Raw genomic sequence first — 72,089 nt, forward strand, 5'->3', positions numbered from 1 at the left:
GCGTGGTACAGAGGAGGCAACAGGGAAGATGGTCGTGCACTAGGGTGGTCTTTATAGCCGCGGTGCGGGTGTGGGCACGGGGCGGCCGAGGGCACGTGGGGGTTCGTGTGCAGGCGTGCTCTGGGCGCGCCCCCGAGTGTCAGCCCACGTCGAACACGTGGTGATTTCCTTCTGCCAGGGTTCAACGGCCGATTTGGTCGCCTTAGCGTGCAGAGCTTAGCAAAACACCCATGTACGGTCTCTTTTCTGCATCAAATCCTACCTTTTCCATGTGAGTTCCAAGCAAAGATATGGTCGGAGTATAGAGATATGGGGGTGAGAAGTTGGCTCTGTCCGAGCTGTCCACACCGAGACAAAAGCCATGTCAAGTCGTGCCAAACGACTTAGGGTTGGGTTCAAACTTTTCCAGGGTGTTCTAGAGGTCTTTAGGCGCCATTTTGTCAATTGGGCCATAAGGTTTTGAGGTTGGGAAAAAGATGAACATGTGTGATCTTTGAAAGAGGGTTGGTTTTGAACTTAAGAAAAACCTGATTTTTCTTTTATGTTCTCCTCTTTGGTGACCTTTTTGGGGTTTTTCTGAAATCTTTTTGGGGTCACTCTCTTTCTATTTTTTGTAGGGTACTAAGTGTACTACAACTTTTATAATTAGCCCAAGTCATGACAATGTAATTTACATAGCCTTTTTGCTAAACTTCCCTCTAGGGCTCTATTTCCCTAAAGGGATTTGAATTAGGGTTTGAGCCCTTCTCTCCTCTTTAGGTGCATGATAAGGCCAAGGCATGACTTCTAAGATGGGTTACACCTACTTAGGATCTTTATCCCCAAGTTTGGTGTCTTTTGCTCAAACCAAACCACATGTGATGATGGGTTCAATAGTGTAGCCTTGAGTGAAAACCCTAAGTAACACCTAGGGTGTTACACGAACCTCGGTAAAACAAATCACCCGTGTCCCTTGTGTTTATTGCTTGTGATTTGTTTGTTCTCTCCCTCTCTAAGTTCTCTTGCGCTACTCTTTGCTAATATCTTTTTGTGTTGCTTCAAGTTAAAATCACATTTAGAGAAGCTATGCCTTGCAAGAAAGAACTTGTGTTATTGCCCTTCTTATCTAAGCCCTCTTGCTTTATTCTCCATTGACCTATTAGTTGTATTGATTTATCAATTCCGCATTATTTGAAAGCAATACTCTTTACAAGCAAAGGACTTAGTTTTTATACTCCGATAATTGTGTATCTTGTTCTAACCACTAATCAAGGGATCTAGTTGGGGTGTAAAGTTATAATTTTCAGGTTTCACATATCCACCCCCCTCTAGGCGACTTTCACAAGGTTTAAAAACTAGATTCGAATCGTCTGCTTCTCGTAGCTAATGAGACTGCTTGATCCATGCTGCTATATTGAGTAATAAGTGGAAATGAGTTGACTGGCAAAAAGGTTGATTGCTTAAAAATGTTTGATATCATGTATGAGTAGCTAGGTACTCATCTAGTTTAAAAGGATCATACTAAAACTTGAAAAGCTAAAACTTGATTTTAGACTTAGCTAGTGCTTTTGGCAAACCAAACCCCTTAGCCAAACAGTTGCATGTCTAGAGGTAGAGGAGTAGACTCCTCACACTGGGTAAGTCTAGCTGAGTATTAGTATACTCAGCCTTGCTTGTGGCTTAATTTTTGTAGGTACCTCCTTGCTTTGGTTGATGGTATGACTTGGCCTCCATCCCTGCCACTGGGATAGATGGTCGAGTGGGTTACTACTTCCGCAGGAGAGGACCAGGAGGAGTAGCATGGCCAGGCTTTGCCATGTTACTCGGTTCTTCTCCGTTAGTTATTTCTGCTGCATTAAAATTTATGGTTATTATTTCTGAAACTCCGATAATGTAATCACTAATGATACTTTCTTAATTTATGGTATTATGTTGTATTGTATTTCTCTGTGCCTCACCTTCGAGTGAGCTAGTGGTATTCGATCCTGGATAAGTGGCTTTATCGGACTAGATCCGAGGGACTTATGAGTTATTCCTGTTTAAGTGTGTTGCTGCCCTTAAGGGTGCGACTTGGGCACTTAAGCTAGAATAATTCGGGCGGTTCCACCACAGCTAGAATTTGCAGGAACAAAAGATGATACATATCAAAAGCTCAAAGAAGAAAATGAGAGGCTAAAAATGAGCTTGACACAACTAAAAGGGAAGTGCACTGCTCAACCTTCTCAAGATAACCGTGATCACATCGAGAACAACCGTGGCATGCACTAAATCCCTTGAAGAAAATGTCAAGGATTTGAGGATTGCCAAGAGGAAGGAACAAAATAAGAAAATCAATACCTCTGCCAAAAGCTTCAACCATGCCTCCATGCAAGGTAACATCCAATGTAATGATCAACCACACTTCACACTAAGAGAAGTAAAGAGTGTAGTGAATGCTTTAAAAAGGGACACTCGATTAGGTCATGTCCCTATATTAAAAATGGCTTGATTATTAACAAGGATGATAAACTTTGTCTCAAATGCTCAAAGAAGGGACACTTAATTAAGTCTTGTCCCTATTTAAAACAAAAAGGCATAGTGTTAGAAAAGAAAATATTGACTAACCATGAAGCAAGCAAGAAACAAGGAAAGAAGAAATCTTCAAAACTTGAAGATCGCCTTTGCTACATATGCCAAAAGAAGGGACATCAATGTAAGGATTGTCCCATTGGTAACTATCCCACTTCTAGCTTGTCAATTATTTCACATGTAACTAGGCAACCCAAAATTGCAACTTGTGCTAGAAAGGTAATGAGTTTACCAAGTGCTAACACAAAGGACTTTTGGGTTCCTAGATCTTTATTGACTAACCTTGATGGACCCATCAAGCGATGGGTACCAAAATGTGCTTGACAAGCTTTGCAGGAGAAGGAGATGATATGAAGCTTTGGGGTGCTTGAGAGAGTCAATTCAATTTTTATTAACTCAAGCTATCAATCTTCAATGATCTATATATCCAAGATTGACCTAAAGTTGTTTTGAATTATTATGTATAAACCTCATATCATCTCGGGGGAAGATATTGATGTTGTAGGAAATAAAGAATTATCCTATGCGGAAAAATCAAGATCTACAACATGGAGGAAAGCCAAAGGATGGTAACATTTATGCTTTCAAATACAAGTATCTTAAATTACCATTTTTTATGTGTCTTGTGAAGTCACATAGAAAAAGGAAGCACTTCAAATGTTTGTAAATTATGTCACCATTCTTTGAAGAAATTCCTCTCATATGGTAGATTGCATACTCATCATTTCTATTCTATGTCAATCTACATGCTTGAAACTATTGTAAAACCTCATGGCATGCTTTACACTATTCATCCTATTATTGCCATGTTCTAGATATAGAGAGATATTCCAAGTTCTTAAAAGAATAAGGTGTCATGTAAGGAATCCAAATCCTAGGACACTTATAAAGGAAATCTCTCTTTTTATCTAGAATCGTGAGAATAATATTTTGTCTAAATAACCTAAGTAGTCTCACATGTAGAGAATAAGTTTCTCTATGGAGATGCGTAATTTAACATGAAAAGAAAAGTCAATCCAATGATCTATGTTGTTGTGCCTCTTTCTTAAATTGGATATGATTCTTCTTCATTCATCGCTCTCCATGTTATGAATTAGATTTGTTCCCACAATCTTAAGGAATTAACTATGCTTGTTTTATAAGTTAAAACTGAGCATACATCATGGAATAATCTAGTTCATATTTGTCGGCGTCTCGAGACCGGGGGGTCCCTAAGCCGACGAGTGAGTGTGCCGCGTGCCCCAGCTTAGATGGGTCGAGCGTGTGGGCGAGCGCGAAGGGGGGAAGCGAGGTGGCCGGAGACGGGCGTGAGAGAGGTGGAAATCCCGCGGCCTTCGTGTTCGTCCCGCGCCCAGGTCGGGTGCGCTTGTAGTAGGGGGTTACAAGCGTCCACGCGGGTGAGGGAAGCGAGCGGCCCTAAGAGAGCGCATGTCCCGTCCTCGTCCCCGCGCGGCCAACCTTCTCTAAGAAGGCCCTGGTCCTTCCTTTTATAGGCGTAAGGAGAGGATCCAGGTGTACAATGGGGATGTAGCAGAGTGCTACGTGTCTAGCGGAGGGAGAGCTAGCGCCCTAAGTACATGCCAATGTGGCAGCCGGAGAGATCTTGGCACCCTGCTGGTGTGATGTCGTGGCTGTCGGAGGAGCAATGGAGCCTGGCAGAGGGACAGCTGTCGGAGCGGTCGAGTCCTTGCTGACGTCCCCCTGCTTCCGTAAGGGAGCTGAGAGCCGCCGTCGTCATAGGGCTTGCGGGGTGCCATCATTGCCTATCTGGCGGAGCTAGGCAGATGGGACACCGGTCTTGTCTTCTGCGGCCCGAGTCGGCTCGGGGTAGGGTGATGATGGCGCTTCCTGTTGACGTGGCTGGCCTGTGCCCTAGGTCGGGCGACGTGGAGGCTCCTCCGAAGCCGAGGTCGAGTCTGTCTTCCATGGCCGAGGCCGAGCCCGAGCCCCTGGGTCGGGCGAGGCGGAGGTTGTTCGGCAGAGGCCAGGGCGGAGTCCGAGCCCTGGGTTCGGGCGAAGCGGAGTTCGTCGTCTTCTGGGGCTGAGCCCGAGTCCGAGCCCTGGGTCGGGCGGAGCGGAGTTCGTCGTCTTATGGGGCTGAGCCCGAGTCCGAGCCCTAGGTCGGGCGGAGCGGAGTTCGTCGTCTTATGGGGCTGAGCCCGAGTCCGAGCCCTGGGTCGGGCGGAGCGGAGTTCGCCGTCTTCCGGGGCCTAGCCCAAGTCCGAGCCCTAGGTCGGGCGGAGTGGAGTTCGCCATCTTCCGGGGCCTAGCCCGAGTCCGAGCCCTGGGTCGGGCGGAGCAGAGTTCGCCGTCTTCCGGGGCCTAGCCCGAGTCCGAGCCCTGGGTCGGGCGGAGCGGAGTTCGCCGTCTTCCGGGGCTTAGCCCGAGTCCGAGCCCTGGGTCGGGCGGAGCGGAGTTCACTGTCTTCCGGGGCTTAGCCCGAGTCCGAGCCCTGGGTCGGGCGGAGCGGAGTTCGCCGTCTTCCGGGGCCTAGCCCGAGTCCGAGCCCTGGGTCGGGCAGAGCGGAGTTTCCTATGGCGCCTTTGGCAAGGCCTGACTGCCTGTCAGTCTCACTCTGTCAAGTGGCACTGCAGTCGGAGTGGCGCAGGCTGCACTGTCCTTCTGTCAGACCGGTCAGTGGAGCGGCGAAGTGACGGCGGTCACTTTGGCTCTGCCGGGGGGCGCGCGTCAGGATAAAGGTGTCAGGCTACCTTTGCGTTAAATGCTCCTGCGACTCGGTCGGTCGGCGCGGCGATTTAGTCAGGGTTGCTTCTTAGCGAAGGCAAGGCCTCGGGCGAGCCGGAGATGTGTCCGCCGTTAAGGGGGGCCTCGGGCGAGACGGAAATCCCTTGGGGTCGGCTGCCCTTGCCCGAGGCTAGGCTCGGGCGAGGCGTGATCGAGTCGCTCGTATGGACTGATCCCTGACTTAATCGCACCCATCAGGCCTCTGCAGCTTTATGCTGATGGGGGTTACCAGCTGAGAATTAGGCGTCTTGAGGGTACCCCTAATTATGGTCCCCGACAATATTATAAAGTTTCCGTGCTTTAGTAATCTACTTTCCATTCCTTGTCAAAAATGATTACAAAAAGGGAAACTAGTGCTTGTGTTACTAATGACATATCTCTTGATCTTACTTATGAAAATCTACGAAAAAGTAAGTGCAAGCCACAAGCCTCAAGGGTTACTCTTCACCCAAAGGAAGAAAGGTAAAAGCAAAGGAATGGGAACTCTTCTTCTTAAACAAATATAGTTCCCATCAATGGTTATTTACTCTAACTTATCATATTCTACCTATGTGAAGAATAGATTCTTTATTGGACTTAAAACAGCTAGATGTGCATTCAATCTAATTCTCATAAATGCACTTGTCCATTAGAATCTAATTCATGCCTTTGCTATATATGTTCTCATATTGATATGCTATGATAATAAATTCAATATGAAGAAGTAAATTTCCTATGATTGATCATAATGTTCAAAAGGTGCACATTCCTCTTTTCTAATGATGTGCACTAATGTTAAGGATTTTACTTCATGTCTGTGGATGATGAATTGTTTATATTTCTAAAAGAAATCATTCCTCATCATATACTCCCTTGTGCCTTTAACATCTCTCTTGAGTATTTTCAATAAGTTTGGAAGGAAAAGAAGACAACTACAAAGGCAGGACACTCAAATAAAAAAGGAAGACATCAAGAACAACAATACCTACTTGGAGAATAAGATCCTCAAAACAATCAATGGTGTGGTTGTAAGCATTCTAAATCTTTTTCATTAAGAGAATACTAGGCATAAGTTGTTCATTGCAAATTTTGCATGCCTTGATCAAGATGTTCATAGAGTTACCCTATTTTCGTTAAAAGAGAAGTGCATTCAAATTCTTGATGCATACCTTTAGGTGGAGCTTCATTTCTATATCTTGATCATATTGAGACTAACATTTTCTCTTAATCTCATAAAGTATGCTGCTACATTTCAATCCAACTTGGTAAAATAATGTCACCTTTATCAAGGATTGTAACTTTCACTGTTAAAGTAGCTTATTTACTGGATTCTCCTATTTTAAGCTTGTTTGATAATCTGCCCATGTTGTTCTTTTGATCGCATCTGTTGTTTGTTTGATCATTGAATAACTTCAATTAACACTTATGTTTCTTAGTGCCTCATATAATTTCAATCGATATCTCCCTTGATATGCACTAAGTTAAAAGGAGAATTCATGATATATTTATGCAATTTGTGATCTACTTGATATATAATAACAATGACTTAGAAAAGGATCACTAGTTGTAGAACCCTCTCTTGTGCAAAATATTTCCATACACTGTCTTGAATATAGGTCTTAAGTAACTAAGACTAAGGACAAAGCACAATGAAGAGAGCATCTCTATGTGAAGGTACAAAAGGGTAAAACTACTTCCTCTCATTTACACATGTACCTAAATCTTCCTCTTCTATACATTCCTTGCATATCTTGTATAAAAGGAAGAGAAAGCATGTCTATGCATATCCCTGCTTCATACCTAGTTTAACCTCCCAAAAATTTCATTCCTGCATTTATGCATTTTTGTTAAAAAATAGGTGAAGTGATTTTATTGTCAAAGAGCTTAAAAGCTTAACCTTGTAACGAGGATAAGCTACCTTTGTTTCAAAGGTGGAAGGTCCTTAAGTCTCTTTGAAATCCTTAAGGGTAATTGCTTAAAATGTTTCCAACATGCTTTCATAAGTGCATAGTCTGTCGTGAGCATCACACTTTTATTATGACACATTGCACTTCACAGTTTCTATGATATAGATGTGTTCTCATTAACATAATCATGTGCACTTGGCATTTAAGGCCAAAATCTGTATTTCTCTCAAGGCACATATTTAGGGGGAGCAATCTATATTATATAGAACTGTTTGCGCTTAATTGACATATCCTTTTAACCATGTCTCTTTCCCTTGGTACATTTGCATATTTCCTATCTTTCTTGTGTCAAGGCTAAGACTAATATGTTTCCATGAGTATCTCGTGTATTAAGTCTTAGATTGAAAGGGAAATAGAGTATTTGGCAAAGACATCGCTTCCACTCTACACCATCGGTACTATCTATCCTTTGTCGGTATTCCGCCATCTCTCAAAATTGGTATAATCTTCACTCATATTCACTTGTACCAATGGGGGAGAAAGTAAAAAGGGCTCATATTTCACTCACAAAGTATCCGTTTTTGGCGATTCATGCCAAAGGGGGAGAAAGTATTAGCCCAAAGCAAAAGGACCGCACCACCACCAATTTCAAAAAGTGTTTGTATTAAAGAAGTTTTTCAAATTGGTATGACCTCCTTCAAAATTAATATCTAAAACCCTCTTGAACACTAAGAGGAGAATTTCATTGAGGGTGAGTTTTGTTTAGTCAAAGGAAAATCATTTGAAACAGGGGGAGAAAAATTTCAAATCTTGAAAATGCTTCTCGAAATCTTATTCATTTACCTTTGACTATTTGCAAAAAGACTTTGAAAAGAATTTCCAAAAGATTTTGCAAAAACAAAACAAGTGGTGCAAGTGTGGTCCAAAATGTTAAAATGAAGAAAGCAATTCATGCATATCCTATGAAAGTATAAATTGGTTTAATTCGAAGCAACCTTTGCACTTGCCTTATGCAAACTAGTTCAATTATGCACTTATATATTTGCTTTGGCTTGTGTTGGCATCAATCACCAAAAAGGGGGAGATTGAAAGGGAAATAGGGTCAAACCTTTTCCTAAATAATTTTGGTGGTTGAATTGCCCAACACAAATAATTGGACTAACTAGCTTGCTCTAGATTATACATTCTACAGGGGCCTAAGTTTCAACACAAACCAGTAAAAAGAACAAGTTAGGCTTCAAAAGAAAGGAGCAAAAAGGAAACCGAAGTGTGCCCTAGTCTGGCGCACTAGACTGTCCGGTGCACCAGGGTTAATCAAGTCAAACTCCTCAGCTTCGGGTTTCCCAGGCGCAGCTCCGCTATAATTCACCGGACTGTCCGGTGCACCAGCGGAGCAACACCTATCTGCGCGCAACGGTCGACTCTGATGGATGAACAGTGCAGCACAGTGTCGCGGCAGAAGTCAGAGCAGCAGGTCAGAGGGGCACCAGACTGTCCGGTGTGACACCAGACTGTCCGGTGTGACACCGTACTGTCCGGTGCCACATGAGGACAAAGCCTCCAACGGTCGACCAGCTCCAAGCCCTAACGACAGGGTGACGTGGAGGCACACCGGACACTTTCCGGCGGCGCACCGGACTGTCCGGTGTGCCCATCACCAGCAGACTTCACCAACGACTACAATTTGGTTGGTGGCTATAAATACCACCCCAACCGGCCACTTCAAGGGGTGGGAGTCCAAGCAACATTCCAAGTCATATAGTTGACATATCCAAGCCCTCCCAACCACCTTTATTCATTGATCCATCCTATACACAAGATTTAGACCACTACAACCCACACAAGTGCCACAAAAGAGAGAGCAAGCAAAAGAAAGCTTCTCGTGTGAGTTTAGCAATAGTGCCTTGTGAGATTCATCAAGAGAAAGTGTGTGCTACATCTTGTGATCATTCGAGCGTGGAGTTTTGACTCCCATTGAACTTCCTCCAAAGTTTTGGAGGCTTGTAAAGCTAGCAAGAGACACCTAAGAGTGTGGTGATCCTTGCGGGGTCTTAAGTGATCCTTGAGAAGAAGAAGAGCTCGCCGGTCTTGGTGATCGGTGGAGAGAGGGAAAGGGTTTAAAGAGACCCATCCTTAGTGGACTCCTCAACAGGGACTAGGCCTTCGAGGGCCGAATCTCGGTAAAACAAATCACTCGTGTCTCTTGTGTTTATTACTTGTGATTTGTTTGTTCTCTCCCTTTCCAAGTTCTCTTGTGCTACTCTTTGCTAATATTATTTTGAGTTGCTTCAAGTTACATTCACATTTAGAGAAGCAACTCCTTGCAAGAAAGAACTTGTATTTCTCCTCTTCTTATCTAAGCCCTCTTGCATTATTCTCCACTAACATTTCTAGTAGTATTGCTCTTGATTAAATTCCGCTTTCTTTAAACAATACTCATTGCAAGCAAAGAACTTAGTTTTATACTCTGATAATTATGAATCTTGTTCTAACCACTAATCAAGGGATCTAGTTTGGATTTAGAATTATAAATTTCAGGTTTCGCCTATCCACCCCCCCCCCCCCTCTAGGCAACTTTCAACCATCTTCTTCATCTTCTTATTCTTCTTATCACCCTTCTTGTGTGATTTGATGGAGCCAGCGGATTCTTCCTTATCCTTGTCGCCAGCCTCCTTTGATGGAGTCTTGCCTTCATTCTTCTTTCCCGAAGATCCAGGATTTTCCCCAACAATCAACAACTTTTTGGCGTGTTCTCCCGACATCACTTCGAGTTGTTAGAATCTAATGAAGTATCGGGTTCTGATACCAATTGAAAGTCACTTAGAGGGGGTGGTGAATAGCCGAAACCTATAAATTATAAACTTTGAACACGAACTTCACCCGGGGTTAGGATTAGAAACAAATTATAATGAATATGGACTACGGTAGATAGTTATTTTTGCTATAAGTTACTTAATCAATGCGTATGACTTTGGGAGCTAACATCAAAAGATTATGAGCAAGAGAGCTTAGAGAGAGGGGAGAGGAAGAATCAAATTGTAAGGTAAAAATCAATACAAATGAACACAACGATTTGTTTCCCGAGGTTCGGTTCCAATGAACCTACTCCCCGTTGAGGAGGCCACAAAGGCCAGGTCTTTTTCAACCCTTTTCCTCTCCCAAACGATCACTTAAACTGAATGAGTGCTTCTTCTTAATCTCAAGGATCACTAAGACCCCACAAGGATCACCACACACTTAGGTGTGTCTTGCTTAGCTTTACAAGTCACTAGAGAGTTTAGAAGGAGATGAAGAAAGCACGATTAAGGCAAGCAACAAGAGCAACAAATGAGACACGAATCACCCTCTCTCAAGTCACTAATCACTTGTCTTACTTGTGGCACTTGTGGAGATTGGAAGATTTGAATGTGTCTTGGAATGGATTGCTAGTTATTGTATTGAATGTGTATGAGTAGAATGCTTGGATGTTTTGAATGGAGGTGGTTGGGGTTGTATCTATAGCTACTGAAAGTTGCCTAGAGGGGGTGAATAGGTGGAAACTAAAATTTACAACTTTTAAACACAACTACAAGCTGGGGTTAGCGTTAGAAATAAAACCGAGTCCGAAAGAGAGGGGAAAACAAATCAACCAAAGAAATAGAGCGGATGACATGGTGATTTGTTTTACCGTGGTTCGGTTCCAAAGAACCTAATCCCCGTTGAGGTGGTCACAAAGACCGGGTCTCTTTCAACCCTTTCCCTCTCTCAAACGGTCACCTAGACCGAGTGAGCTTTCTCCTTAATCAAACGGGTCACTTAGACCCCACAAGGACCACCACACACTTGGTGTCTCTTGCTTTGATTACAAGTCACTTGAGAATAAGAATGGGAATAGAAGAAAGCACGATTTCAAAAGCCAAGCGACAAATAACACACAGATCACTCTCTCTCTCTCAAGTCACTAATCACTAATGATCACTAGTCTCAATTGTGGAACTTGGAGAGATTGGAAGCTTTGATTGTGTCTTGGAATGGATTGCTAGCTCTTGTATTGGATGTGAGAGATTGGAGTGCTTGGGTTAAGTGAATGGAGGTGGTTGGGGTTGTATTTATAGCCCTCAACCACTTCCTAGCCGTTGCTCCATTTCTGCCAACCGCGGACGGTTCGCGCCCCTGGTCCGGACGGTCCGCCCCTGCACATCAACGGCTGAAATCGCAACGGTCAGCAGTAACGGCTATATAGCATTTAATGTGTCGTCAGATATCAGATAAAGGCAGTCGCGGACAGTCCGATCGTGCACCCCGGACGGTCCGCGAGGACGCTATAATTTATTTTACCGAACCCGTCACCTTCGGGTTTTTCGGTTCTTCACCGACCGGACGGTCCGCGCCTGAGGCCGGACGGTCTGCGCTTGGTCTCGGACGGTGCTTGCTTTTCCATCGGACGGTCCATAGTGCAGACTTGTGTTTTGCATTGGTTCTATCCGAGGCTCACCCTAGTGTCGCGGATGGTCCGCCGCAAGGGCCCGGACGGTCCACGCTTAGGTGATTTTCCAAAAAGCTTCTCCTGTCTGGAATAATCTACGGTATTCCGGACAGTCGATTTAGAATAGTTGTAGATGAACTTATGCACCTGTGGAATGATCAACTAGACAAACTGAAAGGGAAATGTGCCCTTGGGCCATTTCTGAGTATTTTGGTGATTAAGTGTCAACACAAATGGTTTAAATGGGAAACTATGCCAAATGGTGGAAGAAGTGCAAATCAACACAAAGGTATGATTCTAGACTTAGTACATTGGTTTTTGTGTACTAACATATTTGTCCAAGTGCTAGAATCAAAGAAAAAACAAAGGAAAAAGAGTTGGTTGTGTACAGCCAACTGTTGTTCAGTCTGGGTGCACCGGACTGTCCGGTGGTGCACCGGACTGTTCGGTGAGCCAACGGTCGGGCGTGCAATCCGCGCGTGACGCGTGGCTGAGCCAACGGTCAGATGGGGGCACCGGACTGTCCGGCGTGCACCGGACAGTGTCCGTTGCGCCAACGGCTCCAAATCTTCAACGGTCGGTTGCGCCAGAATAGGAAAGCAATCCGCACTGGACAGTGTCTGGTGGTGCACCGGACTGTCCGGTGCACCACCTGACAGAAGGCAAGGATAGCCTTCTTGGATTGCTCTCAACGGCTCCTAGCTGCCTTGGGGCTATAAAAGGGACCCCTAGGCGCATGGAGGAGAACACGAAGTATACTCTAAGCATTCTTGATCATTCACACTCCGTCTTTGCGCACTCGATTGGCATTCTTAGTGATTTGAGCTCCGTTCTAGTGGTGAACCTTGTGTTATTCATTTGAGCTCAAGTCTTGGCTGTGTGTGTGCGTATTGCTGTGGATTTGTGTGTGTTGCTTCCCTCCCTTACTCTAGTGCTTTCACTTTGATCCTTATTGTAAGGGCGAGAGACTCCAAGTTGTGGAGATTCCTCGCAAACGGGAAAGAGTAAAGAAAGAAGAACACCGTGGTATTCAAGTTGATCATTGGATCACTTGAGAGGAGTTGAGTGCAACTCTCGTCCATTAGGACGCCACAACGTGGAATAGGCAAGTGTTATACATGGCCGAACCACGGGATAAATCCTCGTGTCTCTTATGCTTGTTCTCATTGTGTCTATTGTGTTTCACAAGAGCTCTCCTTAGTCACATGATTTCATTGTGCTAACTCATAATCAAGTTTTGTGGCTTTAAGTTTTAAGTTTTTACAGGATCACCTATTCACCCCCCCCCCCTCTAGGTGCTCTCAATTGGTATCAGAGTTGTTCTCTTCACGAAATGGACTAATCGCCCGAAGAGATGGATCCTAAGGGAAAGGGGATGGTGATCAACGACAAGGAGAAGGAATCCTTCATCAATGAGCCAAAAGACAACAAGCCCACTGACTCAGGCTCAAGTCAAAAGAAGAAGGATGGAAAGAAGAAGAGGCGCATCAAGAAGATTGTCTACTACGACAGCGACAAATTTTCCTCTTCTCAAAAGGGCGACGAATACGAGGAGAAAAAGAAAACGGTTAACTCGAACTTTTCTTTCGATTATTCTCGTATTCCGCATAATTCCAATGCTTAGTTTCTTTCCATTCCACTTGGTAAACCTCCACACTTTGATAGAGAGGACTACGGATTTTGGAGTCACAAAATGCGTAGTCATTTGTTCTCTCTTCATCCAAGTATATGGGAGATAGTAGAAAACGGAATGCAATTTGATAGTTCGGATAATTCTATGTTTATCAATGAACAAATCCATAAGAATGCACAAGCTACTACTGTTCTTTTAGCATCCTTGTGCAGGGAAGAATACAATAAGGTGATCGGCTTGGATAATGCCAAGCAGATCTAGGACACCCTCAAGATCTCACATGAGGGGAACGACGCCACCATGCTCACCAAGATGGAGTTGGTGGAAGGCGAACTAGGAAGGTTCACGATGATCAGGGGAGAGGAGCCAACTCAAACATACAATAGGCTCAAGACCCTGGTCAACAAGATAAGGAGCTATGGAAGCACGAGATGGACGGACCACGATGTCATCCGACTTATGCTAAGGTCCTTCACTGTCCTTGATCCTCATCTTGTAAACTCTATTCATGAGAATCCTAGGTACATCAAGATGACGCCCGAGGAAATACTCGGAAAGTTCGTAAGCGGGCGAATGATGATCAAGGAGGCAAGATATGTTGATGATGCATTGAATGGCCCAATGCCGATCTACGAGCCTCAAACTATTGCTCTCAAAGCAACAAGTAGCAGGGAGGCACTACCCAGCAAGGTGGCACAAGTTGAGGCGGCCGGGCTAAATGAGGACGAAATGGCCCTCATCATCAAGCGCTTCAAGACGGCGCTCAAAGGTCGCAAGGAGCATCCCAACAAGAGCAAGACAAAGGGAAAGCGCTCCTGTTTCAAGTGTGGTAAGATTGGTCACTTTATTGCTAACTGTCTCGATAATGATAGTGACCAGGAACAAGGAAAGAGCGGAAAGTGGGAAAAGAAGAAGACCTACAAAAAGACGAAGGGCGAAGCACACCTTGGAAAGGAGTGGGATTCGGATTGCTCCTCGTCCGACTCCGACAATGAAGGGCTCGCCACCTCAGCCTTCAACAAGTTGACTCTCTTCCCCAACGAGCATCACACCTGCCTCATGGCAAAGGAGAAGAAGGTAATTACTTGAAGTACCATTACGTATGCTTCTTCATGTGATGATGAGTCTAGTGATGATGAAGTAGACTACGCTAGTTTATTCAAAGGTTTAGATAGAACTAAAATTGACAAGATCAATGAATTAATTGATGCTTTGAATGAGAAGAATAGATTGTTAGAGAAGCAAGAGGATCTTTTATATGAAGAGCATGATAAATTTGTTAGTGCACAAAATTCTCTTGCTTTAGAAGTTAAAAGAAATGAAATACTTTCATGTGAATTATCTACATGCCATGAATCTATTTCTAGCCTGAAGAGTATTAATGTTGATTTAAATACTAAGTTAGAAATAGCTAATAAATCAAGCTCTTGTATAGAACATGTTGTGATTTGCAATAGGTGTAAGGATTTTAATGTAGATGCCTGTAGTGAACACTTAATTTCCATTTCCAAATTAAATGATGAAGTGGCTAGTCTTAATGCCCAACTTAAGACTAGCAAGAATGAATTTGACAAACTAAAATTTACAAGGGATGCCTACACTATTGGCAGACACCCCTCAATTTAGGATGGGCTTGGTTTTAAAAGGGAAGCCAAGAACTTAACAAGCCAAAGGACTCCCCCTTTCACAAAGGAGAAAGGGAAGGCCCCTATGGCTATTAGTGCTCAAAAGAATCATGCATTTATTTATGATAGGAAATTTTCTAGAAATGTTCATCATGATAGGAGTTGTAATGCTTATGATTCAAATGCCCTGTTTGCTTCAAGTTCTTCCTATATGCATGATAGAGATATGCCTAGGAAAAATGTCATTCATCATATGCCTAGGAGAAATGTTGCTCATGTTCCTAGGAAAGTAATTAATGAACCTTCTACAATTTACCATGCTTGCAATGCTTCCTTTGAAATTTGCAGAAAGAATAAGAAAGTGATTGCTAGGAAATTAGGGGCAAAATGCAAGGAAGATAAAGATTGCATTTGGGTCCCTAAGACTATTGTCACTAACCTTGTAGGACTCAACAAGAGTTGGGTACCTAAGACCCAAGCCTAAATTGCCTTGCAGGTTTATGCATCCGGGGGCTCAAGCTGGATTATCGACAGCGGATGCACAAACCACATGACGGGGGAGAAGAAGATGTTCACCTCCTACGTCAAGAACAAAGATTCCTAAGATTCAATCATATTCGGTGACGGGAACCAAGGCAAGGTTAAAGGACTAGGGAAGATTGCTATTTCATCCGAGCACTCCATTTCTAATGTGTTTTTAGTTGAGTCGCTCGGGTATAACTTGTTGTCCATTAGTCAACTTTGTAATATGGGCTATAATTGCTTATTCACAAATGTAGATGTGTCTGTCTTTAGAAGAAGTGATGGTTCATTAGCTTTTAAGGGTGTACTAGACGACAAACTCTATTTAGTTGATTTTGCAAAGGAAGAGGCCGATCTAGATGCATGCTTAATTGCTAAGGCTAGCATGGGCTGGCTGTGGCATCGCGGTTTAGCACATGTGGGGATGAAGAACCTTCACAAACTTCTAAAGGGAGAACATGTGTTAGGTCTAACAAATGTAACGTTCGAAAAAGATAGACCTTGTGCAACTTGTCAAGCAGGAAAACAAGTGGGAAATGCTCATCACAGCAAGAACGTGATGACCACGTCAAGACCCCTGGAGCTACTTCATATGGATCTCTTCGGACCTGTCGCCTACCTCAGCATCGGGGGAAGTAAGTATGGTCTTGTTATAGTTGATGATTTTTCCCGCTTCACTTGGGTATTCTTTTTGCAGGATAAATCTAAAACCCAAGGGACCCTCAAGCGCTTCCTAAAGAGAGCTCAAAATGAATTTGAGCTCAAGGTGAAGAAGATAAGGAGCGACAATGGGTCCGAGTTCAAGAACCTTCAAGTGGAGGAGTACCTTGAGGAGGAAGGAATCAAACACGAGTTCTCCGCTCCCTACACACCACAGCAAAACGGTGTGGTAGAAAGGAAGAACAGGACGCTTTTAGACATGGCGAGGACGATGCTTGGAGAGTTCAAGACGCCCGAGCGGTTTTGGTCGGAAGCCGTGAACACGGCTTGCCATGCCATAAACCGGGTCTACCTTCATCGCCTCCTCAAGAAGACTTCGTATGAGCTTCTAACCGGTAACAAACCCAACGTTTCATATTTTTGTGTATTTGGAGTAAATGCTACATTCTAGTGAAGAAAGGTAGGAATTCCAAATTTGCTCCCAAAGTTATAGAAGGGTTTTTGTTAGGTTATGATTTAAATACAAAGGCATATAGAGTCTTCAACAAATCATCGGGTTTAGTTGAAGTCTCTAGCGACGTTGTATTTGATGAGACTAATGGCTCTCCAAGAGAGCAAGTTGATCTTGATGATGTAGATGAAGATGATGTTCCAACGGCCGCAATACGCACCATGGCGATTGGAGATGTGCGACCACAGGAACTAATGGAGCAAGATCAACCTTCTTCCTCAACAATGGTGCATCCCCCGACTCAAACTGATGACCAGGTTCATCAAGAGGTGTGCGATCAAGGGGGAGCACAGGATGATCATGTTATGGAGGAAGAAGCACCTCAAGCCCCTCCAACTCAAGTTCGAGCGACGATTCAAAGGAATCATCCCGTCGACCAGATTTTGGGTGATATAAGCAAGGGAGTAACTACTCGCTCTAGATTAGTTAATTTTTGTGAGCATTACTCTTTTGTCTCTTCTATTGAGCCTTTCAGGGTAGAAGAGGCCTTGCTAGATCCGGACTGGGTGTTGGCCATGCAGGAAGAACTCAATAACTTCAAGCGAAATGAAGTTTGGACACTAGTGCCTCGTCCCAAGCAAAATGTTGTGGGAACCAAGTGGGTGTTTCGCAACAAACAAGACGAGCACGGAGTGGTGACAAGGAACAAGGCTAGACTTGTGGCAAAAGGTTATGCCCAAGTCGCAGGTTTGGACTTTGAGGAGACTTTTGCTCCAGTGGCTAGGCTAGAGTCTATTCGTATTTTGTTAGCCTATGCCGCTCACCATTCTTTCAGGTTGTTCCAAATGGATGTGAAGAGCGCTTTCCTCAACGGGCCAATCAAGGAGGAGGTGTACGTAGAGCAACCCCCTGGCTTTGAGGATGAACAGTACCCCGACCACGTGTGTAAGCTCTCTAAGGCGCTCTATGGACTTAAGCAAGCCCCAAGAGCATGGTATGAATTCCTTAGAGACTTTTTAATTGCTAATGCTTTCAAGGTTGGGAAAGCCGATCCAACCTTATTCACTAAGACTTGTGATGGTGACTTATTCGTGTGCCAAATTTATGTCGATGACATAATATTTGGTTCTACTAATCAAAAGTCATGTGAAGAGTTTAGCAGGGTGATGACTCAAAAGTTTGAGATGTCAATGATGGGCGAGTTGAACTACTTCCTTGGGTTCCAAGTGAAGCAACTAAAGGACGGGACTTTCATCTCCCAAACGAAGTACACGCAAGATTTGATCAAGCGGTTTGGGATGAAGGACGCCAAGCCCGCAAAGACTCCAATGGGAACCGACGGACATGTCGACCTCAACAAAGGAGGTAAGTCCGTTGATCAAAAAGCATACCGGTCCATGATAGGGTCTTTACTTTATTTATGTGCTAGTAGACCGGATATTATGCTAAGCGTATGCATGTGTGCTAGATTTCAATCCGATCCAAGGGAGTGTCACCTTGTGGCCGTTAAGCGAATTCTTAGATATTTAGTTGCTACGCCTTGCTTCTGGATCTGGTATCCAAAGGGGTCAACGTTAGACTTAATTGGATATTCAGACTCCGATTATGTTGGATGCAAGGTTGATAGGAAGAGTACATCAGGGACGTGCCAATTCTTAGGAAGGTCCCTGGTGTCTTGGAGTTCTAAGAAACAAACTTCCGTTGCCCTATCCACTGCTGAGGCCGAGTATGTTGCCGCAGGACAGTGTTGCGCGCAACTACTTTGGATGAGGCAAACCCTCAGGGACTTTGGCTACAATCTGAGCAAAGTCCCACTCTTATGTGACAATGAGAGTGCAATCCGCATGGCGGATAATCCTGTTGAACACAGCCGCACAAAGCACATAGACATCTGGCATCACTTTTTGAGAGATCACCAGCAAAAGGGAGATATCGAAGTGTTTTATGTTAGCACCGAGAACCAGCTAGCCGATATCTTTACCAAGCCTCTAGATGAGACGACCTTTTGCAGGCTGTGTAGTGAGCTAAATGTCTTAGATTCGCGGAACTTGGATTGATTTATAGCATGCATGTGTTCTATGCCTTGATCATGTTCCTTATACATTTTGTTGTTCATTAATGGTGCTCAAGTTGTACAAGCACTCCCCGGACCTCAAAAGTCCATGTGTGAGTAATGCACATATTAGGGGGAGATGTGCTACAACTTGACCCTTTGAGACTAACCGTGTGCTTGAGTTTACTTGATTTAGTCTCAAAGGTGGATTGAAAGGGAAAGGTGAACTTGGACCATGAAAGACTTCCACTGCACTCCGATGAGAGGGTAACTTACTCCAAGTTCATCTCCATACTCTTATTGCCTTTTATTCTTATTTGAAGATTTTGGTAAGGCAATGGGGTTTAAGGGCCAAAAATGATCCCGTTTTGGTGCTTGATGCCAAAGGGGGAGAAATTACGGCCAAAGCAAGAAATGGATCAGCTACCACTTGAGAATTTTGAAAATAGTAGAGTTAGAGCTTTTGTTTTGTCAAAATACTCTGAGAATTTTTAAAATAGTAGAGTTAGAGCTTTTGTTTTGTAAGTATGGTCTCTTATTGTCAAAAAATTGGTCTCGTGTGGGGAGAATGTTTGATTATGGGAAAAAGGGGGAGTTTTTGAATCTTTGATCAATTTCTCTTGGAATACCTCTCTCTATGCCTCAACAAGTGAATTTGACTTAGAGAGAGAAAATTGAGTTTGATTTGCAAAAAAAAACCAAGTGGTGGCAAAGAATGATCCAAATATGCCAAATTTGAATCAAAACAAATTTGTGTACTCATTCGCATTAAGGTTGCACTTCTTTTAGTTGCTTTTTGTTGTGTTGGCATAAATCACCAAAAAGGGGGAGATTGAAAGGGAAATGTGCCCTTGGGCCATTTCTAAGTATTTTGGTGATTAAGTGTCAACACAAATGGTTTAAATGGGAAACTATGCCAAATGGTGGAAGAAGTGCAAATCAACACAAAGGTATGATTCTAGACTTAGTACATTGGTTTTTGTGTACTAACATATTTGTCCAAGTGCTAGAATCAGAGAAAAGACAAAGGAAAAAGAGTTGGCTGTGTACAGCCAACTGCTGTTCAGTCTGGGTGCACCGGACTGTCCGGTGGTGCACCGGACAGTGTCCGGTGTGCCAGGCTGGCTCTGGTGAAAAGGCCGCTCTCGGGATTTCGTCGGCGGTGTACGGTTAAAAATCACCGGACTATCCGGTGAGCCAACGGTCGGCCGCGCAATCCGCGCGTGACGCGTGGCCGAGCCAACGATCAGATGGGGGCACCGGACTGTCCGGTGTGCACCGGACAGTGTCTGGTGCGCCAACGGCTCCAAATCTTCAACGGTCGGCTGCGCCAGAATAGGAAAGCAATCCGCACCGGACAGTGTCCGGTGGTGCACCGGACTGTCCGGTGCACCACCCGACAGAAGGCTAGCCTTCCTGGATTGCTCTCAACGGCTCCTAGCTGCCTTGGGGCTATAAAAGGGACCCCTAGGCGCATGGAGGAGAACACGAAGTATACTCTAAGCATTCTTGATCATTCACACTCCGTCTTTGCGCACTCGATTGACATTCTTAGTGATTTGAGCTCCGTTCTAGTGGTGAACCTTGTGTTATTCATTTGAGCTCAAGTCTTGGCTGTGTGTGTGCGTATTGCTGTGGATTTGTGTGTGTTGCTTCCCTCCCTTACTCTAGTGCTTTCACTTTGATCCTTATTGTAAGGGCGAGAGACTCCAAGTTGTGGAGATTCCTCGCAAACATGAAAGAGTAAAGAAAGAAGAACACCGTGGTATTCAAGTTGATCATTGGATCACTTGAGAGGAGTTGAGTGCAACTCTCGTCCATTAGGACGCCACAACGTGGAATAGGCAAGTGTTATACTTGGCCGAACCACGGGATAAATCCTCGTGTCTCTTGTGCTTGTTCACACTGTCTCTATTGTGTTTCACAAGAGCTCTCCTTAGTCACATGATTTCATTGTGCTAACTCATAATCAAGTTTTGTGGCTTTAAGTTTTAAGTTTTTACAGGATCACCTATTCACCCCCCCCTCTAGGTGCTCTCACAAACTGGTTAGTCCACAAGGTTTGTGATGGTCGTCAAACACCAAAATCGATTATAGGAAATGTTGAGACTATTTCCCTTTCAGCTACCAACCACTTCCTAGTTGTTGCCTCCTTCCTGCCAACCGCGGACTGTCCACGCCCCTGCACATCAATGGCTAAAATCGCAACGGTCAGCAGCAATAGTTATATCAACAACTACATGTCATTTAATGCGTTGTCAGATGTCAGATAAAGCAGTCATAGATGGTTCAGTCGTGCACCCCGGACGGTCCGCGAGGACGCTAAAAATGCATTTTACCGAACCTGTCACCTTCGGGTTTTTCTGGTTTTTCAATGACCGGCCGGTTCGCGCCTGAGGCCGGACGGTCCAAGCTTGGTCCTGGACGGTGCTTGCTTCTCCTTCGGACAGTTAGTAGTGTTAACGCGTGTTTTTGCAGTGTTTCTATCCGAGGCTTGCCCTATTATCGCGGACGGTCCGCCGCAAGGGCACGGACGATCCGCACATAGGTGAATTTCCAAAACACTTCTCCTGTCCAAAATAATCAACGGTATTCCGGACAGTCGACTTAGAATTGATGTACATGAACTTTATGCACCTAAGAAATGATCAACTAGGCAAACTAATTAGTCCATGAGATTTGTGATGGGCGTCAAACACCAAAATCGATTATAGGAAATGGTTGAGGCCATTTCACTTTCACATATGACTGTAACTATTGTAGAACTCTGAACAATTTGTGATCTATGTAAGAACACTAAATTAGTTGTGGGTTGTACTCTTTTTTCCTATCTAGGGTTTTCTCACAAGGGTGAGTTTTTACCTAGATAGGTTTTTAATGAGACAGCCAATGCACTAAACACCTAAGTATTATCATTTTCCCTGTTTTAACTATGTTCTGTGAATGTCTGAATATATGTGTGATGTGTTTGTGGTGTAGTGCTCTGGCCGGCCTTGGCACTACGAGCTCCCGAGCCTATCGTGCCGGTACGACATGCCTAAGAGGCCTTAGTGTCGTGCCGAGGCCTAAGGTTAGGAACTAGTGTCGTGTCGGCACGACACAACTATTAAACGGGCCAAACGGGTCGTGCCCTAACCATGCCCATGCCTGGCCGTGCCAGTGCCGGGCTAGACCGGGCCGCCAGTTTGTCCATCTATAACTTCAAAACAGATAAATGGAACTACGGATGACACATTGAATGGACATGCTGAAATGGTAAGGACAACGTTGGCGACAATCAACGAGAAGTCATTTGAAGGTACCCTCTCCCAATGTGCAATCTCAAAAGTGATGGGTTCCGAAGACCCACTCTACCGATTGTAGATGTACGTCGGCGCTTAGCATGAAGAAGACTACAATAGTGGCACAGTAGTAAGCAGAGGCAAAACCTAACTCGTGTATTGGATATCTTTGACAGCGGTTGTTAGGCGCAATATATAGTCGCCTCCACGTCTCACGACCGATAATAACTCGCGTCACGATCTGTTCGTGATCCGATAAGGACTCAAGTCACGATCTGATCGTGATCAGATAAGGACTCTAAACTTAAGGACTCATGTCACAATCTGATCGATAATAACTCTAAACTTAAATACCCACGTCACGTTCTGGTCGCGATCAGATAAAGACTCTAAACTTAAGGACTCATGTAACAATCTGACCGTGATCAGATAAGGACTCTAAACTTAACAGCCAAGCAAGCAAAAAGTAGAAAAATAGTAAAAAATAAGTCATGCCCACAAGGCGAAGGACCAGATTTTGACGGACTATTCACGTGCTAGTCGCGCGCTCGCACCCTTCACCCCGCTTAGGCCAGACGAGCGTGCGAGTGTGGTACTCCGTCCACTCTCCCCTCAGCCATGACTTAGTGGGAGAGAAAGACATCCATATATAAATTAGTCTCACTCCACTTAAACTAGCAACATGATACTATTAGTTCCATTATCCTATTGCATACATGTATGGAGGAGCAAGTTAGACTTGTTTGTTTTGGCTTCTAGACGTTAGAATTGCCTTCTTGTAACAATAGCTTCACCGCTTTCCAGTAGATAATGCACATGGTCGTGCAAAACAGTTTTTTGCACTATAGACTACATTGTTCAAAGTGTGAAGTTTAAAATAAGAGATAAGATATGAGATAGGATGGGTATGCTACTGGAGACAACATGTGAGAATTGTTTCTATGAAACCCGCACAAATCAATGTGAATTGAAAATCCGCCGAGTTGTCATGATAGGAGGAACATGTCACTTTCTAAACCCAAAATCGTATAGACAACTTCATCTTTAGACACACATAAGTCTTATGATATCCAAATTCTTTGATAGCTAGATTATACAAAAATCTAGATTATCAGGATAGCTCTTAAAAAAACTATCCAAAAAGCTCTTAGGGGGTGTTTGGTTTCTAGGGACTAATTTTTAGTCCCTCCATTTTATTCCATTTTAGCTCCTAAATTACCAAATGCGTTCGTATTTAACAATTTAAGGACTAAAACAGAATAAAATAGAGGGACTAAAAATTAGTCCTTATAAACCAAACACCCTCTAGCCGCCATTTGTGCAACTGAAATAAATGAGGGACAAAAAGTGGAATTAGTATGGTTTAGTCCCTTTTAGTCACCCCTTGAGGGACTAGGGACTAAAATATTTATTCCCTGTTTTAGTCCCACCATTTGGTAATTTAGTGACTAAATGGGATTAAAATGGAGAGACTATTCTTTAGTTCCTCAAACAAAACGGAGCCTTAACAAACCGAGTTGAGATGCTTCTTTAGCTTGGACAAAATTAAAATGATCCGAGCTAACCACGAGCTGAGCGAACTAACGAGCCAAGAATACTTGTGGCACGACAAAGAGAGTTGTGGCGGCACGACACAGAGAGCTGTTCCGAAGACCCACTCTACCGATTATAGATGTACGTCGGTGCTTAGGATGAAGAAGACTACAACAGCGGCGCAACAGTAAGCAGAGGCAAAACCTAACTCGTGTATTGGATACCTTTAATAACAGTTGTTAGGTGCAATATATAGAGTCGCCTCCATGCCTCACGAACCAATAATAACTCGCGTCACGATCTGTTCGTGATACAATAAGGACTTATGTCACCATATGATCGTGATCAGATAAGGACTCTAAACTTAAGGACTCATGTTCCGATATGGTTGATAAGAACTCTAAACTTAAGGACCCACGTCACAATTTGGTTGTGATCAGATAAGAACTCTAACTTAAGGACTCATATCACAATCTGGTCGATAAGGACTCTAATCTTAAGGACTCATGTCATGATGTGACCATGATCAGATAAGGACTCTAAACTTAACAGTCAAGCAAGTAAAAAATAGAAAAATAGAAAAAAGTCATGCCCAACAAGGTGAGGGACCAGATTTTAGCTAACCATTCGCGTGCACGTAGCGCGCCCGCGCCCTTCGCCCCACCTAGGCCAGACGAGCGTGCGAGTGTGGTACTTCGTCCACTCTCGCCTCATCCATGACTTTGCGGGAGAGAAAGACCTCCATATATAAATTAGTCTCGCTCCACTTAAACTAGCAATGTGATACTATTAGCTCCACCATCCTATTGCCATACATGTAGAGAGGAGCAAGTTAGATCTGTTTGTTTTGGCTTTTAGATGTTAGAATTGGCTTCTTGTAACAAAAGTTTTGCCGCTTTCCAGCAGATCATGCACATGGTCGTGCAAAACAGTGTTTTGCGCTCTGGACTACATTGTTCAAAGAGTGAAATTTAAAATAAGAGATAAGATGTGAGATAGGAGGGGTAAGCTAACAGAGACAACATGTGAGAATTGTTTCTATGAAACCCACACAAATCAACGTGAATTCAAAATCCGCCGAGTTGTCGTGATAGGAATATGTCACTTTCTAAACCCAAAATTGTACATACAACTTTATCTTTCTTCGCACATAAATCTTATGATGTCCAAATTTCCGTGATAGCTAGATTATAAAAAAATTAGATTATCAGGAACTCTTAAAAAACTGTCCAAATAAGCTCTTTGTCGCCTCGCCAGCGGCGGCTGCGGGGCTACCGAGTGGGGCCGTGGAGGTAGTTCGGGCTTGGTCGATGCCGTTATGGGCATGCAGATGGACTTTCCGTGGCAGCAAGAGCAGGAATGGGGAGTGCAACCGGGCCCAGGATCGGATGGCCCACTACGAGGGAGGAAATCGTCGCCACGAAAGCCACAACGACTTTTTTTTTGAAAGTTAATATAAAACAAGTGAATACTTTGTTTTGTTGACAAATGCTAGCTCGTTCGAGTTAATAGGCTGGCCTAAATTTAAATTGAGTTGGTTTATTAACAAACCTAACTAAAATGCTACTTTAGCTTGTGACAAAATTAAAATTATTGAGCCGCCCTAGGACGGCACGGCACGGGGAGCTGTGGCCTGTGGCGGCTACGGGACTACGGAGTGGGGCTAGTTTGGGCCTGGTCGATGCCGTGATGAGCCTCCGGATGGGCTTTCCACGGCAGCTAGCTGTAGCAGCAGCAAGGAAGGGAAGTACAACCGGGCCCAAGACCAGACGGCCTGTCACGAGAGTAGTTAGTAATAAATCGCCGTCACAAAATCCACCACACCACGATTTCTATTCAATCTTTTTGTTTCTTTTTTGGTTGGTTTGCGTTGTAGGAAGATTCACCACTCCATCTTTGCCTTGTCCTTCCCGTGGACTGGAGCCTGGAGTGGAGTCGGAGATAGAGATGGCAATGGGTACCCGCTACCCGAAACCTGGTGAGTTTTTACTCTATTAGGGTATAAGTTTGGGTTAATTTCTGTACCCATAGATTTGTTAATGGGTTCAAATGAAAACCCAACTGGTACGTGGGCATGAGTTTGTTCTTCCACTACTCATACCCGCAAACCCATGGGTTTTTAAAACCCGCCTTAAAATCATCATTCCTTATAAATATGTCTCATAATATTATTAATTGAATATGTTCTAATTGAAATAAACTTAATGTAACAAATATTAAGCTAAAATTAGTTATCACTTGTTCCTTTTATCCTAGCTTATTAATGTATTGATTGTTATTTACATGATAAATTATTTTTTATGTTGATGTTAGTGGGTATGGGAAATCCGTTAGGTACCCAAAACCCGCATGGGTATGAGTTTGGGCAAAATTTTATATCCGTCATAGGTATGAATTTTTTAGCGGGCATATTTTTTCTTCACGGGTATGGATTTGTGCAAGTAATACCGAGCGGATTTTTACATGTTGCCATCTCTAGTCGGAGACGAGCACACGCAGCAGGTGATGGTGTGTAGTGCGCCCGTGACAGTAGCAGACGACCACTCTACCAGGCACCAGCAGCACGACGGTAGCTACTAACGAGGGGCGAGGGGCACTGTCAGAAGTCTCTCTCGGGCCTCGACCTCTTCTTTTCGTCCTCCCCTGGTCTCTGCGCGGGTCACACGTGAGTTGGACCAGTAGGGGGGGGGGGGGGGGGGGGGGCGCGGCGGTCACGCCTGACGCGCGCTAGGAGTAGTTCTAGCTGGATCGAGCTCTGCTCACGCACTCACACGTGTACCTCGGAGCAGCCATAGCTCGCAACGTGCCAAAGGCGAGAGCTCCCGATCACCACACCGCACAGCGGCACAGGTGAGAGGAAATGCGAAGCAAAGCGATGGGACGGGGAACTCCGGGAGCTGGTAGGGAGGGAGGGTTTGTGCGGGGCCCACCGGAATGGTGACGAGTGCGTTGCGGGTGGGGAAATGGGACAGTGACATCACCTCGTCGTCTCTTCCTCTGGGCGCCGGCTGGCCCGCCGGCCGCCGCACCTCCTGTTCTTGTTCGCTCCACCTCCGCCAAAAAAGAAAAAGAAAAAGGCCAAACGTGGGTCCTCCTCCCTCCCTTCGCTAAAACCTCATTCGTCATCTTGGGCGAATCCAAGCGCTAGGTCTCGCTTGCTTGCTCCCTCCCGGTCCCTGATCGAGTCGGAGACGGCTCTCTGCTTCCTCCGCCCGATGCTCGGTTCACTTCACTCCAACCAAGTCGAACCACGCCTCCGCTGTCCGCCCGTCCACGCTGCCTCTCTCTGCCTGCCCTCCTCTCCTTCCTCCACTCCTTGCCGAAACTGCCACGAGCACCTCCTGAGCCCAAGCTCGTTTACTTTCCAAGTTTGGTGCGGTGCTCGCAGCTCGCTGGTGCTGCTGACGCGGCCGCCGCCTTGATTAGCGACAAGCCACACCCGCTGTTCCTGGCTTCCTGCTCGGGCCGGCCGCTTTGATTATTCGTCTCTTTTTCTTTCTCGGCGATCGCCTTTTTCCCGAGATTGCATTTTTTTTATTTTGTCGGCGGTACGGCACTTTGGCTCCTTCCGCGAGGCCGCCGGCCGTGCAGATGCAGCAGCAGCAGCAGAAGCTGGTGGTGGCGTCGTGAACAAGAAATTCCTCCGGTTCCACGCGGTCCCCTCCCCTCGCTTTGGCCCCATTTATTTTCTTCCTTTTCCGCTGGTTTTCTGGTGGGGGGCGGGGGGTTTTGCGCTGGTTGTTCCGGTTGGGTTTAGGACGCCAACCAGCTGGTTTTCCCCACCCCGCTTGCGCTTCCATCCGTGAGCTCATCCGCCCAGCTGGAAAACAAGAATCCTCATGAGTTCTAGAAGGGAAGTCGCGATCTCTGGGTGAGGTGTCCGTTTCCTCCCGTTGCTGGATCCGCTGACTGACCGATCGGCAGAGCCGCCATGGCGTCGTCGTGCATCCCGGCCGGCGGCATCCGGCTGCCGGACCTGGAGATGGTCAAGGCCGCGCCGCCGGCGCACTCCGCGGCGTCCTCCACGCTCTCGGAGGCGTCCAGCGCGTCCGCAGTCTCCTCGTCGGCCACCTCGTCATCGGTGGCGTCGCTGTCGCTCAAGCGCCCGCGCACGCCGCGGAAGCGGTCCAGCCAGACGTACAACGAGGCGGCGGCACTGCTCGCGTCCATGTACCCCTCCGTCTTCCCCGTCGCCAGGGGCGGCGCCGCGCCGCGCCGCCTCCTCGGCCTCGCCTCCGCGCTCGCCGACGACTCGTCCTGCTCCGACCTCCTCCCGCCGTTCCCAGTCCCCGGCGGCCACGCCGCCTTCCTCCTCCGCGACCTGACGCCGCGGATCCCCGCCGCCGAAAGCTGCCCGTCGCCCGCTGCCGTCAGCAGCGTCTTCAGCGAGTTCCGCGACCCGGCGCCGTCTCCTGCGACCCCTGACGACGCTGCGGCGGCGCCTGACGAGCGCAGGGATCTTGGCTTCGACGATGACGACGGTTTCGACGCCGATTCTATTCTGTGCGGCGTCGACCAGAGCGCGGCCGAGGGCATCGATGGCATCATGGGTAAGCTCTCTATGGAAAACAACGGGGCGTCCGTATCAGGCTCAAGCGTTGACTCCAACATGCCCGGATCCAAGATGCACCCCTACCTCAGGAACCTTATGGTGCTCGGGCTCAGCTTCCGGCAGGATCAGAATATCATCATCAATCAAGCGCTGAAGCGGCATAGTGTCGATCCTGAATGGTGGATGTGCCCTGCCATACCTGTGAAAGACATTACCCCGGCACCACCGCCTTCAGTGGCAATGGCCAAGGTGACAGACAAGAAGAAGACTAAGAAGAAGTCACTGGGGACAATATACGAGGAGGGGAGTCCTGAGCCTGCCAATGGCGATGACGATGGAGCTTTGGCACTGCCAGAGACAGGATTGGGGCTTAGCTTGAATACTGACGGGGTGCTCAAGGCGTGGTGTGGCAGAGGCTCTGCGTTTGCTGATGGCAATGGGCCTGACTTGCCATTGTCCCCTGCTCATGTGGTAGTAAGTATTTCCAGCTTATCTAAAGATATAAAAGATCTTACATTTCCAGTTAAAAATTAAAGATGGCTAGAGCTCTTAGAACCCTGAGTTATACCTGCCATTAGTTCATATCGTCTGGTAAGTAGAATCTGTTTCACTTCAGTAAAAGTACAGATCGTCTGTTGTTTTATATCAGCAGTGATCAGAAAATCTTGGCATGCATTACTTTGTTTCAGTCCCTTCGCATTTCTTGTCAATGGCAGATTTCTCCCAGAAGAAAATCTGTGTCTGAAATTTGCTAATATGAAATAGTACAGTATGCCCACCAGTACTTGACTTTACTGGCTCAATGGGCCAGGCAGAAGGAAATTCCAAATGGTTGTTTTCTTCGAGTTGAATCATTATAACAAACTTAGCCCTCATTATGCTGTATCTGCAATTTTTGAATTCAATTGAAGTAAAAGGAAATATCTTAGTTTGGTCCTAATTGCTTTGGACAAAAAAAACTTCAAACCATTGTAATTCACAGGTCCTACATTGGAGGCCTGTGCCTTAAACTGAAATTGTGAAGTAAATGCTTATTTGCGTATTTCTGGATTCTGAAGCTGATCGCCAGAAACAGAAACCGAATAAAGGATTATTAAAAGCAACAACGATCAGGAAAAGGAAAATCCAGAGTGAAGAAGCTGGTATCGTTTCTTCAGCATTAAAACTTAAGACGCAGGCCTTATGATCCCTGCTGGAAACAAACGCTCATCCAGCAACTATCTTTCAGATTTCTATACTTCGTTCGTGGAAGTCCCCTTATTTAAGTAACTTATGTCAAATGGCTGAGCTTTCCCTTACAGTTGCCCAGTTATCCTAACCATTTTAACGAGCCATAGATAGCCAGTAACCACTTCAGCACAGAAGACATGCAGGTACCCCAAGGCATGTATGCATATGCTCAGTTCAATTGTTGGTAGAGTGGTTGGGCTCAATTTGGCTGTGCAAAAGCTAGCGCAATGAACCCCAGCCAACCTGGCCTTTCTGCTTTTGAATAGCAAGTATATTGGAGCGGCTGTGCTTTTGGAAAGAAACCCATTCGTTAAAGCTTTTGTTGGCTCTCCTGACATAGACATGTTAATGATCAATTGCCCCGCATTTTGCAAAAAACTGTCTCATTGTGCTAAAACTGGCTCGTTTGGTAAGACATGTTAATGATCAATTGCCTATCCCCAACTTGCTGTTGTACACTGTACATGAACCTGGTTTTCTTTCAAACATATATATGTTTTTTTGTTTTTGAGAAACTTCTTGCATATAAAGCTACACTTTTACTGAAGAGACGAGACATGCTTCTCACTGGCAAGTGTGGAACTTCCATCGCAGGTTAAACATGAAGACAATGATCTCTTCCCAAAGAATGGTACCGGCGCTGTTATCAGGGAAGGCAACATTCTGAAGATGCAGCGCAAGCAGAAGCCATGCACTCCCCTCCCCTCCAACAAGCAGAGTCGGTACTACCGGCCTCGGGTCAAGGTATGCGCCAGAACCCGACTCCTTGAGGCGATGTTCCCCGCAGGGGCAAGAGTCTCTGAAGCTGCCTGTCTGTCTGTCTGTGTGTGTTCTCGCTTTCTTTCGCAGGGGAGGTTTGTCAGCAAGGCTTGTTTCCTCCAGCGACAGCAAGCGTTAGAGAAGGAGAGCTAGAGAAAGATGGATCCTGCTCCAAGGCGCATTTCTGGGGCTCTCTTGGAGAAGCAGCAGAGCTTCTCCGTTTTCATCTCTGCGGCGGTACAGTGCGGCAGATGTAGAGATGCCTGTAGAGTGGTGCTTGTGAACCTCAATTCTCAGTTTCTTCTATCCATTCCAGGTTCCCATATTGTGGAGGGTTCGAACGTGCCTAAAGTGAAGACAGAAAACAACAACAGACTCCTAGTTCACACACAATACGTTTTCAGAGCCCAGGTCACGTACCCAGCACTCGAAAAGAAAAAAAACAGTAACCTCCAGCTTCGTTCGTCTTCCCGCTGACCACCACCCATCAGCTGGTTCTCATCACCTTGTTTGTCTGCGCTGTCACCATCGACATGTTGCTGCAAGTAGAAGCTATTAGAGCATTTCCAACTGACTTACAAAAATGACCTATGATTTAAAAATAAGTATATTTTATTTCTATATTATTAAAGCGGAACGGAAATGGCTTCGATGGATCTATCCACGTCGCTCTAAAAAAACGTGGTCGTCCGATCGTGGATCATCGGTTCATTTCTTCACACCCGCGGGACTCGCGTGTTGCACTTCTACATTCTCTCGCAGACGTCCTCCTCCTTGCTCTCTCTGCCTTGTGACCTCTTGATTCTTCTCGAAATGTCGTTCTCCTAGTTTTCTTTGCCTTATGTCTCTCGTTGGCTATAACAATGTCGTATCTACTGTCCTCTTCGCCTTCCCTCCGAGCGTCATCTTCGCCGCCCTCCCCTTCTACCTCCTTACCAGCGTCGTGTCTACGGTCCTCCGCCCTCCCCCTCGGCCTCCACGTTGTCTCCGTAGCTCGGACCGCCTCGTCACCGTCGTTACGCCCGTTTCTGCCCGTCTGATGCCGCATCGTAGAAATTGTTGGAGAGGTGCTCTAGGAAGTCCCCTGAGAAGATGCGGCTGTCGTAGCCCACGGAGTGCGACAACGCCACCTCCGCTCGGAGAAGGAAGAGGAACGACACCTGGCTACGACTGGGGCTCTTGAGCTTGCGGACCCAGTGTCCTTCCAAGCGTGGCCGCCGCCGTCCTGATCCCGTCTCACGGCTGCAGCTCCTGCGCACCACCTCTGGATGCCCAGGCCGCCAACACCACAGACATGGTAAGGACGTTGTGGCCCAGATGTGAAGCCAGATTCACTACGTACAGTGGTTACAAGGCCTAGTTGGTGTTGCTAGCTGCTGCAAAAAAGTTCATCTCATCTCTCTCGGCTATTAATATAAGGAAATTAATCTTAATAGAGATAAATATAATTAGTAGAAACTTCTACATATATCTTTTGTGCATCCAAATATTTTATTTGGAAAGATCGTTTCACAAACTTCTCTATGATTTGTTTTTTTGGAGTTTTTGTAAGTTCAGAGATATTTTCTATGGTTTAATGTCCGTATTTTTCTACTAAAAAAAGAAGAGCCAACTTCAAAACAGAGCATTCAGGTAATTTTGTGGTTTTGGCGAGTCGACGTTGAAAGTTTTTTTCCCGTTGTGCAAAGTAATATGATTAGTTCAATTACTCAAATAGTTTAGCAAGTAAGAACAAAGAAGCTTCATGAATGTATTTGTGCTAGGATGAAAAGTGTCTCACACGTTGGTTGAGTTCTGATCTCCATTTCCCTGCTGGTAGAATGTGATGTCAAGTATTTGCTTCTTAACATGGATAATTATCTTCTCTCTGCTTCCTTTGCAGGCAGAAGAAGGTTTGTTGAAGCACCCTAAATTGTTTTCCTGGTGATATTCTAGCGCTACGTTTTCCAACACGCCTTTGTTTCTTACATTTTTCTTTTTTCAAGGCTTACGTGTTGCTTCGAAAATCAGTTCTAAGAAGGCCACCAAGGAGAACAAACCTGATAAGGGAATATGAATAAACATTGGCCTTTATTTCAAGACACTAAGGTAAGCTATTGAATGTCAGTATTTCTTTTCTTATCCAGCAAAGTAGTTGATGTCTGATAGATTATTAGCCCATATGAATCTATGGAGAATCAAAAGGATAAGATAGTTGTGTGCTTTAGTGCCCATGAACGTTGACATGTGGCCATTTTTTCTAGCCAATGATTATTTGCTTTCTGTGGACTTCATTAAGCAGTTGCTAAGGATGTCGGTGTTTTGGATCCGACCGCGCACCCGGGGTTGCCCCTCAAGGTGCTTTTTGGAGTAGGATGGTGTTACCGACTGTAGCTCGATGGTTCGTGCTAGTTGCACGAGAAACAGTAGACAATTGTGTACAGGTTCGGGCCGCTTTGAGATGCGTAACACCCTACGTCCTGGCGTGAGTACTTTATGTGGTGGGTTACAAGGAGGTTCTCTAGTATTGGAAACATAGAGAGCCGGTGTGGATGGCTAAGTAGAATGAGGTCGATCGTCTTGAAGGGGTGCCCCCTAGGCCTTATATACTCGATCGTGGGGCATTACATGTGGATATGATAATAACGAGTGCCTAAATAATAGTGAACTGACTGAGTCTATCTTCCTATAATTCAGCCGACCCATCCTCGCTCAGTTCCGATGTACGTGGCCCCTGCGCGGGAAGGTCGGGTCACTGTTGTGATCACCGCTCGAATTCATCGGACCGTCTGGGCTTGCGTCGATCCGACCTTGTGTCGATCCGCTTTATCAGACGTTCCTCCCCAGGCCCACGAAGGGATAACCTTGCGGATTATTGGGCCCACGGGCCCCTTGCGAGACATCTTGTCCTTCTGGTGGACCCGGGGGATATCCGTCCCCCACAAGCCCCCGATCTTTGGGTTGATTTTGAAATAACCGGCCCAAAGATCCTAGGTCCAGCTTGCAGTCTTTGATTTTAACAAGAAATGCCTTGGAAATAAGCATGCCGGGTCACTATTTCTGAACTCTGAGTGATCCGATAAAAACGATCTTTTACTGTCTTCTTCTGCTATTATTCCTCAAAATTTGGTGTTCTATCTCAGGTTCATGCTTCAGATGTCAGCATTTTGCACTGTAGGACTTTGAAGTTCATTGGGTGCATCGAAGGTGCACCCAATGGGTGTAGCCCCCGAGCTTCGAGTGGATTTTTGCTGATAATCCACTCGAAGGTCCTCATTTCAAGTCTTCTCAGAAATCACTTTTATCTTCCACTTGTGCTTTTTTAGAGGTCAGCCTTGCCTTAGTTTTGCCGTATGCTTTAGAGGTCAGCATTTTGTCTTTTGGGGATGATCATTCATTGGGTGCACCGCAGGTGCACCCAATGGGTGTAGCCCCCGAGCTTTGAGTGGATTTTTGAAAATAATCCACTCGAAGGTCTTCGTTTCCTGCTGTTTTTCAGAAATCATCCTTTTCTTTTGTCGAATGCCTTAGAGATCAGCATTATATCATTAACGTTATGCTTTAGAGGCCAGCATACATTTTTGTCTTTGAAGCCGAGTACGCGATCTGCCCATATCTTGCTAGGTCTGGCAATTTATTTGATCTGCGACTGATTGGATGTTCGATAGATGGCCTTTGGCTAGTCTTCATATCACTTCGTGCTTCAATGCTTCTGTCGATTAGACTTGTACCTCATCGGCTATATTTGGCTTTACTCTGATATCTGTTGATATCCTCCTTCTGTCTTGAGGTATTCATTGCGTATACTGTATGGATGTGATTGCTTGGGAAAATCTATTGAAAATTCCTGGACGTCCCCCCCAATGGGTGTAGGCAAGGGACGGCTTGGTGCACTGAGCGTTTAGCAAACTGCTTCTGAGTAGTAACTTGATGTGACCATGGGTGTAATCATATCGCCCATGCAGTTGACTGAAGTCCCAATGGGTGTCGTGTTACGTGGAACGGCGTCAGCCGCCTGACGTGTCTCCAGACGGTTTGAATTGCACATTGAATTTTTGCGACTGTTCGGTGGCCGTGGTAGGAGGTGAGTGGTTGCCTTCTTCTTCTATAAATAGTGTTCTTGCTTCTCCGGCATTTTCACATCTCTTACCGCTGCTCGCTGTTTACTTTCTTCTCTTTCCTTCTACTCCACCACGGGCAAGAGCAAGAAGGGTGGTAGTTCTTCGCATCACTCCGGCGACAAACGGAATCGTGAGCCGACTCCTCCCTCGGAGGACTTCAGCGACTCGGAGTACTCGGAAGAGGAGTTCTCCTCCGAGTCCGAGGGCTCACCGGTCCATGCCTCTCCCCCGGCGTCGTCTGATGACTCAGACAACTCCCAGGGGCTCGCCGCAGAGGTGTGGACCTACATCCGGGCCGTCGAGCGCGCCGGGCTCGAGGGCTTGGATGAGTCGGAGTACTCCTCGGACGAGGAGAACTCCTCGGACTCGTCCGAGGAGGGCAGCGGCGGCAATGGCGGTGACGACGACGACGACGGAGGCGATGGTGACGGTGGCGAAGGCGACGACAAGGGCGGTGACGGCGGCGGCAAAGGTGGCAGCGGCGACGGCGGCGATGGCAACAAGGGCAGCAGCAGGGGAAGCAACAAGGGCAGCAGCAAGGGCAGCAACAAGGCCAGTGGCTAGACACCACTGGTTTTAAATGTTAGTATAGATTAGTAGTAGAAGTAGTATTAGTAAAATAACGTAGTAGTAGTTAGTAGTATAGTGTAGTGAAATATGATGTAGTAATGGGGAGGACATCAACTCATAATGAGTTGATTTGTAAGTTCGGTAGTGCTTCCCTTTTATAATGAAGAATGATTTCGCGCCATTCTGTGTGCACCATTTTGCCTTCATGTCGATCGTCGATCGTATTAATGCTTACTGCAGATGTTGTTTTTGAATGTAATGCTTGAGTAGCGACTTAGAATCGTTGAGTCGCGCTTCAGACTGACTTATTCGTGATGTCCGCGCTTTAGTGGTAGTGGCCGAGTCCTTTGGAGTCACGTTGCCGCTTTAGGAGCGTCAGCCGAGTGATTATTGGCGATGTCGGCGCTTTTTAGAAGTGATAGCCGAGCGATAGCGAGCCACGTCGGCGTTTTAGAAATAACCGAGTGGTTACTGGTGATGTCGGTGTTTTAGAGGTAACAGCCGAATCCTGGAGCCACGTCACTGCTTTAGGAATAACAGGCGAGTGACTGCTGGCGACGTCGGCGTTTTAGAAGTAACAACCGAGTTAAATTGGGTCGCGTCGGCCGCTTTGGAAATAGTGGCCAAGTGAAGTCTGGTAACGTCAGCGTTTTTAGAAATAACAGCTGAGTTAAATTGGGTTGTGTCGGCCGTTTTGGAAAAACGGCCGAGTGATAACATGGCACGCCAGTGTTTTAGAAATAACAGCTGGGTGATGACTGGGCGCTTTTTAGAAATGGCGTCTGGCACGGGAAAACCCCATATGTACTGCACTGTCGCACGCCTCTGCATTCTGTGCTCTAGTTTTGCTTTTCTGCATCTAGGCCTTCTCTACTCTCTTGCAATATTGCCTCCGCTCTGCTCGCCAGCAAGGTTGAGATGGCGCCCAAGCGGAAAGCCCAGAGTTTGTCTATCGCAATCATTCCTCCTATCGATCCCAACAGTCAGTTGACTTTCGCAGGTAACCACATGTCTGTCGTCTCTGAATCCGACCTTTTCCATCTCGTATCCATCGGAGTTCTTCCTCCGAAGGAGCTCTGTTCTTGGCGGATCTGCCGTGGGGTCACTGTTCCGACAGAAGACACCCACAAATCCGTCATTTACGTTCCTTTTCTCATCCGCGGCCTTGCTCTTCCCATTTCTCCTTTCTTCCGCGGTCTCCTTGATTTCTATCACTTGAATCTGACCCATCTGAATCCCAATTCCATTATGCAAGTTTCCGTTTTTGTTCATTTGTGCGAAGCTTTCCTTGGTATTCTGTCACACTTCGGCCTATAGAAGTACTTGTAGCACTGTCGGCCTAGGATGGCCGGAGGGCAGCACCAGCTTGTGGGGGGCACGAGTTTGGAGATGCGCCGTGGGAGGAAGACCGACTACCTCGACATCCCACTCAAGGATAGCATCAAAGGATGGCGCCTGGAATAGTTTATCATGGAGAATCATGGGAATTCCCTCCCCCCACGGTCAGGGAGACAGCCAGATGTTCGCACTCCGAGCTGGACCGAATCCCCCATAGACCTGGAGGTGGCTGAGGCAGGGACTCTGCTTGCTGAGGTTGGATTGTTAAAAGAGAGGGGTCTGATTGCAGAAGCTGTGGTCGCCGATTTCATTTTCAAGAACATTCAGCCACTAAAAGACAGAGCATACCCAGCTTATCTGTATCGAGGCCTCGTTGATTCGACCCGGGTCACCAACAGAAGAATTCCTGCTGTGGATTTGGTCATCCGGCTCGAGATGATACTCAGAGGCAAGGTGTCGAACATCGGTGCTCCTGTTGCATACTCAGCCTGGAATCTGCCTCCTTCCAAGGCTTTTACCAGTTTTGTGTCAAATCCTCGTGCTGGTGATAGCGGTTTGGGCCTTAGAGTGCGACCCTCTCCCGAAGAGGTTAGTGCTTTGGTTGCCTCACTTGGTGAAATCCCTGACGACGAGAGGCAGGTTCATTTCGAGGTACCTTTGAATTCAAGTGATGCAGAGATAAGTGCCATGCTGGATATGTTGGCTGAAGATTCCTCTGATGCAGCCCCTACTGAAACTCTGGCTGTAGCACCCATCCCAGAGGCTGGCAAAGCTTTGGATATTTAGAGGTCTGATAGTGTTCGACCGAAGCGTCCTTGCCGAGCCACTCAACCAACTTCTCCTGCTAAGGGGAAGAAAAAGAAAAGGAGACGTCTTCGCCGAGTGTCATGCTTGGATCAGGATGTCGGTCCTTCTGCTCCTGCTGCTGAGGAAGTGCCAGTGCCAGTTTTTGCTGAAGCTGATCCCAATGGGTGTGACCCGACTGATGCTGATCCCAATGGGTGTGACCTTGATGATGCTGAACCCAATGGGTGTAATCTGGCCACAGCTGATCCCAATGGGTGTACCGTCCGCATTATTGATGAAGATGAGGAAGAGGAGAATGAAGTCCCTCTAATTCGGAAGAACAGCCGACGCTACATAGCTAGCGGGGAAAGTAGTGGTGTTCCTTCTCCAGCTTTGTCTGCCCTCATTGGTCTGCGAGAATTGTCTCTGGCAAACTTTGATTAGACTCTTGAAGACATGGTCCCAGAAGATCTATTGTCAGAGCCGGCAGATGGTGGAATGATGGAAGTTTGCGCTGATGTGCCTGATGCCGGGTTGGAGTTATCTCGAGCAGCGTCCCGTGCCTCATCGACCTTGGAGCGCGGTCTTAAGGGTCAGGAGGCTGGTCTGGATTGTTCTGCTCCCATGGAAGTGGGTGAAGGTCCTTCAGCCTTAGAGGTGGCTGTTACAGAGAGCTCGGCCCTCAAGGATGGCGCTAGCGCTTACCCAGCCCCCGAGGGTGTCGCCGGGGATGATCCGGCTTGGATGGGTAGCGCGAGCTATGACCCAGCCCCCGAGGGTGTCCGAGTTGGTTCTCCCTCTCACACTTCCATGGATGTTCACGTAGGGTCTTCTCCTCCGCATTCTGGTTGCATGGCAGCAGCTCAAGCTTTGGGTCAGGAAGTCGCCTTAGAGGCCGGCGCTCCTGATGACAGAGTTTTGATTTCTGCTGTTGACACTGACTTGGTCGCCACTGATGCATTGCGAGTTGCTCTGGGTGTTGATCCTTCATCGAGCCATCAACTGATTTCCCACGACTTGGGAGTTCCTTCGTTCTTCTCCAACCTCTAGGTAATTTGGTTTTTCCTGATCTGGCTGTACCCCGGGTGTGATATTGTTCTTACACTCATTTGTTTTTAATGTCAGGCATTGGTTGATGAAATGGCTGGTCAGCTAAGGTCGTAGGGTGCTTCTGTCCCGGAAAGAGCTCTATCTCTGACGCATTGGAATCCAGTGCTGCTTCAGCGGCGGGTATCTGATTTGGAGATGGCAAATACTGGTTAGTGCCCTTTGTTTCTTCTTTGGCTACTTGATTAATCTGCTTTTTAGCTGAACACCCTTGCTTGACTATTTCTTGACAGATATGGCTCGGCGGTACTCTGATCTTGAAGAAAAATATTCTCAAGGTCAGACTGAACTGGCCCGGGTTTCTGCTTCTCTGAATGATGCTAACACGCTGAACTCCACTCTCCATGCTCAGCTCGACTCTGAAAAGGTGACTAGTGAATTAAGCTTTACTTGGCTTTGTCTGCTGTGTTCTTAGTGCTTGCTTGACGTTGGAGAAACTGATTCTTGTCTGCAGGAGGAAAAACGTGCTCTTGCCACTTCTCGCGACAACCTTGACAAGCTATATCGCGACGCCAGCAACTCGTTGACCATCTTGGAGAGGAGTCATCGCTTCACCATGGAAGATTTGGATAATCATCATTATAAGCTGCAAGAGTCCTTGGATGATATGATTCGCCTCAGGCAATTGGTGTCGAACAAGGATACTATCATCAAGGATCTGCGTGCTTCCAAGAAATCAGTCGTCCAGGAGCTAGAAACTGCTCGGTTGGCTGTCAAGGCTGCTGGAGAGACTTCTGCTACTCTGAGGGCCTAGCGCGACAAAGCTATGGACAAAGCTATGGACAAAGCTATGGACAAAGCTATTCGCGCGGGGCGGATCCTGATGAGGAGACCCGACGTGGTTGTTCCTGATGACATAGTGGCTGACGTGAATGCCGCTCCAGATTCTTCGAGTTGCATTTCTTCGTCGGTCGCTCCTAAGAAGAACATTACCAAGTAGAAACACTGAACGTTTTGTATACGTGGTTAGTGTGCTCGGATGTTCCGTCAGAAAACATTTTTCAGTACTGAATGTCGTTATTGTTTTTCCGTTGTTAGAATACAACCGTATCTATAACCGCATAAGTAAATGCAGTATGATGGTTTTGAAATGTCTTCGTATTTCGCGGGGCATAGAGGTCGCCCTAAGATGAGTAATTGCAAATGTGCTCGTGTTGGATTAAGTAGACGCGAGTGTACTGTGCCGATTTAAGTCATTACTGACTTAAACCGACTGCTCCGTTAGTAGGGTATAGTGGTCACCCCGAGTTAAGTAAGCGTGAGCATGTCGCACCGCCTTAAGTCATTACCGACTTAAGCCGATTGCTCCGTTAGTAGGGTATAGTGGTCACTCCGAGTTAAGTAAGCGTGAGCATGTCGCACCACCTTAAGTCATTGCCGACTTAAGCTGATTGCTTCGTTAGTAGGGTATAGTGGTCACCCCGAGTTAAGTAAGCGTGAGCATGTCGCACCGCTTTAAGTCATTCTCGACTTAAGTCGATTGCTCCGTTAGTAGGGTATAGTGGTCACCCCGAGGTAAGTAAGCGTGAGCATGTCGCACCGCCTTAAGTCATTGCCGACTTAAGCCGATTGCTCCGTTAGTAGGGTATAGTGGTCACCTCGAGTTAAGTAAGCATGCAGGTTGACAGTGGACAATTTGAGTGCCTTTGAAGTCTTTTTATTGATGATATATTCCCTAGTTTACAGAATACATTGTCGTCCCAATAGCTTTTGAGATATAGCTAGGGGTAAAACTTCCTGAGATGTTCTATGTTCCATGAGTTCCCAATTTCCGTGCTGTCCATTTGAGTGAGACGATATGATTCAGGTCGAGTGACTTCTGCTACTATGAATGGTCCTTCCCATAATAGCGACAGTTTATGCCGTCCCTCCCCCGTTAGAATTCGGCGCAGGACGAGGTCTCCCACTGCAAAGGATCGATGCCATATGACCTTGTCATGATAGCGCCTCAGAGTTTGCTGATATCGGGCCGACTGAATCACCGTATTCATTTGTTCTTCTTCTAGTACATCGACATCCTCCAGCCTAGTAGCCTCAGCTTCTGCTATGTTTTCAAAGATTAACCTTGGTGCCCCAAACTTGAGATCAGCAGGTAGCACTACTTCCAAACCATAGACCATAAAGAAAGGTGTGTTTCCATGCAGGGCTCGACTATGTTGAGTTCTCAGGCTCCAAACAATATACGACAGCTCTCTGATCCACTTTCCTGCGAACTTTTCATTCTTGTCAAAGACTTTCTTTCTGAGCGCTTCCAATATCATCCCGTTGGCTCTTTCTACCTGCCCGTTGGCTCTTGGGTGCGCCACCGAGGCATATTTGATCTGAATGCTCTTTTGCTCGCAGAAATCGAAGAACTCTGAACTTGTGAAGTTGGATCCCAGGTCGGTTATGATGCTATTCTGTATTCCAAACCTGAATATTATGTCTTGTATGAATTCCACTGCCTTAGCTGAAGTTAGAGAAGCAATGGGTTTGAACTCTATCCATTTAGTGAATTTGTCGATAGCAACCAGTACATGAGTGTATCCTCCTTGAGCTTTCTTGAAAGGTCCAATCATATCCAATCCCCAGCATGCGAACGACCAAGTTACAGGTATGATTTGCAGTTGCTGCGCTGGTAGATGTTGCTGTTTTGACAAGTACTGGCAGGCTTTGCACCTCTGGACTAACTCGGCTGCATCACTCTTTGCTGTTGGCCAGTAGAAACCCGACCTGAAGACCTTCCCAACCAGGGTCCTGGATGCTGCGTGTATCCCCCATTGCCCAGCATGAACCTCTTCTAGCAGTTGCTTTCCGGTGGCTGAGAGAATGCATTTCATGAGGACTCCTGATGCGCCCCTTCTGTATAGCGTTTCCCCAATGAGAGTATAATGAGCTAACTGCCTTGCAATTCGTTCTGCTGCATTTTTGTCATCTGGTTCCTCCTCATTTTTTATGTACTTGATGATCGGCTCCCTCCAGTCATCAGAATTTGACTCTGGTTGGCTCAGAGCATTGCATTCCTCCACCCGATCTAGTGAAATGCTCGGATGCAGTATTTCTTGTACGAAAACTCCAGGTGGGACCTGAGTCCGACTGGATCCGAGCTTGGACAATGTATCAGCTGCCGTGTTGCGATCTCTCTCCACATGATGAAATTCCCGTCCTTCAAATTTGTCTTCTAGTTTCCGGACAGCAGTGCAGTATTTTCCCATGGAATCATTCGAGCAATCCCATTCTTTGTTTATCTGACTTATGACCACCAGAGAATCTCCATATACCATCAGTCTCTTGATGCCCAGTGATATGGCAATGTTCAGTCCATGGACCAGAGCTTCATATTCTGCTGCATTGTTGGACGCAGGGAATAACAGTTGAAGAGCATATTTGAGTTGTTCACCTCTAGGCGCGATAAAGAGGATCCCTGCACCTGCTCCCTGCAGCTTTAACAATCCATCAAAATACATTTGCCATACTTCTGCGGTTTCTGGGTTATCCGGCACCTGTTGCTCGGTCCACTCTGATACGAAGTCAACCAGTGCTTGAATTTTGATGGCAGTGCGAGGTCGAAATTCAATGTCATGAGATCCCAGTTCACAAGCCCACTTGGCTATTCTTCCGATGGCTTCTTTATTGTGAGGAATATCCCCTATCGAAAATCCAGTGACTACTATGGCTTTGTGGTCGTCGAAGTAGTGACGGAGCTTGCGTGCAGTTAGAAGTACTGCATATAATAGCTTCTGAACTTGAGGGTATTTCTTCTTCGAGGGACCCAGAACTTCACTGATGAAATAGACAGGATGATGTACTAGGTATGCATGTCCTTCTTCTGCTCGCTCGACTACCAACGCGATGCTCACCACGTGAGTCGTGCAAGAGATGTATAATAGTAGATCTTCAGCCGGTTGAGTCGGCGTGGTTCGGCGCGGCGGTTTTAGTACTGGTGGTGTTGTCAAGAATTTTTTCAGCGCATCTAGAGCTTCCTGTGCTTCTGAAGTCCACTGGAATTTGTCTACCTTCTTGAGCAACTTATAGAACGGTAAGCCTTTCTCTCCTAGCCTTGATATGAATCTGCTCAGAGCTGCCATACATCTGGTAAGTCTTTGTACTTTCTTCTGTGATCGTGGTGCTTCCATCCTCATGATAGCCTCGATCTTTTCTGGATTGGCTTCGATTCCTCGGTGGCTGACAATAAACCCGAGCAACTTTCCTGCTGGTACTCTGAAGACGCATTTTTCGGGATTAAGCTTCCATCGGTATTGCCGTAGACTGTTGAAGACCAGCTGTAAATCTTCAATGAAATTTTCTGAATTCTCTGTCTTGATCACCACATCATCCACATAAGCTTCCACACGCTTGCCCCAGTGGTCGGCTAAGCATGTCTGAATAGCCCTCTGATAAGTCGCTCTAGCGTTTTTGAGACCGAACGACATGGAGGTATAGCAGAAGGCTTCGAATGGGGTGATGAATGCTGTTTTTTCCTCGTCTTCTTTTGCCAAGCTAATCTGATGATACCCAGAGTAGCAATCCAAGAAAGACAACACAGAACATCCGGCGGTTGAGTCTACCACCTGGTCTATTCTAGGAAGTCCGAAGGGATCCTTCGGGCAGTGTTTGTTGAGATCTGTATAGTCGACGCACATGCGCCAATCCACTTTATTCTTTTTGAGTACAAGAACGGGATTAGCTAACCACTCAGGATGTAACACCTCTCTAATGAATCCGGCCATGACCAAGCGAGCCAGCTCAGCATGGATGGCTTCTCCCTTGTCGGGCGTGAAGCGACGTAATTTTTGTCGGATCGACCTTGCTTGGGGGTAGACCTTCAATTTGTGCTCGGCCAGTTCTCTCAGGACTCCCGGCATATCCACAGGTTGCCACGCGAATACGTCTCGGTTGTCTTGCAAAAACTGGACGAGCGCGCCTTCCTATTTATCTTCCAGGCTGGAACTGACGATATCAGTCTTGCGCTCGTTGGCGAACCCAAGATTGATTCTCTTGGTTTCTTCAGTCGGTCGTATAGAGGTCATGGCTTGAGCTTCATTCGCAGGTACCGCGAGGTCTTCCTCAGGCTTTGAGTTCGCCTGCACGGAAGAAGTCGCCGATGGTTTGGTGGTGAGGGCCGCCTGAATGGCCACTCGGAAACATTCTGCGGCGCCTTGGAAGTCAGCGTACACAGTTATGATCCCTTGTGGTCCTGGCATCTTCAATATCATGTATGTATAATGTGGAATGGCCATGAACTTCGCCAATCCAGGCCTCCCGATGATGGCGTTGTATCTGCAGTCGAAGTTTGCCACCTCGAACCTCAGGAACTCGGTCCTGTAGTTTTCTGGAGTTCCGAAGGTGACCGGCATGTAGATGTGGCCCAGCGAATATTCTCCTTCAGTCGGCACGATGCCGAAGAAGGGTGTGTCCGACTCGTGGAGCTCTTTGAGGGGAACTCCCAAGCCTTGGAGCGTCCGGGGGAAGGTGACGTTGATGCTGCTTCCCCCGTCCACTAACACCTTCTTTACCCTGCTCTCTCGAATCACCGGATCGACGAGGAGCGGGTACTTGCCTAGGTGGTCGAAGTTGAGCCATTGATCTGCCCGGGTGAAGGTGATCGGATGCTCAGACCATCAGTACGGGGTGGGAGGACTGGTAGCCGCCACCAATATCTAACGATCGTTGAGCTTTTGTTGTCCCTTGCTTTCTTGCGACCCGTGTCCGCTGAAGATGACGTTGACTTCTCTGTCAACGCGCGGGAAGGCTCCACCTCCTCCCTCCTCCTGTTGCTGGGGTTGTCGCGGTTCTCCTGGTCCTCCTCGCGGCGGGGGAGGAGGTAGAGGTTGGAAGGGTCGGCCGTTCCCCACGGAGTGCTTGATGTCTCTGCAATTCCGGAGGGTGTGGCACATGTCCTTGTGGTACGGGCATTGGGCGTCGAGGATGTCGTCCAGCATGCGTTCGCCTCCGCGAGGTCCTCCTCGGGCGCGAGAGGCGAGCGGTCCGGCGGCGTGGACCTCTTCACGAGGCCTCTTCTCCCAGCGTTTGTCGGGTTGCTGGTTCGTGTCGTGTCGCGGTGCTGTCGGTGTAGGCTTTGCTCCTCCGATGAGGTCTAGAGCTCGTTCATCGGTGGTGATGTAGAGGTCAGCTTCCCGGAATAGCTGCTCCGAAGTGGTCGGCGCCTTTTGTAGTATGGCTCAGACGAAGGCCGAGTTATTGGATCCTCGGTAGAAGTCCTCAATCACTGCTGCTTCTGCGACCTCGGGGATACGATTTCTCATGGTCTGGAATCTTTTGAGGTACGATCGGAGAGTTTCGCCCCCCTGACGCTTGATGGATTTGAGGTCCCATGGTTGCGCTGGTTTGTCGGAGAGGGATTGGAAGTTGGCGGTGAAGCGCCGACTGAAGTCGCTCCAATCGTCGATGTAGCGTCGGGGTAGGTGTCGCAGCCATTGCAGCGCGTCTTGACCAAAGACAATAGGCAAGTACGCGGTCATCACATCCTCGGTTGCCCCTGCGGCTCGGGCAGCGGTGGTGTATACGGCTAGCCAGCCTCTCGGATCCTGCTTAGGTTCATATTTGTCGACGTTGGAGACCTTGAAGTTAGGGGGCCATTGAATGGCCCTGAGGCGTGGAGTAAGCGCCAATACTCCACAGCTGTCTTCTTGTCGTTGGTGATGATGTCTTTCCCGGGGAGGGGAGTGGTTGTCGTGGTGCCTCGACCGTCCCCGGGTGGTGCCACCAGTTGAAGCCGTGGCCGACTCGGTCCTGGTGGTCTGACTCCATGCTGGGATGTCGTGATCCCGATCGTACTCTTCCCGGCGACGAATCTCGTTCTCGTGTCGTCGTTCGCGCGAAGCGTTGATGGAGCTCCGCGCATCCCGCCGACTGTTGATGGCGTGTCGTAGATCGTTCGACGGATGAGCGAGGGGTAGAAGGTGGTTGGCTGCTTGAGTGAACAGCCGCCGATAGCCCTCGGCGTCGGGAGTCCGGGCGAGGCCATCAGCTATCCGAGCCAACACTCCGCCGACTTCACTCGGCGTGTTCATGGCTCGGGCGAAGTCGGGGTTCAGGTTGCGTTCGAAGAGTGGATTTTCTCGATGTTGCCTTGTTTCCTGCTCGGCCTGTTCTTGAGCCTACCGACGGTCACGTCATCGAGAGTTCCTTCTTTCTCTGAGGACCCGTTCTTCTGGAGTTTCTCCCACTTCTGAGACCTCGTCTCGCGATACGGGCTACGCCGGATCTCGTTCTCCGGCCTCATGATGTCGCCGAATATTTTGGCATCGGTTCCTCCGTCGGCGAGATTCCCGATGAAGAGGTTCTTCTCCTAGTGCAGTTGGTTCATCGTTGGAGATAGGATTCGATTCCACTCTTCCCCCGATGAAGAGGACGTCGGGGTAGAACAGGGCAGCTGTCACGACGATCTTCTTTCTGTCCTCCTTTGAGGACGGAGGCACAGAAAGAGCAGCTTGACGACCCTTGGCCTCATTTGCTTCTTTCCTCCTTGTGATCCGTGTCCATTTTTCCGTCGGAAAGGTGGACAACGGTGTTCTCTGGGTTGACGGACCCTCGGCTCCTAGCTTGCTGAAGGTGATCTTTTCTCGGAGCGTTGGAGGTTGCGCTTTTCCCTGCTTTGCTCTGATTTTCTCGGAGATCTTTGAGGAAGATTTTCTCTCCAGTGGATCCGCGATGCGGTGCAGAGTTCCCTCTTCATCTGCTACGGATGAAATAGTCCCGAAGCAGAACACGGACCCGGGGTGGAGGATGATCTTGTGCTGGAAGGTGACGACCATTGAGCTAGCTTGGATCGATGACACACCCCCTACCTGGCGTGCCAGCTGTCGGTGTTTTGGGTCCGACCGCGCACCCGGGGTTGCCCCTCAAGGTGCTTTTTGGAGTAGGACGGTGTTACCGACTGTAGCTCTGAAAGGGAATTAGGCTTCCACCTCTTTCCTAAATGATTTTGGTGGTTGAATTGCCCAACACAAATAATTGGACTAACTAGTTTGCTCTAGTCTATAAGTTCTACAGGTGCCAAAGGTTCACAATAAGCCAATAAAAAGACCAAGGAAAGGGTTCAATCAAGAGAGCAAAGGATTTCCCGGAAGGTACCCTGGTCTGGCGCACCGGACTGTCCGGTGCACCAGGGAACTCTATGTCCAACTCTTCACCTTCGGGAATTTTCAGAGGAGCTTCGCTATAATTCACCGGACTGTCCGGTGCACCACCGGATAGTGTCCGGTGCTCCAAGGGAGAGCAACTCTGAACTCGCCAGCTTCAGGAATCCGCTCCGCTATAATTCACCGGACTGTCCGTTGAGTCACCGGACTGTCCGGTGTGACAGCGGGGCAACGGCTACTTCGAGCGCAACGGTCATCTGCAACGCATTAAATGCGCGCCAGCGCGCGCAGAGGAGCAGAGCACGCGCGAGTGGCACACCGGACAGCCTACAGGGCCTGTCCGGTGCACCACCGGACAGCCAAGCGGGCCCACAAGACAGAACTCCAACGGTCGAACCCCAACGGTCTGCTGACGTGGCTGGGACACCGGACAGTGTCCGGTGGCGCACCGGACTGTCCGGTGCGCCATGCGACTGCAGCCTTCTAACGACCACTTTGTGGTGGTTGGGGCTATAAATACCCCAACCACCCCACATTCAAGGCATCCAAGTTTTCCACCTTCTAACTACTTACAAGAGCTCTAGCATTCAATTCTAGACACACCCAAGTGATCAAATCCTCTCCAAATTCCACACAAAGCTTTAGTGTTTAGTGAGAGAGATTTGTTGTGTTCTTTTGAGCTCTTGCGCTTGGATTGCTTCCTTCTTTCATTCTTTCTTGCGAACAACTCAATTGTAATCGAGGCAAGAGACACCAATTGTGTGGTGGTCCTTGTGGGGAAAGTTTGTTCCCGATTGATTAAGAAGAGAAGCTCACTCGGTCTAAGTGACCGTTTGAGAGAGGGAAATGGTTGAAAGAGGCCCGGTCTTTGTGACCACCTCAACGGGGAGTAGGTTTGAGAGAACCGAACCTCGGTAAAACAAATCCTTGTGTCTCATTTCTTTATTTGCTTGCGATTTGTTTACCGACGAACATAGCCGACAGTGATTTTTGGACGAACTTAGAGAAGTAAGTTCGACGGCCCCGATTTCTGGATTTTCTTTCTTTCGCTAATTATTACTGGTCAGAAGTCAAGCAAATTTGTATGCATCTTCATGGTCTTCTCATGATTCATAAGAAATGCACAAGTTCCTTGGCTGCTACAAATGAAAATAAATATTCCTCTACTAGTAAAAGCATGTGTATATACCAAAAATACTCGTCCATTTTATTGACGGCATATCTATCTGATAGTTTATATGAGAAGACCTAAAATTCAGATTTGATAATATTATGGTGTTGCTTATGATAGACAAGACAATGCTGCGAACGTAATATGGCAGGGCCATGTGTGAGAAAGGTTGGCACATAGATGAATGATGGATCGTCTTGTGTTTTAAACATGGGTAAAAGATGGATTATTACCCATTGCTACTTATAAGATATATTTTTCTCTATTATATAACGAAATATCTACAAAATTGCAAGCCAATATATACGGATTTAGAAAACTGGCTATGTTATTTCCTTCGAACCACAGGCTATCTAGCTTAGAACATCACTCAGGTTTCTATGCACAACGTCTAATAATGAAATCTGGTAGCATGCTTCTCAAAGGGTAAGTAGGTTCCATACGTACGTGACTTCAAGATGTCTAATGCTGATGAAATGTTTTCTTGAACTAGTTGCTTCGCGTGCTCACGGAACATCTCAGCAGCAATCTGCAAGAAATTTAGAATGTCACTTAAAAACAAAAATTGTGTTCTAGCATTACCTCTTCCAATAGACTTGAGTCTGCAGCGTGATGGGCTAGCTGGCGGCGGCGCGGTGGGCGGCGCGGGTGCTGCTGGCGGCGGGCTGGAGGCGGGCGCGGTGCTGCGCGGGGGCGGTGGGCGCGCGAGCGGAAAAGAAAGCTGGTGAAAAGAGACTCGCGGTGCAGGATGGGATTTAGGTATTTTGGCTTAAGTTCGACGGTTTCGAGTTGGCCCACGAACTTAATTTAAGAACGTGGGTACCCACGTTTCTAATAGGCTAAGTTCGACGGTTTTGGCTAGGGCCCACGAACTTAATTTAAGAACATGAGTACCCACGTTCTTAAAAAAACCCATGAACTTAACTGATGTAAGAATGTCGGTACCCACGTTCTTAACAAAACTCACGAACATTTATCAATTTCTTGTAGTTCATACCTTCATCCATATTTAGGATCGATTTCACCATGTCCCATGAACAATGCAATTAAATAGGGCGAGTTTATTGTGTGCATATACTACAAAATAGTTGAACATGTGTCCACGAGGCTTACATTTAGAATGTAATTTAATTTGAAAAACTTTGCTCAGATTTGCAACATGCATATAGAGAATAAATCTGTTTTTTGAGATGATAAAATTACTCGATTCACTTATTTAACTGTTCAGTTTGAATTGAAAACTAATACTTTTAAAAAATTGCATCAAAGCATCTTATGTGTATACAATATACATGCTGATCAAATTTAATTGGTAGGCATGGCGTAGTCTTCCATATTCCCATCCACTAGATACATAGGTAAGTCTTATATAACAATACATTTAGCTTGTATATGTTACTAAAGTTACATAGTTGGCTCATCTTAATACCACAATAAAGAGATATTGGAGTCCATCCTTCGTTCATAAATGTTCTGATAGAAACAAAAATCGAAAACAATTGTACTTCTACTTTAAACTAGCGAAATGATTTTACACTTCTTATCGAAGTCTTGCATATTCGCATGTGCTACAGAATACAAAGATAAGTTTGATATAACAATATATTTAATTTCTATATGTTGCTAGAGTTACATAGTTGCCTCATCACAATATCAAAATATAAAATATATTAGACTCCATTCTCCCTTGAAACAGGTTTTGAAATAAAAAAATAGAGAACAATTGTACTTCTACTCTAAATTAGCGAAATGATTTTAGAGTCCCTATCCGCTTAATCACAGGAGGATGAACAATATAGAAGTAAGCTTTTGCCACCTAAGAAGTATGTGTTATAAAAGATTATTCCAAAAAATAGTTCCTTTTTTATAACTATAGACTGTAATTCATATTGATAGCACAAAACATTGATCTTCCTATCTTGTTTGTATACATGTAGCTGTTTTGTACTTCACTTCTGGAGCAGCAATGAAACTGTTCGCTCAAACTACTTTGCACCCAGCTGTTGTTTCTTGAAAAGATAAATGTTAGAAGCTGTAGCAGCTGCTTTTATGTACATATTCATACAACCCCTAACGAAATCTAATTAACTTTTGATATAGACTACTCAAAGGCTACTTAGGGACTAAAAATGCTACTTTTGATATAAACTAAAACAGAGTTTTTGTTTCTATATTTGATAATTTATGGATTAAAATGGAATAAAGCAGAGGGACCAAATATTAGTCCTAGAAATCAAACACTCCCTTATTATGTATTAGCATCTACGAATTGCTGTAAGTAGTATTGTCGGGGACCATAATTAGGGGTACCCTCAAGGCTCCTAATTCTCAGCTGGTAACCCCCATCAGCATAAAGCTGCAAAGGCCTGATGGGTGCGATTAAGTCAGGGATCAGTCCATTCGAGGGACTCGATCACGCCTCGCCCGAGCCTAGCCTCGGACAAGGGCAGCCGACCCTGGAGGATCTCCGTCTCGCCTGAGGCCCCCCTCCAGCGGCGAACATATTTCCGGCTCACCCGAGGCCCTGTCTTCGCCAAGAAGCAACCCTGACCAAATCGCCGCACCGACCGACCAAATCGCAGGAGCATTTAATGCAAAGGTGGCCTGACACCTTTATCCTGACGCGCGCCCTTCAGCCGACAGAGCCGAAGTGACCGCCGTCACTTCGCCGCTCCACTGACCGGCCTGACAAAAAGACAGCGCCGCCTGCGCCGCTCCGACTGCGGTGCCACTTGACAGAGTGAGGCTGACAGGCAGTCAGGCCCGACCGCAGGCACCAGAGGAAGCTCCGCTCCGCCCGACCCAGGGCTCGGACTCGGGCTAAGCCCCGGAAGACGGCGAACTCCGCTCCGCCCGACCCAGGGCTCGGACTCGGGCTAAGCCCCGGAAGACGGCGAACTCCGCTCCGCCCGACCCAGGGCTCAGACTTGGGCTAAGTCCCAGAAGACGACGAACTCCGCTCCGCCCGACCCAGGGCTCGGACTCGGGCTAAGTCCCGGAAGACGACGAACTCCGCTCCGCCCGACCCAGGGCTCGGACTCAGGCTAAGCCCCGGAAGACGGCGAACTCCGCTCCGCCCGACCCAGGGCTCGGACTCGGGCTAAGTCCCCGAAGACGACGAACTCCGCTCCGCCCGACCCAGGGCTCGGACTCGGGCTAAGTCCCAGAAGACGACGAACTCCGCTCCGCCCGACCCCAGGGCTCGGACTCCACCCTGGCCTCAGCCGACGGTCTCTGCCTCGCCCGAACCAGGGGTTCGGACTCGACCTCAGCCACGGAAGACAGACTCGACCTCGGCTTCGGAGGAGCTTCCACATCACCCAACCTAGGGCGCAGACCAGCCACGTCAACGGGAGGCGCCATCATCACCCTACCCCGAGCTGACTCGGGCCACGGGGAACAAGACCGGCGTCCCATCTGGCTCGCTCCGCCAGATAGGCAATGATGGCGCCCCGCATACTCTGTGACGACGGTAGCTCTCAGCCCCCTTACGGAAGCAAGAGGACGTCAGCAAGGAGTCAACAGCTCCGACAGCTGTCCCTCCGCCAGGCTCCAGCACTCCTCCGACGGCCACGACATCACACCAGCTGGGTGCCAAAATCTCTCCGGCTGCCACAACGGCATGTACTTAGGGCGCTAGCTCTCCTCCGCTAGACGCGTAGCACTCTGCTACACCCCCCATTGTACACCTGGATCCTCTCCTTACGCCTATAAAAGGAAGGACCAGGGCCCTCTTAGAGAGGGTTGGCCACACGGGGACGAGGACGAGACAGGCGCTCGCTTGAAGCCGCTCGCTCCCTCTCCCGCGTGGACGCTTGTAACCCCCTACTGCAAGCGCACCCAACCTAGGCGCGGGACGAACACGAAGGCCGCGGGATTTCCACCTCTCTCACGCCCATCTCCAGCCACCTCACTTCCCCCCTTCGCGCTCGGCCTCGCATCGACCCATCTGGGCTGGGGCACGCGGCGACATTCACTCGTCGGCTTAGGGACCCCTGGTCTCGAAACGCCGACAGTTAGCGCGCCAGGTAGGGGCCTGCTGCGTGTTGACGAACAGCTTCCCGTCAAGCTCCAGATGGGTAGTCTCAGGCAACCTCTCCAACCCGGGACGGTACTCCGTTTCGGGAGTATTGAGTTCATGTCCCTCGACGGCAGCTACGACATGATACTCATTCCACCGCCGGGCGACAGCGACAATGGCGGCCGACAGCCTGCCCGCCGGCGGCGGAATCGACGACGTCTTCCCCGCGTGGTGGAAGAACAACCTTCGAGCTCACCCCGCCCTCTTCCCCGCTGACGGAGGGGGAGGCGGGGCAACCAAGGCCAAGCAGGAGGCAGCGCCTCGTCGGCTGTCGAGTGAGTCGATAGCGCCAGCACCCCAACGGGGGGCGCACCGGGCATCGACCTCGCACTTGAGACGAAGACGAGCGCCGTCTCCCCGCAACGCGCCGATTCCGGGCAAACGGACGACGCCAGCACGCTCGCGAAAGGCTTGCTGGACGTCACCCTCGTACCTGAGACGACGGTGCAGTCAGTCCCCGACGTGACTTCATCACCGCCCGTCGACCAAGAGGTACCGACCGATTCCCATCCCACGTCTTTCGGATTCAGCCTCGACTCGCCTAGCGGCTTCGCTTTGGCGGGCGCTCTCGTAGAGGCAAGTCCAAACCCTCTGGGGTTTCGTATGCGGTCACCTTGGGACCGGCTGACGGACGTCTCGACCTACGGGCCCTCTGGGTCCGAGGAAGACGATGAGCCCAGCTTCTGTTGGGATTTCTCTGGACTTGGCAACCCCAGTGCCATGCGGGACTTCATGACCGCATGCGACTACTGCCTTTCCGACTGTTCCGACGGTAGTCGTAGCCTCGGCGACGAGGACTGCGGCCCAAGCCGCGAATGTTTCCACGTCGATCTAGGGGGTCCCTCCGAAGGCAACCACCTCGGCATGCCGGAGGATGGTGATCTCCCTAGGCTGGTGCCTCGCGTTGACATCCCACGGGAGCTAGCTGTGGTCCCCGTTCAGGCGGGGGCCATGACCCACAGCTCGAGCAAATCCGTGGGGTGCAGGCCAGGCTCGACGAGGGAGCAGGAGCGCTTGAGCCGATCCGCCGGGACGTCGGGCAGGCATGGGCGGGCCAACCTCCGGCCGGAGAAATACGTCATCTACCCTAGGGCTTCCAGCACCGCATCGCCGACGATGTCAGGGTCAGGCCGCCACCCGCATCCAGTGGGGTCGGCCAGAACCTGGCTGCAGCAGCAATGCTCCTCCGCGCGATGTCGGAGCCATCAACCACCGAGGGGCGGCGAATCCAGGGAGAGCTCAAGAATCTCCTGGAAGGCGCCGCGGTCCGGCGGGCCGAGAGCTCCGCCTCCCGAAGGCAGGGGTACCCCTCGGAACATCATGCCGCGACTTCCGATTCATGCGGGAAGCCTCGGTCTACACCGGGCGCACGCGCAACACAGCGCCTGCGGCCCCGGGTCGCCTCGGCAACGAGCACCATCACCGCGACCGTCGAGCCCACCTCGACGAGAGGGTGCGCCGAGGCTACCACCCCAGGCGTGGGGGACGCTACGACAGCGGGGAGGATCGGAGTCCCTCGCCTGAACCACTCGGTTCGCAGGCCTTCAGTCGGGCCATACGACGGGCGCCGTTCCCGACCCGGTTCCGACCCCCGACTACTATCACGAAGTACTCGGGGGAGACGAGAACGGAACTGTGGCTCGCGGACTACCGTCTGGCCTGCCAACTGGGTGGAACGGACGATGACAACCTCATCATCCGCAACCTCCCCCTGTTCCTCTCCGACACCGCTCGCGCCTGGTTGGAGCACCTGCCTCTGGGGCAGATCTCCAACTGGGACGACCTGGTCCAAGCTTTCGCCGGAAATTTCCAGGGCACGTACACGCGCCCTGGGAATTCCTGGGACCTTCGAAGCTGCCGACAGCAGCCGGGAGAGTCTCTCCGAGGCTACATCCGGCGATTCTCAAAGCAGCGCACCAAGCTGCCCAACATCACCGACTCGGATGTCATCGGCGCGTTCCTCGCCGGCACCACTTGCCGCGACCTGGTGAGCAAGCTGGGTCGCAAGACGCCCACCAGGGCGAGCGAGCTGATGGACATCGCCACCAAGTTCGCCTCCAGCCAGGAGGCGGTCGAGGCTATCTTCCGGAAGGACAAGCAGCCCCAGGGCCGCCCTTCGGAAGATGCCCCCGAGGCGTCAACTCAGCGTGGCGCCAAGAAGAAGGGCAAGAAGAAGTTGCAAGCGAAACGCGCCGCCGCCGACGCGGACCTTGTCGCCGCCGCCGAGTACAAGAACCCTCGGAAACCCCCCGGAGGTGCCAACCTCTTCGACAAGATGCTCAAGGAGCCGTGCCCCTACCACCAGGGGCCCATCAAGCACACCCTTGAGGAGTGTGTCATGCTTCGGCGCCACTTCCACAGGGCCGGGCCACCCGCGGAGGGTGGCAGGGCCCACGACGACGACAAGAAGGAAGATCACCAGGCAGGAGAGTTCCCTGAGGTCCGCGACTGCTTCATGATCTACGGTGGGCAAGCGGCGAACGCCTCGGCTCAGCACCGCAAGCAAGAGCGTCGGGAGGTCTGTTCGGTGAAGGTGGCGGCACCAGTCTACCTAGACTGGTCCGACAAGCCCATCACCTTCGACCAAGCCGACCACCCCGACCACGTGCCGAGCCCGGGGTAATACCCACTCGTCGTCGACCCCGTCATCGGCGACGTCAGGCTCACCAAGGTCCTCATGGACGGAGGCAGCAGCCTCAACATCATCTACGCCAAGACCCTCGGGCTCGTGCGTGTCGATCTGTCCTCGGTCCGGGCAGGCGCTGCGCCTTTCCATGGGATCATCCCCGGGAAGCGCGCCCAGCCCCTCGGACAACACGACCTTCCCGTCTGCTTCGGAACACCCTCCAACTTCTGAAGGGAGACCCTGACGTTCGAGGTGGTCGGGTTCCGAGGAACCTACCACGCGGTACTGGGGAGGCCATGCTACGCGAAGTTCATGGCCGTCCCCAACTATACCTACCTGAAGCTCAAGATGCCGGGCCCCAACGGGGTCATCACCGTCGGCCCCACGTACAAACACGCGTTCGAATGCGACGTGGAGTACGCCGAGGCCCTCGCCGAGTCCGAGGCCCTCATCGCCGACCTGGAGAGCCTCTCTAAGGAGGTGCCAGACGTGAAGCGTCATGCCGGCAACTTTGAGCCAGCGGAGACGGTTAAGTCTGTCCCCCTCGACCTCAGCGGCGACGCCTCCAAGCAGATCCGGATCGGCTCCAAGCTCGGTCCCAAATAGGAAGCAGTGCTCATCGACTTTCTCCGCACGAACGCCGACGTCTTCGCGTGGAGTCCCTCGGACATGCCCGGCATACCGAGGGATGTCGCCGAGCACTCGCTGGACATCCGAGCCGGAGCCCGACCCGTCAAGCAGCCTCTGCGCCGATTCGACGAGGAGAAGCGCAGAGCCATAGGCGAGGAGATCCACAAGCTAATGGCGGCAGGGTTCATCAAAGAGGTATTCCATCCCGAATGGCTTGCCAACCCTGTGCTTGTGAGAAAGAAAGGGGGGAAATGGCGGATGTGTGTAGACTACACTGGTCTCAACAAAGCATGTCCAAAGGTTCCCTACCCTCTGCCTCGCATCGATCAAATCGTGGATTCCACTGCTGGGTGCGAAACCCTGTCTTTCCTCGATGCCTACTCAGGGTATCACCAAATCAGGATGAAAGAGTCCGACCAGCTCGCGACTTCTTTCATCACACCCTTCGGCATGTACTGCTATGTCACCATGCCATTCGGCTTGAGGAATGCGGGCGCGACGTACTAGCGGTGCATGAATCATGTGTTCGGCGAACACATTGGCCGGACGGTCGAGGTCTACGTCGATGACATCGTAGTCAAGACGAGGAAAGCCTCCGACCTCCTTTCCGACCTTGAAGTGACATTCCGATGTCTCAAGGCGAAAGGCGTCAAGCTCAATCCCGAAAAGTGTGTCTTCGGGGTGCCCCGAGGCATGCTCTTGGGTTTCATCGTCTCCGAGCGGGGCATCGAAGCCAACCCGGAGAAGATCGCAGCCATCACCAGCATGGGGCCCATCAAGGACTTGAAAGGCGTACAGAGGGTCATGGGATGTCTCGCGGCTCTGAGCCGCTTCATCTCACGCCTCGGCGAAAGTGGTCGACCTCTGTACCACCTCTTAAGGAAGGCCGAGTGCTTCACTTGGACCCCTGAGGCCGAGGAAGCCCTCGGGAACCTGAAGGCGCTCCTCACGAAGGCGCCTATCTTGGTGCCCCTAGCTGCCGGAGAAGCCCTCTTGGTCTACGTCACCGCGACCACTCAGGTGGTTAGCGCCGCGATTGTGGTCGAGAGGCAAGAAGAGGGGCATGCATTGCCCGTTCAGAGGCCAGTCTACTTCGTCAGCGAGGTACTGTCCGAAACCAAGATCCGCTACCCACAAGTTCAGAAGCTGCTGTACACGGTGATCCTGACACGGCGGAAGTTGCTTCACTACTTCGAGTCTCATCCGGTAACTGTGGTGTCATCCTTCCCCCTGGGGGAGATCATCCAGTGCCGGGAAGCCTCGGGTAGGATTGCAAAGTGGGCGGTGGAAATCATGGGTGAGACGATCTCGTTCGCCCCTCAGAAGGCCATCAAGTCCCTGGTCCTGGCAGACTTCATGGCCGAATGGGTCAACACCCAGCTACCGACAGCTCCAATCCAACCGGAGCTCTGGACCATGTTCTTCGACGGGTCGCTGATGAAGACAGGAGCCGGCGCAGGCCTACTCTTCGTCTCGCCCCTCGGGAAGCACCTACGCTACATGCTACGCCTCCATTTCCCGGCATCCAACAATGTGGCTGAGTACGAGGCTCTGGTCAACGGATTGCGGATCGCCATCGAGCTAGGGGTCCGACGCCTCGACGCTCGCGGTGACTCGCAGCTCATCATCGACCAGGTCATGAAGAACTCCCACTGCCGCGACCCGAAGATGGAGGCCTACTGCGATGAGGTTCGTCGCCTGGAAGACAAGTTCTACGGGCTCGAGCTCAACCACATCGCTCGGCGCTACAACGAGACTGCGGACGAGCTGGCTAAAATAGCCTCGGGGCGAACAACGGTTCCCCTGGACGTCTTCTCCCGAGATCTGCATCAGCCCTCCGTCAAGATCGACGGCACGCCCGAGCCTGAGGCACCCTCGGCACAGTCCGAGGCGCCCTCGGCTCGGCCCGAGGCACCCTCGGTCCAGCCCAAGGTACCCTCGGCACAGTCCGAGGCACTCTCGGCTCGGTCCGAGGCACCCTCGGCTCGGCCCGAGGCACCCTCGGCTCGGCCCGAGGTACCCTCGGCCCCCGAGGGCGAGACGCTGCACGTCGGGGGGAGCGAAGTGGGGTCACGCCTGATCAAAACTGGCAGACCCCGTACCTGCAATATCTCCACCGAGGAGAGCTACCCTCCGACCGAGCCGACGGTAGGTGGCGCGGCGCGCCAAGTCGTTCGTCTTGCTGGGAGATGAGAAGGAGCTCTACCACCGCAGCCCCTCAGGCATCCTCCAGCGATGCATCTCCATCGCCGAAGGTCAGGAACTCCTGCGAGAGATACACTCGGGGGCTTGCAGCCATCACGCAGCGCCTCGAGCCGTTGTCGGGAATGCTTTCCGACAAGGTTTCTACTGGCCGACGGCGGTGGCCGACGCCACTAGAATTGTCCGCACCTGCGAAAGGTGTCAGTTCTACGCAAGGCAGACCCACCTGCCCGCTCAGGCTCTGCAGACGATACCCATCACCTGGCCTTTTGCTGTGTGGGGTCTGGACCTCGTCGACCCCTTGCAGAAGGCACCCGGGGGCTACACGCACCTGTTGGTCACCATCAACAAATTCTCCAAGTGGATCGAGGTCCGACCCCTAAACAGCATCAGATCCGAGCAGGCGGTGGCGTTCTTCACCAACATCATCCATCGCTTCGGGGTCCCAAACTCCATCATCACCGACAACGGCACCCAGTTCACCGGCAGAAAGTTCCTGGACTTTTGCGAGGATCACCACATCCGGGTGGACTGGGCCGCCGTGGCTCACCCCATGTCAAATGGGCAAGTAGAGCGTGCCAACGACATGATTCTGCAAGGACTCAAGCCTCGGATCTACAACGACCTCAACAAGTTCGGCAAGCGATGGATGAAGGAAGTCCCCTCGGTGGTCTGGAGCCTGAGGACAACGCCGAGCCGAGCCACGGGCTTCACGCCGTTCTTTTGGTCTATGGGGCCGAGGCCATCTTGCCCACGGACTTAGAATACGGTTCCCCGAGGACGAGGGCCTACACCGACCAAAGCAACCAAGCTAGTCGAGAGGACTCGTTGGACCAGCTGGAGGAGGCTTGGGACAAGGCCTTACAACACTCGGCGTGGTACCAGCAGTCCCTGCGACGCTACCACGCCCGAGGGGTCCGGTCCCGAGACCTCCAGGGGGGCGACCTGGTGCTTCGGCTGCAACAAGACGCCCGAGGGCAGCACAAGCTCACGCCCCCCTGGGAGGGGCCGTTCGTCATCGCCAAAGTTCTGAAGCCCGGAACATACAAGCTGGCCAACAGTCAAGGCGAGGTCTACGGCAACGCCTGGAACATCCAACAGCTACGTCGCTTCTACCCTTAAGATGTTTTCAAGTTGTTCATATACCTCGCTCCCACGCAAAGTTTAGTCATCAAGGAAGGGTCGGCCTCGCCTCGGCAAAGCCCGACCCTCCCTCGGGGGCTAAAGGGGGGAACCCCCTCTGCGTCGAATTTTTTCCTCGAAAAAAGATCCTTTCTGCCAGAATGTCTTTCGTGCTTTTTGACTACTTCGAAAGCGGATCCTGAAAACGACGGAGTACACGTAAGCAGCCAAGGCTGACCGAGCCGAGGGACTCCTACGCCTCCGGGATACGGATACCTCACTCATCACCTTCTGCGATAAGTAACTCACGTTCGGATAAGTGATTCCGCGGACCGAACAAGTCTTCACGTTCGGAAGCTCTTCTGCCGGAGTGATTCTTCGAGCCTTCTCAACTGCGTCGGTGACAGAACCCCATGGACGGGTAAGAGTGCGCGTAAGCGGCAAGGCCGACCGAGCCGAGGGACTCCTACGCCTCTGGGATACGGATACCTCACTCATCACCTTCCGTGAGAAGCAACTCTCGCTCGCACAAACAATTCTGTTACCGACAAAAAAGTCCAGATACTCGAAACAAGAGGAAAAGAGACGCGGCTTTACAACACGGCGAGGGTGTGTTTTGGCCTCGGCGGCCGCAGAAAACACACGCTATAAGATAATCCGATCCTGCAGGCTCGGATCCTGACGGCTAAAGGGAGCAGCAGCGCCCCCGGCGTCAACAACACCTTCGGCGAGGCCCGATCTAGCCTTGGACGGCGACGTGGTCCAAGGGTCTCTGCTCTGAAGGACAACGTCATCACCAAGCCCGGGCCATCACCGCCAGGGTCTTCTCCGAGAATCCGGCCCGAGCAGGCGGCTCGGCCGGTCACCCCGGGGCCTCGGCCAGCTGTCCTCCAAGGACATCAGCCCGGCCCGAGGCCTCGGCAGGTCAATGCCGGCGTTGGTCCCGCTAACGGACGACCCGGCTAGGCTCCGGCCGACCAGGTTTTCTTTTCGAGCCAACTCCGCCTCTGTTCGCGCTGACACCGCTACCCCTGGCCTCAGCTCATCGAAGAGCGGCCGAGGGGTTCCTCTAACTAAGTGAAAGTCGCCTAGAGGGGGGGTGAATAGGCGAAACCTGAAAATTAAAACTTTATCCCCCAACTAGATCCTTTGATTAGTGGTTAGAACAAGATGAACAATTATCGGAGTATAAAAACTAAGTTCTTGCTAGTAAAGAATATAGCTTTCAAATAATGCGGAAGTGATAAATCAATACAACTAATAATTCTATGATAACAAAGCAAGAAAGCTTAGATGAAAAAGAGCACTAACTCAAGTTCTTTTCTTGCGGAGTGTTGCTTCACTTAAATGATATTTTAACTTGAAGCAACACCAAATGATATGAGCAAAGAATAGTGCAAGAGAACTTAGAGTAAGAGAAAGCAAACAAATCACAAGCAAAAGCACAATGAACACGGGTGATTTGTTTTACCGAGGTTCGGCCCTCGAAGGCCTAGTCCCCGTTGAGGAGTCCACTTAAGGACGGGTCTTTTTCAACCCTTTCCCTCTCTCCCGATCACACAAGGATCGGCGAGCTCTTCTTCTTCTCAAGGATCACTCTCGATCCCACAAGGACCACCACAATCTTTGGTGTCTCTTGCTAGCTTTTACAAGCCTCCAACACTTTGGAGGAAGTTCGAATGGGAGTCAAAAACTCCACGCGCAAATGAACACAAAGATGTAGCACACACTATCTCTCAATGAATCTCACAAGGCGCTAGGGCTAAACTCAATTGAGTAGCTCTCAATTGCTTGCTCTCTCTTTTGTGGCACTTGTGTTGGTTGTAGTGGACTAAATCTTGTGTATAGGATGGATCAATGAATATAGGTGGTTGGGAGGGCTTGAGTATGTCAACTAGATGACTTGGAATGTTGCTTGGACTCCCACCCCTTGAAATGGCCGGTTGGGGTGGTATTTATAGCCACCATCCAATTTTGTAGCCGTTGGAGAAGCTGCTGGCGATGGGCGCACCGGACAGTCCGGTGCACACCGGACATGTCCGGTGCGCCAGCCACGTCATCCTAGCCGTTGAGATTGGAGCTGGTCGACCGTTGGAGGCTTTGTCCTCATGTGGCACCGGACAGTCCGGTGCAGCACCGGACAGTCCGGTGCCCCTCTGACTTCTGCTCTGACATTCTGAATTCAACTGTACACTTTGCAGAGTCGACCGTTGCGCGCAGATGACCGTTGCTCCGCTGGCACACCGGACAGTCCGGTGCACACCGGACAGTCCGGTGAATTTTAGCGGAGCAGTCTTCGTGAAATCCCGAGGCTGCCGAGTTCCTGAGGCCGACCTCCCTTGGCGCACCGGACACTGTCCGGTGTACACCGGACAGTCCGGTGAATTATAGCCGAGTCGCCCTGGAAATTCCCGAAGGTGGTGAGTTTGAGTCTTAGTCCCCTGGTGCACCGGACAGGTACTGTTCACTGTCCGGTGGCACACCGGACAGTCCGGTGCGCCAGACCAGGAGTGCCTTCGGTTGCCTCTTTGCTCCTTTCTCTTGACCCTTGTCTTGTTCTTTCTATTGGTTTTATGTTGAATCTTTGACACCTGTAGAATATATGATCTAGAGCAAACTAGTTAGTCCAATTAGTTATGTTGGTCATTCAACCACCAAAATCATTTAGGAAAAGGTTTAAAGCCTATTTCCCTTTCAATCTCCCCCTTTTTGGTGATTGATGCCAACACAAACCAAAGCAAAAATATAAGAGCATAATTGAACTAGTTTGCCTACGGTAGGTGCAAAGATTGCTTGGAATTAAACCAATATTGATTTCATAAGATATGCATGAATGGTTTTCTTTGTTTTTAACATTTTGGACCACACTTGCACCACATGTTTTGTTTTTGCAAAATCTTTTGTAAATCTTTTCAAATTTCTTTTGCGAATAGTCAAAGGTAAATGAATAAGAGTTTACAAAGCATTTTCAAGATTTGAAATTTTCTCCCCCTGTTTCAAATGCTTTTCCTTTGGCTTAACAAAACTCCCCCTAAATGAGATCCACCTCTTAGTGTTCAAGAGGGTTTTGATATATCATTTTTGAAATACTACTTTCTCCCCCTTCTTGAACATAATAGGATACCAATTGAAAATTTCTCTTTGAACGACTAAGTTTTTTGAAATTGGGCGGTGGTGCGGTCCTTTTGCTTTGGGCTAATACTCTCTCCCCCTTTGGCATGAATCGCCAAAAACGGAGTCAGCAGAGCCCATTGATAACTTTTCTCTCTCTCCCTTTGGCAAAAATATATGAGTGAAGATTATACCATAATTGGAGAGCTAGTGTGGAGTGATGGCGAAGGGTAGATAATACCGATAGAGTTTAGTGGAAGCCTTGACTTCGCCGAAGACTCCATTTCCCTTTCAATCTATGACTTAATTAGAGAGATCACTTGAAAGCACATTAGTCGTAGACATAAAGAGATATGATCAGAAGATATATTAAATTAAGCATGATCATAGTTCTATACAACATAGATTGTTCCCCCTAAATATGTGCATGGAGAGAAAGAACACATGTTTTGGCCTAAAATGCCAATTGCACATAATTAGGTTAATGAGAACAAGTCTATATCATAGAGAAAGTGAAGTGCATTGTGTCATAGGATAAGCATGATGCTCATGACAGTTTATGCACTACTGAAAGCATGTTACAAATATTTTAAGCATTTTCCCTTAAGGATTTCAAAGAGGCTTAAGGACCATCCACCTTTGAGACAAAGGCAGCTTATCCTCGTTACAAGGTCAAGCTTTAAGCCCTTTTGACAATTAAATTACTTCATCTAGTTTCAACAAGGATGCATTAAAGCATGAATGAATTTTTGAGAAGTTAAACTAGATATGAAGCAGGGATATGCATGGACATGCTTTCTCTTCCTTTAATACAAGATATGTAAAGAAAGTATAGAAAAAGGAAGATTTAGGTACAAATTTGAATGAAAGGAAGTGGTTTTACCCTTTTGTACCTTCACATAGAGACGCTCTCTTCATTGTGCTTTGTCTTTAGTCTTGGTTGCTTAAGACCTATACTTAAAGACAATATGTGGAAATACTTTGCACAAGAGAGAGTTCTACAACTAGTGATCTTTTTAAGTTATTGTTAGCATATATCAAATGGATCACAAGTTGCATAAATGAATCATGAATTCTCCTTTTTCCTTAGTGCATACCAATAGAAATTAAATTCAAATTACATGAGGCACTAAGAAGCATAAGTGATAATTGAAGTTGTTCAATGATCAACCAATATGCGATCAAGAAAACAACAAAGGCATTAAATTTTCAATCAAGCTTAAAAATAGGAGAATCCAATAAGCATGCTACTTTTAGAAATGAAAGCAACAATCCTTGATAAAAGCGATATTACTTTAACAAGTTTGATTGATGTGAAGTAGCATACTATATGAGAAACATTATTCTCATGCAAGAGACTATATGAAATTACTAAGACAGAGCAATAGTCTCAACATAATCAAAATATAATAATGGACTCCCCCTAAAGATATGCATCAAGTAATTGAAAGAATTGATTTCGATGCATTCACTTTTAAGAACATAAAGGGAGAAGCATTATACATTTTGATCAAGGCTCATAAATTTAGCAATAAACAACTTAAGCCTTGCAACCTCATAATGAAAAAGGATTTAGAATGCTTACAACCACACCATTGATTGTTGTGAAAACCTTATTGTCCAAGTAGGTGTTGTTGTCCTTGATGTTCTTTCTTTTTCATTTGAGTGTCCTCCCTTTATATTTGTCTCTTTTTCCTTCCAAACTTATTGAAAATACTCAAGAGACATGTTAATAGCGCAAGGGAGTGTATGGTGAAGGATGATTACTTTAGATAATTAGCATACAAAATTTATCATCCACAAGTCACACAGACATGAAGTAAAATCCTTAACATTAGTGCATTTCATTTGAGAAAAATGAGTGAGTACCTTTTAAGCATTTTAATAATCATTGGAGATTTTACTTTATCATATTGAAGTTAGTTAATCATCACTTGGAAGCAAATCAATATGATAACATATATATAAATATCGCAAAGGCATTAAATAGATTCTAATGGACATAAGCATTAAGAAAATGATATTTGAATGCACACTTAGTTAATTTCGGTCCAATAAAGAATCTATTCCTCTCAAGAGTAGAGTATGATAATTTAGATTAAACACCCATTGAGACGGGAACCAAACTTAAGAAGATGAGTTCCCATACCTTTGCTTTTACCTTTCTTCCTTTGGGTGTAGCTCAACCCATGAGGCTTGTGTACTTTCTCTCTTGTAGATTTTCATAATTGAACTTAAGAGAAATGTTAGTAGCAACACAAGCACTAGTTTCCATTTTTTTTTGTAATCATTTTGGTAAGGAATGAGAAGTTAGATTAACATGGAAACTCCATAGCATGAACTAGATTATCCATAGATGATGTTATGCTCAATTTTAACTCATAAAACAAGCATAAATAATCCTTTGAGGTTATAGGAATAAATCTAAATCATGATTTGGAAAGCGATAAATGTGAAAGAGTCATATCCAATTTGAGCAAGTAGAAATACATCATAAAACATTGGATTGATTTTTCTTTTCATGTTAGATTACATGCTTCCAAAGAGAAACTTATTTTCATAATTGAGACTACTTAAATTACTTAGATAAAAACATTAGTCTCACTATTCTAGTTATAGAGAGAGTTTTTCCTTTTATAAGTGTCCTAAGTATTTGAATTTCTTACATGACACCTTATTCTTTTAAGAACATGAAATATCTCTCTATATCTAGAACATGGCAATAATAGAATAATTAATGTAAAGACATGCCATGTGAACTTGCAACAATTTAAAACATGTAGATTGTCATAATATAGAATTGATAAATACACAATCTACCATATGAAAGGAATTTCTTCAAAGAATGATGACCTAATTTTAAAACATCCTTAAGTGCTTTCTATTTCTATGTGACTACACAAGGCACATGACAAAATTAAGATAATTGCACTTAAGAATATAAATGTTACCATCCCTTGACTTTCCTCCATGTTGTAGGCTTTGATGATGATTCTTTATTTCCTACAACATTAATATCTTCCCGAGATGATATGAGTTTTAAATACAATAAATTGAAGTGACTTTGGGTCAATCTTGAATATGTAGATCATTTGAAGATTGATAGCTTGAGTTGATAAGAATTGAATTAACTCTCTCAAGCACCCCAAAGGTTCATACCATCTCCTTCTCCTACAAGGCTTGTCAAGCATATTTTGGTACCCATCGCTTAATGGGTCCATCATGGTTAGTCAACAAAGATCTAGCAACCCAAAAGTCCTTTGTGTTAGTACTAGGTAAACTCATTACCTTTCTAGCACAAGATGCAATTTTGGGTTGCCTAGTTATATGAGAATCAATTGACAAGTTAGGAGTGAAATTGTTACCAATGGGACAATCCTTGCATTGATGTCCCTTTTCCCGGCATGTGTAGCATAGGCGTTTTCCAAGTTTTGAAACTTTCTTCCTTCCTTGTTTGTTGCTTGCTACATGGTTAGTAAAAATTTTCTTTTCTAACCCTATGCCTCTTTGTTTTAAATGGGGACAAGATCTAAGTGAGTGTCCCTTCTTGGTGCAAGTAAAACAAAGTCTATCATCCTTGTTAACAATCAAGCCATTAATATAGGGGCATGACCTAATCAAGTGCCCCTCTTCAAAGCATTCACTACACCTCTTAATGTGAAGTGTGGCTTGATCATTACCTTGGATGTTACCTTTTGTGGAGGCGTGGTTGAGGCTTTTGGAGGAGGTGTTGAATTTCATATTTTGTTCCCTCCTCATGGCAATCCTCAAATCCTTGACATTTTCTTCAAGGGATGTAGTGCATGCCACGGGTGTTCCCGTCTCAAGCTTCTTCACCATGTGATCACGGTTATCTTGAGAAGGTTGGGCAATGCATTTCCCTTTTAGTTGTGTCAAGCTCATCTTTAGCCTCTCATTTTCTTCTTTGAGCTTTTGATGTGAATCATCATTTGTTCCTGCAAATTCAAGCTCAAGGAAAGATTTGCTTGTCGACGGACAACAAGCGTTAGCACATGATAATATAGTATCAATTTGAATACATGTGCATGAGTGAGGTTGTTGGGATTTTAAGTTTTCTATCACAACCTCATGAGCAATGCTTAATATGATATGATCATCTCTAAGATTTTCATGAGAGCATAGGAGCATATCATATTTTTCTTGAAAAGCTAGATTTTCAATTTTTAGCTTTTCTACTTGGTCCTTGAGCAAGGTATTCCTATTTACTAATTGAGCGATACAATGTGAAGCGTTATCTTGCTCAATTGAAATAGTTTCATACCTTTGGACCAAATCAACATGAGAGCACTTTAGCTCCTCATGTTCTTTAGTCAACTCGTCAAAGCATTGCATCTTCATGGAGAGAATACTTTCTAGCCTTTGACGAGCTTCACCTTGCTCTCTCGCTCTTTCTAGCAGTTTGAGCATGACCGCCTTATCTTCTTGGCTTAGGCGAGCGTAGAGTTGCACAAAGCTTCTTTCTTCCTCCTCATCCTCATTTGTGCTTCCACTATCATTTGTGTTAGCCACACAACACATGTGGGAATTAAAATGGGAAGACAAACCTTTTGGAGAGGTGGATTCATCGTTTGGTCTCCACCGTTCATTCTCCTCTTCTTCCTTGCAAGGGTTAGTATCACAAATACCAAGGGAAGTAGAAGTATAAAATGAACTATCATGTTTGGATTTATTAAATTTGCTTTTAATTCTAATCCAAATATCATGCACATCACAAATGGGTTTATCATATTTTATTATGAAGGCATGATAATCTTCTTTGCTAAGGGATTTACTTAAGATGTCATAAGCTAGATAGTTTAAGCGTATGCATCTTAAATCTTCTTCGGAGGCATTTTCCCTAGCATAGTTAGGAGGAATAATACTCTTGTCTAAAATTTGTTCTAATTGAGGGTCTACCGCTCTAAAGGCATTTATCACTCTAGTAGACCAAGAAACATAATTAGAACAATCGGAAAGTAATATCTCAAGAGTTACCTCCTTGTTCTCCTGGGTTTTCTTGTTCTTTTGGGATCTTCTACGAGCCATCACTTCGAGTTGTTAGACTCAAGATGAAGTGCCTAGCTCTGATACCAATTGAAAGTCGCCTAGAGGGGGGGTGAATAGGCGAAACCTGAAAATTAAAACTTTATCCCCCAACTAGATCCTTTGATTAGTGGTTAGAACAAGATGAACAATTATCGGAGTATAAAAACTAAGTTCTTGCTAGTAAAGAATATAGCTTTCAAATAATGCGGAAGTGATAAATCAATACAACTAATAATTCTATGATAACAAAGCAAGAAAGCTTAGATGAAAAAGAGCACTAACTCAAGTTCTTTTCTTGCGGAGTGTTGCTTCACTTAAATGATATTTTAACTTGAAGCAACACCAAATGATATGAGCAAAGAATAGTGCAAGAGAACTTAGAGTAAGAGAAAGCAAACAAATCACAAGCAAAAGCACAATGAACACGGGTGATTTGTTTTACCGAGGTTCGGCCCTCGAAGGCCTAGTCCCCGTTGAGGAGTCCACTTAAGGACGGGTCTTTTTCAACCCTTTCCCTCTCTCCCGATCACACAAGGATCGGCGAGCTCTTCTTCTTCTCAAGGATCACTCTCGATCCCACAAGGACCACCACAATCTTTGGTGTCTCTTGCTAGCTTTTACAAGCCTCCAACACTTTGGAGGAAGTTCGAATGGGAGTCAAAAACTCCACGCGCAAATGAACACAAAGATGTAGCACACACTATCTCTCAATGAATCTCACAAGGCGCTAGGGCTAAACTCAATTGAGTAGCTCTCAATTGCTTGCTCTCTCTTTTGTGGCACTTGTGTTGGTTGTAGTGGACTAAATCTTGTGTATAGGATGGATCAATGAATATAGGTGGTTGGGAGGGCTTGAGTATGTCAACTAGATGACTTGGAATGTTGCTTGGACTCCCACACCTTGAAGTGGCCGGTTGGGGTGGTATTTATAGCCACCATCCAATTTTGTAGCCGTTGGAGAAGCTGCTGGCGATGGGCGCACCGGACAGTCCGGTGCACACCGGACATGTCCGGTGCGCCAGCCACGTCATCCTAGCCGTTGAGATTGGAGCTGGTCGACCGTTGGAGGCTTTGTCCTCATGTGGCACCGGACAGTCCGGTGCCCCTCTGACTTCTGCTCTGACATTCTGAATTCAACTGTACACTTTGCAGAGTCGACCGTTGCGCGCAGATGACCGTTGCTCCGCTGGCACACCGGACAGTCCGGTGCACACCGGACAGTCCGGTGAATTTTAGCGGAGCAGTCTTCGTGAAATCCCGAGGCTGCCGAGTTCCTGAGGCCGACCTCCCTTGGCGCACCGGACACTGTCCGGTGTACACCGGACAGTCCGGTGAATTATAGCCGAGTCGCCCTGGAAATTCCCGAAGGTGGCGAGTTTGAGTCTTAGTCCCCTGGTGCACCGGACAGGTACTGTTCACTGTCCGGTGGCACACCGGACAGTCCGGTGCGCCAGACCAGGAGTGCCTTCGGTTGCCTCTTTGCTCCTTTCTCTTGACCCTTGTCTTGTTCTTTCTATTGGTTTTATGTTGAATCTTTGACACCTGTAGAATATATGATCTAGAGCAAACTAGTTAGTCCAATTAGTTATGTTGGTCATTCAACCACCAAAATCATTTAGGAAAAGGTTTAAAGCCTATTTCCCTTTCACTAAGCAAGGGAAGCCTCGGACAACAAGGCTGACCGAGCCGAGGGAATCCTACGCCTCCGGGATACGGATACCTCACTCGTCACCTTTACACGAGGCGACTCACGCTTGGTGAAGCGGTGCATACAACCAACAGGAGAGTCTTAGTGCTCGAAAATGAGGAAAAAACATGGCTCCGTGCCGAAATTACATACATGTTCAGGCCTCGACAGCCACGATGAACAAAAACACTGGCATTCAAAGTGCCATTACAAAACGGAACTCCGGTTCCACCTCCACAGGTACGAACAACCCCACTCGATGGGGGGGCCTGCGGAGCAACGGAAGACCGACGAACGGCGTGCCGTCGCCCGCTCCGGCAGCGGCGACGACAACGACTTCTGCTCCGGGGGGCCGAACAGCGGCAGCGATGACCTCAGGGTGGATGCCGCTGCCAGGAGGCCCCCGCCCGTGCCCAAACTCGTGAGGCAAGGACGGGCAGAAGGCCGTAGAGTTGGAGGTCGGTCCGTGGGCGACCCTGGCTGTCTCGTCGGCGGAAGAACCTCTTCCAGCTGCCGTGGCGGAAGCCGGCGCCGAGAGCGGCTCCGAAGCCACTCGAGTCCGAGAGCCAGGCACGCGGCAGCTGCCGGCGCCACGGACGACAATCGCCCTTCCCCCCGATCACTGAGGGAAGGAGCGGGCCACCGCCCACGCAGGGGCCGACCCCAACTCGGCACACTCCCCTCCCCAGCCCTGGTGATGAAAATCCTTGAGGCTAAGGGAGGGGCAGAAGCCGCAGCCCGGTTCGCTTTCCCCCGCCATCGAACTGGAGGTCACCATCTTGGGTGACCGCCGGCGGAGGGGTGCAACCGGGCTGCATGATGAAAATCCTTGAAGCCGAACGATGGCTGAAAGGTACCAACTCCCACGGAGTTGCGTTCCTCCAACGACGAGGCGGAAAGACGGCAGGTATCCCCCATCCGGGGGCTTGGAAGGTGGAAAGACACGAAGCATAAGGGAGTGCGAAGACATGGTCGCCTCCCAAGGGGGTCACCCTCCTTTTAAAGGCGACTCTCCCTACTTGCGTCCCCAGCCGTCGTAGGATGAGTCTTCTCCAACACGCTCCAAGGTCCTCCTCCTACGGCGCGGGGGCTGGGTCCCACACGTCATGCAAGACGGCTCAAAGCAGAAGAAGCCAAACCGACGTGCGCGATGCGTGCAACCGCCCAGCGGTTACAAGCGGCTCTCCACTTTTGCCCAGACCAGCGGGCGAAAGGGCGGGCAGCCATGCAGGCGGCATGCAACCACGCCAAGTGGGCGCACTTCTCCGACTCCCAACACGCCCAACATGGAGGCCCAGGCCCACGCGTCATGCAACCGGCGCGCCGAATGCTTCGTGCATGCAACTGCACCGCCACTTGCGCCACCACAGCGCCTCCTCGACTGCGGAACCAATACCGCGACTCGAGGCGACCCATAACATGACCCAGCGGCGCCAGCTTGGCGCGACGGTCAATGCGACCAAAAATGGGCCGGCAGTAATGGCGGGGGCAGGCGGGCAGGAGCAGCGGTCACGTCGTCAGCCAAGCCTACGTCCCATCCAGGAGCGACGAGAGAACCCTCTCTCACTGCGTGAAGACGACGCGCCCGTGTTCCGTTCCTCGAACGGCCCGCGCACGCGCAACGGCCGCCCCGCGAACCACTCGCCCCGTCGCATTAACTCCGCGGCGGGACAGGCGGCGCCTCTGGCAGGAGAAGCGAGCGACGCTTCGCCTTCGCCATAACAACCGCGTCAAAAAAGGTACACCGCGTCGTTCGATTTCGTATCCTTTTCCTTTTTTCCTCTTTCTCTCTCTTGCAACAGGGACCGGGAAAGGGGGATACCCCGAAAAGGATCCTTCCACGTGAAGGAACCAGGCTCCGAGCCTCCCTACTGATCAGAGGTTCGAAGGCTGGCCCCTCGGAAGGGTTCAACAGCCGCCTCAGAGCGCGTGGGCTCCACACCCACTACTGGTCAGAGGTTCGAAGGTCGGTCCCTCGGAAGGGTTCAATGGCCGCCTCAGGCTACTCGGGCTCCGCGCCCACTACTGATCAGGGGTTTGAAGGCTGGCCCCCGAAGGGTTCACAGCCGCCTCAGACACAGAGCGAGGGATGACCATGGGTACGTTCGATACATAACCAAGGCTCGGGCTGCGCTCCCGAGGTACCCTAGGACATTTCCGAGACCAGCGGGAACGATCTTGTAACGGAATCCCATCAGAGGGAGGCATCGAGTCCTCGGACCCCGTCGCCAGGGGACCGGGTCCGACAGATCACCCGCAGGTACTTTTGGGCGTGCCTCTGGGCCTCTAGCCGACCCCTAACGAATGGGGCACGGACGTCCACTCGGATTACCTGCCTGCAGCTCACCGGAGACACCATGTTCGGCGCCCACCGAGGGCAACATGGCGCTTTCCCCCCCTCCTCCTTGCGGAAAGGTGATGCAGGGGCGTATGTAAAAAAGTCGAGTCTGTCCCTGATCGCCCTCTCGCCCTGTGCGGAGGCTCGGGGGCTGCTCTCGCAAACCCGGCTCCGGACGAACCGTTGACAGCGTCAACATACCAGCCCGAGAACTTGGGACCCGACCGTACACCCGGGCTACGGCCAGCTCGCATGAGGAAACGACCAGACCAGCCGAAGCATTACGCGAGGCATTAAGACCTCGGAGGAGTCAAACCACTCCTCCGAGGCCTCGGGGGCTACACCCGGCGGGTGCGCTCGCGCGCACCCACCGGAACAAAACGTAACCGAGAAAGGCTGGTCCCCTTGCAAAAAAGTGCGACGAAAGCCTCTAAGCGAGTGCTAACACTCCCTTCGAGGCTCAGGGGCTACTGTCGGGGACCATAATTAGGGGTACCCTCAAGGCTCCTAATTCTCAGCTGGTAACCCCCATCAGCATAAAGCTGCAAAGGCCTGATGGGTGCGATTAAGTCAGGGATCAGTCCATTCGAGGGACTCGATCACGCCTCGCCCGAGCCTAGCCTCGGACAAGGGCAGCCGACCCCGGAGGATCTCCGTCTCGCCCGAGGCCCCCCTCCAGCGGCGAACATATTTCCGGCTCGCCCGAGGCCCTGTCTTCGCCAAGAAGCAACCCTGACCAAATCGCCGCACCGACCGACCAAATCGCAGGAGCATTTAATGCAAAGGTGGCCTGACACCTTTATCCTGACGCGCGCCCTTCAGCCGACAGAGCCGAAGTGACCGCTGTCACTTCGCCGCTCCACTGACCGGCCTGACAAAAAGACAGCGCCGCTCCGACTACGGTGCCACTTGACAGAGTGAGGCTGACAGGCAGTCAGGCCCGGCCGCAGGCACCATAGGAAGCTCCGCTCCGCCCGACCCAGGGCTCGGACTCGGGCTAAGCCCCGGAAGACGGCGAACTCCGCTCCGCCCGACCCAGGGCTCGGACTCGGGCTAAGCCCCGGAAGACGGCGAACTTTGCTCCGCCCGACCCAGGGCTCGGACTCGGGCTAAGTCCCAGAAGACGACGAACTCCGCTCCGCCCGACCCAGGGCTCGGACTCGGGCTAAGTCCCGGAAGACGACGAACTCCGCTCCGCCCGACCCAGGGCTCGGACTCGGGCTAAGCCCCGGAAGACGGCGAACTCCGCTCCGCCCGACCCAGGGCTCGGACTCGGGCTAAGTCCCAGAAGACGACGAACTCCGCTCTGCCCGACCCAGGGCTCAGACTCGGGCTAAGTCCCAGAAGATGACGAACTCCGCTCCGCCCGACCCCAGGGCTCGGACTCCACCCTGGCCTCAGCCGACGGTCTCCGCCTCGCCCGAACCAGGGGCTCGGACTCGACCACATCCACGGAAGACAGACTCGACCTCGGCTTCGAAGGAGCTTCCACATCGCCCAACCTAGGGCGCAGACCAGCCACGTCAATGGGAGGCGCCATCATCACCCTACCCCGAGCTGACTCGGGCCACGGGGAACAAGACCGGCGTCCCATCTGGCTCGCTCCGCCAGATAGGCAATGATGGCGCCCCGCATACTCTGTGACGACGGCGGCTCTCAGCCCCCTTACGGAAGCAAGAGGACGTCAGCAAGGACTCAACAGCTCCGACAGCTGTCCCTCCGCCAGGCTCCAGCACTCCTCCGACGGCCACGACATCACACCAGCTGGGTGCCAAAATCTCTCCGGCTGCCACAACGGCATGTACTTAGGGCGCTAGCTCTCCTCCGCTAGACGCGTAGCACTCTGCTACACCCCCATTGTACACCTGGATCCTCTCCTTATGCCTATAAAAGGAAGGACCAGGGCCCTCTTAGAGAGGGTTGGCCGCGCGGGGACGAGGACGAGACAGGCGCTCGCTTGAAGCCGCTCGCTCCCTCTCCCGTGTGGACGCTTGTAACCCCCTACTGCAAGCGCACTCGACCTGGGCGCGGGACGAACACGAAGGCCGCGGGATTTCCACCTCTCTCACGCCCATCTCCGGCCACCTCACTTCCCCCCTTCGCGCTCGGCCTCGCGTCGACCCATCTGGGCTAGGGCACGCGGCGACA

General features: G+C 48.8%; 1 protein-coding gene across 1 annotated transcript; it reads left to right on the forward strand.

Annotated features, from left to right (window-relative positions):
- Window positions 1-26,670: 26,670 nt before the first annotated feature.
- On the forward strand, window positions 26,671-30,376 carry LOC100501277 (uncharacterized). Its single transcript, NM_001366923.2, has 3 exons — window positions 26,671-28,427; window positions 29,778-29,927; window positions 30,033-30,376. Exons 1-3 carry the CDS (start codon window positions 27,333-27,335, stop codon window positions 30,093-30,095), a joined length of 1,308 nt encoding a protein of 435 aa, NP_001353852.1. The 5' UTR covers window positions 26,671-27,332; the 3' UTR covers window positions 30,096-30,376.
- Window positions 30,377-72,089: the final 41,713 nt, after the last annotated feature.

The sequence above is a fragment of the Zea mays genome, chromosome 5, assembly GCF_902167145.1.
Source record: "Zea mays cultivar B73 chromosome 5, Zm-B73-REFERENCE-NAM-5.0, whole genome shotgun sequence".
NCBI classification, from domain to species: domain Eukaryota; kingdom Viridiplantae; phylum Streptophyta; class Magnoliopsida; order Poales; family Poaceae; genus Zea; species Zea mays.

What these genes read in the sequence shown, in the direction of transcription:
- LOC100501277 (NM_001366923.2), top strand. Translation starts at nt 27,333, where the DNA reads ATGGCGTCGTCGTGCATCCCGGCCGGCGGCATCCGGCTGCCGGACCTG. An exon ending in TGTCCCCTGCTCATGTGGTA is followed by an intron (nt 28,428 to 29,777) that starts GTAAGTATTTCC and finishes CTTCCATCGCAG; the next exon opens with GTTAAACATGAAGACAATGA. An exon ending in ACTACCGGCCTCGGGTCAAG is followed by an intron (nt 29,928 to 30,032) that starts GTATGCGCCAGA and finishes TTTCTTTCGCAG; the next exon opens with GGGAGGTTTGTCAGCAAGGC.